The following is a 71,231-nucleotide window of genomic DNA, read 5'->3' as shown; positions in this document are numbered from 1 at the left end:
TATCTTTTTAAAACTCAAATATGAATACCAATAATATAATATCTTACTTATACCTTATTTATTTTTCTTTTCTTCTTTTTTCTCTCTTAAAGTCTAAATTTTGCTACAAGTAACATCATTATAAGTAACATCATTATGAAATTCGGACTAAGGATGAAGAAATGTAAGACAACAACAAACGAGTTCCAACTATCTGGTATGATAGTATCCACGAAATAAGTAGCACCAATTGGAAACAGTGCATATATTGCCATGCCCCTGGCCCTAAAGATAACTATAATGAGAATAGTAGAAATGGGGTTGCTAAAGCAATTCAAAACAATGCATATCTTCTGAGGTTGTTCACCAATAAGATTCATCACATAGGAATTATGTGATATAATAGGACTCTTAAGCATGTTGTTAAGATTTGATTCGTGATTGTGTGAATGAAGAAAACTTTATTGAAAGATAAAATTTATTTCAATAATTTTTATACCTCAAAAATAAACTACTAAAAAAATTGTTTTTTTATGATCCATATCTTAAGACAGTTATACCAAATTGTCTTAAAATATTATGCGGTAACAATTTTATAATTAAAAAAAATGAAAATTATTTTTTATGACGCACATTCTAAGACGGTTATGCAGAATCGTATTAGAATGTCATGCGAAGACAATTTTATAATTAAAAAGAATGAAAATCACGACAATTTTACTTAAAAAGTCATGATTTTTATTCCCTCTAATTACAAAATTGTCACCTTTGAAATCCCTAGCTCATTCCCTCACCTCAAACGTAGTCTCCCTCACTCACTCTCGGTCGTGCCCTCCGTCAACAACTCTATGTTGTCCACTCCTCAGTGATAATAATTAAAAATTAAATTAAATTGTGAGTGTAATTCACAAAAAAATAATCATGTGTGCATATATTGATGTAGAACATGTTTTGCTTTATTGTCATTCTTTGTATAGCCCTTGGCCATCATAAAAAAAGAGTTGATCAGTATAAAACCTTGTTGACTCTAAGAAATTGATTAACAATACAGAAAATCTTATTTTGATTGAGAAAGTGGAGGTGTGTTTTCTTTCGATATACTGAATTTATCTGTAAAAATAACAATATTTTCTTTGACATGTACAATTTTTTTTCATAGATTTACACTAGCATCTAACCTCTGCTAAAAATCAGATGCTTTCTGTAAAATTGAAATGAGTTGTTCTACATCTAGTTTAACAATGCCTACGTTTGGAAGATGAAGACCTAGAGTATATTCCTCTTCAGTAAAGTCCACTTTTTTCAATGTTGTTTTGTAACTCGTAGTAGCTGATATTGGGTGAACTCTCGCAATTGAAACCTGTAAAACGAGAGAATAAGCATAAGGTACAAATATTTTAAAAAACTGATGCATTAATTCATAACAGTGAGAGACAGACATGAAAGTTACTGTTGTAGCTGTTAGAAATGTAATAGAAATCCATTTGTGTCTTCATCAAATAGCTCAAGCTTTTAGGATATGTTATGCTATGAGAGCCTAATATTTGTTAAGATCTCGTATCGGTTAGATATATGCCCAAAATACTCCTTATGTTGACTTTGGAAATCCTTCCGTTTTGAACTAGCTTTGTTATTCAGCACTTGTACCAGTTTAAATTCCAGCAACATGGATGTCTTTGCCATAGAAATCTAAAATACTAATGTTGTAGAACTGTATGATCCATCATTCAGTAGATGCAAAAGGAAAATTTATGCCACAAATTTGTAAGAGAATACCAGATTTTAACTTCATGGATGAAAAAGGAATGACCTGGTTTTGCAGAAAAAAACTTAAAAACAATATGGAATTTCATGTGATTGAAAAAAACTGAAATAACTGACATAAAGGTACCGTAGGGGATTTATACTCGTAATGGTCAAGGTGTAAAGAAGTTGATGAGGAACTTAGTAACCTACACAATGTCTATCCCCAAGTTCGAACAACCAAAATCTCCACTCTGTCATGGTCTTCCCATCCACTTTAGCTGATATATTTGTCCATCTTGTGTGAGAAAATTCCACTTTATTCAGCCCTTCAGTAAGTCCACTCCCTATAGCTTTAACATATGCTTCTTTAAGGCTCCAATACCTGCAAAGTAAATGCAACTTTGACTTTCAGCATGGCCTGTCTTCAGTTCAAAGAACCGTTATACATTGTAAAAATTCTACTTTTTTGACAGATAAAAATACATTATCAGATCTGACACTATCACATATTAATATATAAAAACTTCGTACCCCATCGCCCGGAGGCTCTTCGCTATGCGAAGGTATGGGGGAGGGATGCTGTACGCAGCCTTACCTTTGCATATGCAAAGAGGCTGTTTCCGGATTCGAACCCATGACCAACAAGTCACCAAGGCACAACTTTACCGCTGCACCAGGGCTCGCCCTCATCACATATTAATATATAAATTAAACAATTTCAGAGACCATCTTATGTTCTGCATTATATAGTAATACAATATTCAGGTTCTTTCTTTGCCAAATTTTGTTATATACGGATAATAAAATTGGACAGGAGCATAAAATCATAAGTTAAAATTATTGGGCATTTTCATAACACCTATATGGAATGAAGCTAGGAAGCACAGTAAATACTTTAGCTGATGCCATTTGTTGAGATGCCTTCACTTAAAGAGTGCAGTGATATTCTTAAAAAATGCTAGCAAGCAATTTATTATTCAGATATTGATAATTGGTTGTTGGAGTGTTAAGTGTAAGTGAAAAATCTTACATTGGATAAGAAAAAGCAAGTTGAACAATATATAAATGGCTACTGACAAGGTATACACCTAAAATGCCTTTAGATTTTGGGTTTCTTGCAGTGTCTAGTCTAGTAGTCCACCTGAGTTGTATTGTTTTTTCTTGGCCCATTGATGGAGATTTCCCAATGCTTCAGCTCCCCTCACGTCCCAACATTGGTCTCTTTCCAAACAAATGACAATATTAGGCTTTTTTTTGGGTTTACACAAGCATGTGCTAACTTTCGAGGAAATTGAATTTTAACTCAGTAATTAATTTATTTCTGATAGAAAAAAAGAAGTTTTATTAGAAAGAAAGGAAGGAAGAGATCACTGTAGAGAGGATTAGATTCATTCCATAACAGATAATAAAAAAACAACTCAAAATAAGAAAATTTCAACAATGAAGCATAGCTACCTACTTCTGCATGCTGGAACAGCAGCATCGAGAGGAATTAAATCTATATTACATGAAATATTTTCAATTTAACTATTCCTTGACAACAGGTAAAGTATAAACACATCATACCTGTAAAATTCCGTCAATACATCATTCAAAGTGCCTGAATTGACTATGTTATCCCATTCCAGACTTGAAAAGTATGATGAGAAGAATTGAATGAATTCTGTAGTTGTTTCTCCCTGTGGAACATCATAGGAGACAATGTCTACCCCCACAAGACATACAGGTTCAGATGCTATGGCCACATAGTCACCATGATGAGATACATTGAAATTAAAATTTGGGAATCTAAGATCAAATTTATCATAATAATCCTGAAAGACAATAAGGGATAAACATATAAGTAAGGCTAACCCATGAATAAAAAAATAACATAAATACATGGTTAAGGAAACAAAAATTGAGTTTGTTATTCAACACATTAATATTACATATTTTATTATTTTTATTCTTTTTTTACTGAATATTTGCACTAAAGATATCTCCCAGTTGACAATTGAAAACTAATTCCTTTCGTGGTATAAATTGTATAGATCACTGAAGTGGATTTTACTTCTAACAAAGCCTTTGTTATACACATAAGCAAAGTTTTAAATTATACTATTATAGTCGTCGTTTTGTTACAATCCTTGATATTTGCCAGAAATTGTGCAAAAATAACGTTAATGCAGCAACAATTGTGTTCACAGAGAGCTCCAAAACCTTAATTTACAGCCCCAACTGTGATTGGGGACTGTTTTTTAAAACCTTGTACATGAGCATGCTCTAGGGACCTAAATATCTGTCAGCTACACCAGGCTTAGTTGGTATTATTGCTCATCTATGATGTTACAGGAAATGATCATACCAAATAGGGTTTGCCTTCCAAAGTTCGTTTTATGACAATGTCAGGAAATGGGATTTGCAACACATCATGGACAAGAACATACTGAAGCATGCGGCTAACAAGTGCACGTTTCCTATCTTCCATTTTAACAAACCTACCAATGCACAAGTACATCTATGAGTCAAAGGATCCATCAAAAACCATTTTATAAGTTTATCAACTGAACAAGAAGCTATCTCAAAAGTCAAAACCACATGAGTTTACTTCAAGTGAGTGCCAAAACGTCATCATTGTATGCAGTAAACAGGTGAAAAACAACAATTTTTTTCCTACAAGTTAGGAAACAGACTCTTCTGGGTACATTTGGAAATGAGGTTTAAAGGGAAAAAAGAAAAGAAGGAAAGGCAAAGAAAAATATTTTTAAATTAAGAGAATTACATAATAGAGATTTGCTTAACAAATTATAACTCCAAATTTTCAAAAATTCAATCAATGTATAACTTGCTAATATACTCCTAAAGATGTAAGTTAGCAAATAACGTTGATTTTCTTAAATTACAACATTGTCTAAAATTCGAAACTCTGTTCCCCAAGTTGTGAAGGACTACCCCTCCCGCTAGATCCAATCCTCATTTGTATCTATAAAAAAATAAGTTAACGTATGTTAACATATCCGTATATAATATTTATAAAATTAAACAAAAGACTGCAAAATTAAATTTACATTAATTTATCATTTTATTCTTTTATTTTAAAGTTATCAAATTAAAATCAAAGTTTTATGACTCTCCCCTCCTTCATTTTCACCTCTAAATAAATTTCAATTCCTAAACATAGTCTTTAAAGCGCAAGACTTGACCACTACAATTGATAGAAAAAACATTGCATTAATATAAAAAGTGCTTATGCCTGTATAATCTAACAGAGTGGTACAAAAAAATTATTAGAATGAATTGAATGGGATAGAGAGAACCTGGTGACCGAGGAGTGCTCGTGGGAAGGAAGGAGGGAGAGAGCGAAGGAGAAGTGAGAGGGGTGTGGGTCCCACTTTGATATGTCCACTACCCATCTCCTTACGCCTTCTTCCATTTTGAACGCACACTTTGATATTATCCAATAGAGTGGTGGTTCGTCTGAGTAAGTAATCTTTTTTTTTTTTTTCACGCTACACTTGTGTGTTCCATCGATGGCAGAAGAACAGAACGAGGGGAGAAAACTTCAACGGAACCTCATCTAAAATCTAAATAATAAAATATCCTTTTCATTAAAGAGAATACATAATACCCATAGTCTAAAAAAAGTATATTTTAATTTAATTATGAATGGTCAATTTTATAATCATTATTTTAAAGGACATGTAAAAATAATATGTAAAAAAAATCAATAATCAATCTATTGAATTATTTATGATTTTTTAATATGCATTTAAGATACTTTAACTTTTTTATAATATTATTATTTAATTTATGTTGCTTAATGTTATGAGAGATAATCTCTATCTTACATCTTAAGTCAGTATCATTTGTACTCAAGTAACAATTGTTACGAGGGATAATATTAACTCTACATCTTAAATTAGTATCACTTATATCAAATGACACTGACTTAAGGATAACTGTTATGGGAGATAGTCTTGAGTCTATATCTTAAATCAGCATCACTTGTACCCAAAAGATAGTGACTTAGGGACAATTGTTATGGTATACATCTAGACTATGACAATCCATTACAAGCTACCCCTTGTGTAAGTGTACTATATTACCCCAACTGTATATGATAGAAATATGGTATCTTAAAGGAAAGAATAAGGTATATCTCCTCTCCCTTGAATACAATGCCTAACTTGTAGAACTTCAAGGGTCTGTACCTCACTACCGCCCAACACCCAAAGGCCACAATTCTCTAAAAAATGACAAGATTCTCTCTCTGCACCTCCCCTCTTACTTATAGGCAACATGCCTCAGTTATTTCTTTAACCAACTAACCTAACTAACTAATTAATGGGTATCTAACAATATTTGTTTAGCCAACAAGAAAAATTCTAAAACTGATGCCATTTGATCGTGTGATGAGTAAATTGTTTCTAACCTTGTGCCAATTTCAAATAAAAAACTAAAATAGTATGACTGTTTAGAATAAAGTACTACTGGACCAGGATCCTCTATAGTTACGAAACAACTGCACTTTTTATAGCTCAGCAAATCCCAACCATTCCTACAGGTCAAAATATAGATCCAGTCCTATTCCTCCCCATTATTTAATTAAGATGTAAAGCATAAACACATGTAATCAAGAAAGATACTTAAAGTTAAACATAAATAAAGGAACTATAAGAACTCCAAAAAGTCCAAACAATGATGACTACATTAAATCTTGCATAAGATTTTTAAGAGAACATATAGATATTAGATTACAACACTCAACACATTAGTCTTGATCCACACTCATTCTCCGACATATTTCTCCTTTTCAGTGTTATCAAATAGGGGCCATGGCAGTGCCATGGCGCAATAGCGTGACGGAAATTTGAAAAAACGCCACCGAATAGCGGTGGCATGGCAGGTTGTGTATGGCGGCCGCCATAGCCATGGCGGTCATGGCGGAATAGCGGGTTTTTTTTGCGCGGTAGGTGTTGGGCTGACCTGACCCAACCCTACCCGATATTGTATTGCAAAAGCGCAGCGGGGAAAACGCACAGCACCGAACACAGCAGCAACGACCAAGCACACGATGCACGGACGACGGCGGCGGCAACGACCAAGCACACGATGCACGGACGGCAGCGGCGGCAACGGTGCTACAGTCTGCGATGGACGACAACGTGGTTTTGTTTTTTATTTTTTCTTTTTTTGTTGCTGGTGTTTTTGTTCTGTTTTTTTTCTGTTTGACACCCCTTTTATTTTTGGTTCTGCATTATTATTTTTTTTCTGTTCACCCCTTTTTTTTTTGTTCAGCCCTTTTTTTATGATTTTTTTCTGTTTGACACCCCGTTTTTTGTTTTTTATGCTTGTATCCTTTTGTTATTTTGAACTCTTGAATAAGTTTATTTGGTGTTGGTACTTGGTTATTGTGTGAACTCATGAAACTTTTTTAGTTTATTTGAATGCAATCCATTGTTTTTTTTAATTTTTTATTTATATTTATTTTTTATCTATTGTTTTGTATATATATATATATATATATATATATATATATTTTGTCCGCCATGTCGTCCGTCATTTTCTGTTATGTCATCCGCCATATTTTTATGGCGGATTTTTGCCTTTCCACCATGAACCGCCATCCGCCATTAACAACACTGCTCCTTTTTGAGCCAATTTAAACAACTACACTGATTTATTACTTTACTCTGAATTTACAGCTTGAATGCTTCACACCAGAGAAAAGTAATTATATTTTTATTCCTATTAATTTTCCTAGGTGGTTGTTTTCTTCACCTAGTGCCAGTTATCACACTGTTTGATGATACAAAAATAGTTAAGTCAAGCAACAAGATAGCTTACTGGGAGACTAAATATCTGTATTAATCTAAAATGCAATAAACATGGAGTTTGTGTTCAAGCAATGCTTCTTTTCTTCATTAAAGTCAAAGATAGCAAAACCTTTTGAGTTTTTTTATTGAACTGCATTGGGTTGGGATTGGTTTCTATATATCTATATCCTTTACCAAAGAATACATTAATCCTATGTGTTCCTTGTTTAAGAACATGGAAATTTACTCTGTATGGAACCTAATTACACATACAACGAGTACATATGCATATTAATGCTCAACACTGAAAAGTCACTCTTTTCCGCACATAAGTATATACGGGACATAAAATTGCCTATGTTCAGAATCTTCACTTTTTATGGTTTTGAACAATTCTTGTAAGTGTGACATGACACAATAAGGAGAAAGCAAAGTCTGGATTCAACAACCATATCACTTTAATATGTCATTCATGCATTCCATCGAGCATTTGATAGACCAAATAAAAAAAAAACTTAGGTATTTCGAAACAAATCATGTTCACAGGCTCTACGAATCTGTCCAACGGCAACTAGCAGTGACTCAATAATTCGAACTATAGCTCGAAACAGAAACAGAAACAGCACAATGACAAAATGCAACGAAACAAATAGTGGTAGTAAAAATCCTTACACGAAATTAAGGAGGAAATTTTTGCCACGCGTCACAGAAAAGAGGAAATTCGAGAATGCGGTGAGTTGAAGCAAAAGACGATATGGTTTGAGACCAATTGGTTGTACTCGTCGGAGAAGTTCCAACTCAAGTTCGTTTACGTTTGCGAGCTTAGCCGGCGACGGATGTGTGAAAGTGTTTTTTGCCCTTTTGATGTTGTGGAAGCCCCTCACCCACTATCTCTCGTGCCCTCCCTCACTCAGCTCGTCTACTCACTTGTGGTGGTGGCCTCACTCCATTCCTGACTAATCGGTCGTCGAAAGTATGTCTCTCATACGTCGCGCTATCGTCGTGTGTGGTCATCGTCATACAAGTACTCATATTTGTACCAATTATGAATTTATATTTGTTTGAAGATTTAGAAATATATTTTTTCCATCTCTCATACATTATATTATTTATATTTGTTTTCAAATATTTGTATTCCTTTTTTTTATTCTAATTTTTTTGTTTTGATTAACTAATGAAAATACACTCTATCAATATATTTATATATTTCTTTCTTCCTCTCTGTATATACATGGATAATATATATATATATATATATATATATATTATGAAATATTTTTTTTATTAAACTTATTACATTAGTCCCTCTTTTGTTACTTAGGATATCTTTCCATTTAACATAAAAAATTATTCTCTCGAAATACCAAAATTTACCCGAGGAGTTAACTTTTTTTAACAATTGTTATTTCATATAGACAAGCTTGATATCAAACTCCTTATTATATGCTTCAGGAATATGATTATTATCAGTCATACAATACATATACAAGTAATACATGTAATTATATTTCTTCGTCATGTAACGTGCTTAAATGTAAGACAAAATGGAATAAAAATTGCTAATGATTGAAAAATTCAACTAAAAGTAAAATAAAGGAAACAAAAGTGAGATTACTTAATAAATATTGCCATATTTAATTAAATTTCTTTAAATAAAAAATGAAAGTTCTCTTACCTTTAACACAACATATCAAAGGAAGTTATATAAAATGGCGATACCAATTTGTTGGTAGAACACGCTCATGATAATTGTATCATTATTCTTAAGTTACAAGGGTTATATATTAGTTACATAAGTAGTTTAATGTGATTATCGACATCTTGCTCCAAGACCTAGGATATGTATCATTTAAGTTTTGTTTTTATAATTTATAAATATATTTTGTTAAAATTGAAGTGCCTAAATAAGTTAGAGTCTAAGTATCTATCAACATGATGTTTATTATTGTTTTTGGGTATGATCCATACTCGTATGTATCAACCTCATATTGATCATGATTTTTTGTCCAACTTCGCTAGTATCACACCTTGGTTCCAATGTCAATTTTATATTAAGTGCATAGTCAAATTTTGCCCCCAACACTATAATCTTAAATCAGTACTTAATTACTTCTTTAACACACACATGATTAATTATCATGAGGACGTTTATAACGTTGTGGATATAATTCACACTAGCATGTATCAATCTTATCTTCACCATAGTCTTTTGTCCAACTTTATCACCACTACTTTCGTTCCAATGTCAGAATCTTGTATCGTGTGTATAGTCAAATTTTATTTTAATACTATAATTTTAAACCACTCAAATACCTCTTACTCATGTTCAAATGTTTTTTTTATACAATAAGTGTGTAATTGACATTTAACGTAGTGTCAATTGCTCATTCTTGATATATAACCTCTCTAAAAGCATTGCTAACGTCCAAACATGACACCTCTTGATCTTTTATATGTACATTTTCATCCACTCCTTCCCACATAAAGTATTTTGATACTAACATACCATCATTCTTAACATGTTTAATTGGACGTCATTAATGTAACTTTTCACGTTTAACTAAAAGCAAGTTGTTATAGTTTTCACATTTTGGAACCAAATCAATGCGATTCTTACTTTCTGAGGAGTTTTTCAAACATGCACGCACCTTTAGAGTTTCTTTTGATTTTCAACGTCAAGAATTTTCTACGAATGACCATCACTCTTGCATAAGATTCATAAAACATTTGACAAATACAAAACTAATATAAATTAAAATTTCATCATGAAAAAAAAGAAGGTATAGTAGATTTATCCTCGTAACGGTATAGAAGAAGATAGAGTACAACCGCATGGGGCTTGACGAGGGAGGAGGGTAGAGTAGTCAAATAGTATCGCACACAGCGCCATGGGAGGCGCCACGTGTCAGTGAATAGAATGCATGTGCAGCACCGGAATATCCCTCAAAGAAAAAAAGGAAATTCCCATAATACCCTCTGGGGTTCTTGGTTTGGTTCTTCGTCTCTCTTCCCCTCCCCATTGATTCATTCACCACATGGCACAGAAACAGAAGAAGAGAAGAGAAAAAAAGGTCACTCACTCCGCAGCAGCTCCAACCCAAACCCCTTTCTCTCTGCCCCATTACCCAATAAAACGGACCCAACCACACATTGAACCCTCGACACGACTCCTTTAGAGTCTCTTCTGTTCTGTTTTTCTCTCTGGGTCTTCTCATTTCGTCTCATTCTCACCCTCTCCATTGAACCCACCTGGCCCCACCTCGCAAAATCTCAGCTTTCGTTTCGTCACACAAACAAAAACCTCGTCCCGCTCCCAGTTACACACCACAATGAATGCTTTTTAACGTTTGTGTGTTCTTTTTCTTCCCACTTCCCCGAGCATTGTTTGACTTCACTTCCGCTTCCTCGGACCTCACTCTCTCTCTCTCTCTCTCTCTCTCTTCAATTCACGGTGACGTCTCACTCTCTTTCTCTTAAGAACCTGATCCCCCTTTACTTTGCGCCTTCATTTTTTTTAATTATTATTTATATTTTTTCCAGGTTTTTTTGTTGTAGAATGGTTTGAGTTTGGGGGCAGTGTTGCGTGTTAGGATTTTTCCTAGTCCAATTTGTGTTGGTCTCGGAACGACCCGTCGTAGGTTTGAGAATGTCTGGTGGTGGCGGTGGCGGTGTCTTTGTGACGTGGGAGGAGCAGGTGATATGCCAGGAGCGTGGGAACCGAGTGATTCACTTTTACCTGAAGGATGCTTTGGGAAATTCGGTGCTTGCTGTTGTGGGGACTGAGAGGAGTGTGAGGCACATGATGTATGTTGCCCCTGACCATTTCTTGCAGGCTTATGGATCCACACAACCCATCAATGCTTTCAAATGGAGGGCAAGGAGAGAGGTTGTGGACTGGCTCACTTGTTTGGTTTCACGCAATCAGTCGCACCATGCAGGTAGCTAGGCTTTTCACTCTGATACCTCGTATTTTTGGGTGGTTTTGTTTGGTTTTATGAAGTGTTAGATTGTGGATGCATGTGCTGAATGTTGCTACTGTGTGCATGGTGTTTTGGCTTGTGGAATTTTATCATGAGGGTTGTTTGTTATGCCCAACTAATGTTTTGGAAAAATTATCTGCGACTGATTTCGGCCAGAGCTTTGAGGTTTTTGGTATATCCATAATAGCAATTGGAGCTAGCCCCATTTGTCAACAATTACCACAACATCAATGTGACTGCGATTTCAGAAACCTTGTCCCGGCCTAATGTGATAATGCTTGTTTGTTGTTAGTTGTTGGTCATGAACCGGTGTCTTGTATGCTGACACTGGAAAGCTATAAGGCTTGTTATTATTAATCGTGTAACTGTACTTCCTGTGATGAGTTTGTCTTTTCAAGGAATTTGGTCAAGTCTGTGCTGTGTGAGTTATATAGTTTGTCATTCTTGCCTGCATCTTCACGTTGACTGGCTCATTTGTTTGGTCTCGTCGAATTTTCCACTCCATATGCAGGTAGTTTGGTTTTCAGCGTGCAATTTTGTATATTTCATGTTTTGGGTGATTTGTTTTTTGTGACGTTAATTATGGATGCATGTGCTGAATGTTATCGTGTGCATGGTTTTTGGCTCAATAGGATTTTATCATGATGGTTTTTGTCTGCACCTAATGGAGTAAGGCTTGGTTGTCGTTAATTGTCAGCCCTAAACGGTTGTTTTGTGTTTTATCTTGAATGCTATAAGATTTGTACTGATTAATTGCGTAACTATACTTCCTGTGAGTTTATCTTTTCTAGGAATTTGGTCAAGTCTGTGCAGTGTGAACCATACAGTTTACATCATTCTTGCCTGCATTACCACTTACATGAAAGTTGTATTTACACGCACCTTATTCATGGAATGTTGTCTCTGGACTTTCATATTGAGGATTTACATTGATAGGTGAATTTTTTTTTTGGAAATCAGATTTTTTATGATTTATTGTAATAGAGTAAATTGGTTTATTTTAATTTAGTGTCACTACCGTATCAAATATTTTATTTGTGTTAACTTAAGTGCAATCATATGAAATTTATATGCTATTTTATTTTCTCTCTAATATGTTATTATGGATGATTAATAATCACTATGTTAGTATTTGTCGTTGTTTCCATGGTAAGTCAATAAATGTGAGTAGCTGTGAATGGTTTGTTATTCTGATTTCTGGCCTGTCATTTTGCTAATGTTATATATAAAACTGCACATTACTTTAGCAATCAAATAATCATTCTTTTTCCTTTCTTGGAAACATGAGTTATCAGGTATTTTATTTAATACATTATGATATTACATTATAGTTGCACATGACATGGTCTAGAGACATAATCAGGCCTTATGGCCTGCCACCATTATGAAGCAAAACAGGCGGAAAAAAAGCATGAGCCTTGTGAGTTGTGACAGAATGAGGATGATTGAGGTAATGATAAAATAACTAGGATTCTAGAGTTGAGAAACCACTCATATTTTTATTCTTGGTTTACTTGTATAATACCATAGTAGCCGATCCCAAATAGCAACGCGGAGTGGCCGACCCCAAAAATGCTATAGAGGGATAACGGGACGATCATTATTTTGAACCCTAAACCCTAAGCATAAATTTATACTACTCATGTATATGTTAGGAACCAAGAATTGAAAAGAGAAAGAAAAGAAAGGATTTTATTGACTAGTGAGAAAAGAACAAAAAATAGGAGAGAAAACTCTCCTCCAAGGGTTTCCCCTTCACAAAGGATTTTTCCTTTCACAAAGAGCTAATGCTCGATCTACAAATGATAAGATCTCCCTCTCTCCAATCCTTCTTCCCCTATTTATATCTAATAAACCCCTTTATCTAACTAATTAACCCTTTAACTAACTAATCAATATCCTAACTGTAGTTACTAACTTATTAATGGTCTAAATATGTTAACTAACTTTCCCTTCTCCTTATATCCTAACAATACACCCCTCCTAAAATTCAACCTTGCCCTCAAGGTTGGAATTTGAAAACTGAAATGACACACTTCCTCAAGTTTTCTCCTTTTCATCTGAAATTTCCTTTGCTCTTCAGCCTTTTGTCGGGCTTCCTTAGCCAATTCAACCTGACGAGCAAGTTCTTGTCTCTGTCATACTTGCTGCTCTTCACGCTCAGCTGCTTCAAGATGAACTTTAGCAACCGAAAGTAAGTGGTTGCAGTATCCAACATGAGTGTCAATTTTTTCCCCATCAAACCCATGAATATGTAGGTTGGAAGTAGCAAAAAACTGACTAAATACACGAACAACATTTTGCAGCTCAGCAACAGTTGCTCTCACCTCATCTTCAATCCTCTTTGCCTTTTGTAGTGTTGATGCTGAAAACTTTTGCATTGCAACCTCTGGCATCAAACCTTAAAGTTTAGTTCAAGGGTGCCAAATGCATGGCCCTCACTAGAGTTTTTTTTACAGTCTTGCCATTGCTCAGCCTCATAATGTGTACGAGCTAAATAAAGAAGTATTTGAGAGTCTGCGTCATAATAAAAATTTTGCAAGTAGTTTTGATATAATTTCACCGCCAAAGTAAAATTCCCCTGGGCAAAATAAACATGCACCAGATTTATCCTCACATCAGGCATCTAGACAAAAACACTACCACTGGCAGCTTCTTGAACCTGTGTAAGGATATCCTTTGACACATCAAAATGGTCCTTTTCCACTAAGACTACCTCAGCACCATGGCAGCATATAAATTAGAAGAATGCTGAATCAGAACTCTGGTATAAAGTTCTTTGGCCTTTTCCAAATGAGTAGCTTCTAGCTTTGGATTTTGCTTCTCATCGCAACTGCTGCAAAGTAGTTCCACTTTCCCTTTAGTGACTCTATTGCCCTTAGCATCTTAGACAATGATGTACTAGTTGTTGCAAGTGGTGTGGTGTCTAGCGGTTTGGCTGACGTGCCAAAATTCCTTAGCTTTGTCAACAAAGAAGACCCATCCCTCTTCTTGAGAAGTTGTAGCTCTTCTGATGACAACCCATTAAGGGTCATATGTGAGCTTGCATCTGGCGGGTCTGGTGGTGGTGTAGGCGCAATCAGTCTCCGTTTAATCCCAATTTCCATGGTTGTGGATTTCATAAAGAAACCATTATCACCCTCTACTTCTATGACATTTACTACCTAAGAATGAGGTTCTTTGATGATAATTGAGAAATCCCCTTCTTGTTCTTGCATTTTCTGCTGCAAATTCTCAGTCTCTTCCACCCTGATCTCCTCTACCACCCCGGCATCAATGGTTTTCGAGTCTTTGTCTTTGACACCAAGCTCCGCCCCACAATGGGTGCCAATTCTCTCATTGGCCGAACCCTTAAGGACTTTTACTGAATCACTGTCTTGCCGTGACTTTGTTACTCACGCACTCAACTGCAAAGTCGATACTGTCTGCATGGGTTGTTAGTTCTCTTTTTCAAACTCAAGACTGATGCCCTTTTTCTTGATCAGCAATTGTAGCATCTGTTTGATCTCTTTAATTCCATCAATGGTTTTCTTGATCTTGATTTCAGAGGGCCGCTCCTCCATGCTTGCCTCCCTTTTAACCTCAAGAATGTTTTTTGAACTTTTTAGTCGTTCCATGCTTCAACTCTGAAATGCCAATTTTGCAAGAATGATGGTGCAACCCACAAGAATTGGGTCCCTCTTCCTCATTGTCCTCATTAGACCAGTTATTGTCATTGTTCTCTTCCAGCTTCGTGTCTCTGTTGACTGAGTTTTTCCTACCATCTGAAGGTGTCTTTCCTTTCTTGAATTCAAGAAGTAATTCCTTGATTTGCCTCATGTCCAGCAATCTTTCTTTTATGAGATCCATGTCTGTTTTTAGGTCTATAATCATGCTTGCTGGCCAATTTCTCCAAAGCGCTCACTCTGGTCTCCATTGTGCAACTCGGATTCGGCAGGTCAGACCAATTGTTAGGAACCAAGAATTAAAATGAAAAAGAAAAGAAAGGATTTTATTGGCTAGTAAGAAAAGAACAGAAAATAGGAGAGAAAACTCTGCTCCAAGGGTTTTCCTTTCACAAAGAGCTAATGCTCAATCTACAAATGATAGGATCTCCCTCTTTCCTATCCTTCTTCCCCTATTTATATCTAATAAACCCCTCTATCTAACTATCTAATCAATATCCTAACTGTAGTAACTAACTTATTGATAGTCTAACTATGTTAACTAACTTTCCCTTCTCCTTATATCCTAACAGTATATATGCTGAAAAATAAAGAAAAAAGTACCTAAAATTAAAAAGAAGTCATTGGTGTTTTGCCTTTCTTTTAGAGATTCAAGACAGAATAGAGAAGAAAGAGAGCAGTTGGTTTTATGAAATGTTGATTGTGAATAGGCCACAACAGTGAAGAAATCACCCAGAATTGGTCGGAAAAGGGATGGATATTTGAGAACCAGTGAGAACAGAGTCTGGATGCCGGAAATTGGCCAGAAAAGTGCTGCACGGAAGCATGCAACAATGAGCCATGGTGTAAACTCGCGGGGGAGTGTGGAAAAGAGTTCTACAGAGTCTAGGGCTTACACTTGCAGGGGCACACAAACGAATGTAAGAGAAACCTAAAACAAGTCATCTTCAAATTGTCTGATTTTCCAATTTTACCCACTATAAAAGCTTGAAACAGCATTCAGTTGGTGGCAAAATAGTCTTCGACCCCATATTTGAAATAGTGGCTGCAAAGGTCGCCAACTGCTGCGATTTGCACCGCTACACCTGTGACAGCCAGGCATGACATGACTTGGTTCCAAGGAGTGGAGCCATCCCACAACACGACAATGCTGCTATAGTGCTCTATTAACTACTCTGTATAATACTAGGCTCGGCCCAAAGAATACTAGTCTTGTCTAAAACTTTGACCGATAGCCACTGAAAATCGCGTGCTATTTACGTGACTAAATACAATTGGGGTTCACATTAAAATCACTACAGGAAAAAAAAATAAAGAAGCAATTCTTGCATTACATCACCCGAAATTGCATGTATTAATGGGCTTGTGGCTCAATTTGCCCTAGGCCGAACTTCCCTCCTTACCGACCTGCCCCCCACTCCCACATAAAAAAGGAACTTACAAATGCCACTAAATCATTGGTTTAACAAGTTCTTTTGACCAGATTTTGTTTAGTATTTAATGTTACATGCCTTTGCTTCTTTGATATTTCTGCCACACTAATAGTAAAGAACAGAGATTGCTGAGAGAGAACAGAGATGTTTTTTTGGGCTAGTTTAGTGCTTGAAGAACTGCATACTGTTCAATTTGATTTATTTCCTTTTCCCCTCAGTGCAACACTGATTTTTGTGATCTGTTTGTGTTTTAGATCTATGGATTTGTCCATTTTTATTTTGTTCCTATTTTGTTTTAAGATCAAAGCACTATGCATGGTGTGATCATGTTCTGCGGATTGATTAGCAATCTCCATTGAAACCTATTGATTTTCTTCTTTTCTTATTTTATTTTTGCTCGAGCTGTGATGCATTGGTAGGGTTGCTATCTGGCAACCGTGGGTAATACTATACTATAGTAGTTGTAAAAGCAGCCTCTCCTGTCATTGGGGTAAGGCTGCATACATTTGTCCCTTCCCAAGCCCCATATGGAATATTGATGGGGTCCTCACATAGCCACCCTTGCATTATTTCTCTTTTCATTTGGATGTGTGCCTGTATTAATTTTACATAGCAAGAAAGATTTTTTAAGATGTCCTTTGATCAATTGGTGAGGTTTTTTTTTGTCTCGAGTTATATGTGTCTATGAAGATGAGTAAGGTATTGTGTTGGGTAATTGATGTCAATCTGTTTCCTGAATCAGTTTTAAGAACAACTTTTTCTTGGTAAAAAAAGAATTTTAATTGATGTTAATGAACTTGACACTTCATGCTATTCCATTGCATTTCATATTTGTTTACAAGCCTATTCTGAGGTTCAAAATGCATGAGAACCTTTTATTAGCAATGAAGATTATGGTTTAATCCTTTTCTTCTTGATATGCCCTGCTTATTCACATTGGTTGTTCCTAGAAGGTAAGATGGATGTCTTATACAGTATGAAGTGTATTGTATGTCGGTACAAATACTGAGAAGACCAATAGTTTAAAATTGTTGCCAAGAGGAACCAAAGGTTAACTAACATTACAACTGAATTGCAGTTAGATGCCAACATCTTAATGTGGTTATTTTAGTGATCCTTTAGTCCAAATAAAATGGTTTAGACCTTTTGATGCCAAACTGAATTACTGTTTTTTTTGTGACGAATCCTTTTTTCATCCAGTGTTTATTTTTGTTGTTTGTCTTGTCCTTATTTCGCCAAAACTTGATTGACCGATTCTTTAACAGCTTTTACTGTAGTTATGGAAAGAAAACATTTTGAGCAACCATAATCTTTCTGTGACAGGTGTACAGCTAGAACATTCAGCACAAGCCGATGAATCTCTCAAGACTTTAACGCCTGGGATCAATGTCAATAATAGAATTTTACCTGATAAAATGGTATGAAAATGGCAAGTAATTAAATTCATCTCTGTATAAACCCTTTCTATCTTTATGCGATTTATTCACCATGCCTTTGTTTTTTGTACTGCAGATTTCTAGGAAACTAAAATTCCAAAGTTCAGATATTGAATGGTCAGGCTTTTCTTGGTTTTGTGCTAAACAGCTGAAGCACTACTCAGGGTTTTGCAGGAATGGAACAACCATAAATGTGAGAAAATTATTTCATTTTCCATTATACCAATTTTTTGCCACTTTCTTTGTATCATTTACTTTTTCTGTTTTTGGAGGGGTTTAATTTTTATTATTCTCAAGATATTTCTTCTAAAATTTAGGTTCATTCATTTGTATACATTATGGCTGAAGAAGAAAACCACTATCTTGGTTACTTGGAAGATATGTATGAAGACAAGAAGAGACAAAAGAAAGTGAAGGTACGGTGGTTTCACCGTGGTCAGGAAGTTAAGCATGTGATTGCACAGCTGAAGCTGCAAGAGGGAGAGGTTTTCATCACACCTCATGTGCAGGTGATTAGTGCTGAGTGTGTCAATGGTCCTGCAACAGTTTTGACTCCTAAGCATTATGAGAAATACCTAGCTGCTGTGTCTCATACCTCTTTATCTGAGATCCATATGTGCTTTAGGCAGTTTAAAAACAATAAGCTTAAGCCCTTTGCACTTACAAAGTTGCGTGGATATAGTAACCAATCTGTTGTTTCTAGTTTGAATAGTTCTACTCACTCCAAGAGAAAAGCAAAGTTCGAAAAATCGCACACAGATGATGATGAGAACTTCACTCAAGATGATCCTTTAAGGTCCAGCAATAAGAGGGTTAGAAGTTCTAAGGATCATGTACTTGAAAAGGGTTTTTCTGGTCTGCAAATCTCTCTTCCTACGAAAGAAATGGCAAAATGTGAACCAAAATACCCTAGTTTAAAATTAAAACTATCGAGAAAAACAATGGGTATTAAGGTTATTGGACCAAAGCCTCAACTGTCTTTTCAGGTCGGTGCAAAGATAGAGGTTCTCTGTCAAGATAGTGGCATCAGAGGATGCTGGTTTAGATGTAAAATCTTGAGTATGTCTCCGAGGTTGCTGAAGGTCCAGTATGATGATTTGCTGGAAATAGATGGACCACAGAAACTAGAGGTATGCAATGCCTTAGGTTTATTTTCTCTTTATTCTATCTATCTATTTTTTTCTAACGTTGTAGAAATACTGATTGTGGTTATTTTTGGACTTAGAAGTCCAATCATCTCCTTAATTGTCTATTGAGCCCTTTTGGTGAAGCTAGGGAAGAGTATGGTTCTCAGCCCAGTTGTTCACACTTTGTAGGAATGGGTCCCTGCGTCTAGAGTGGCAGCTCCTGGCAAATTGGGAATGCGATGTTCAGGCCGCTTAACAGTACGACCATGCCCTCCTGAATATAATACAGGTCATACTTTTGAAATTGGAGCACCAGTGGATGCATGGTGGTGTGATGGATGGTGGGAAGGTGTCATAACTGCAGTTAATGTCAGTGGAGATGGAATCCTGCAGGTTTATACCCCTGGTAAGATGTATACATTTTTTTTTTGTGCTATAGTTCACTGGCTCAGTTTGTGAATTGTTGTTTTTTTGGCCCCCCTCGCTCGCACGACAGTTAGATATCTCATAGTTGGTACTATGATTTTCTCTTTAGGCGAAGAGAGGTTCCTAAAGGTCGAGAAGAAGAACATTCGGATTTCACGGGATTGGATCAATAACAGGTGGGTTGATATACAGGGAAAGCCTGACATTTGCAGCTATTTATCTTCAAATGTCAGGTCCAGTATCAGGATGTCAGCTAATTCTGCAGCGGTAGATGCATCTATGTCTGATTGCTCTGCAATATTAGAAAGTAAAGCATCGACAATTGCCAAAGTTGAAGTTGCTAAGAAGGTTGAGCCAGAATTATCTGGTTTGGAAGCACCTGTTGACCTGGAAAATAAGAAGGGAATAACTTTGAGGGAGCCACTCTATGCCATTCATGAAGACAAGGATAACAACTCTGGTGGTATCAGGATGTCAGCTAATTCTGCAGTGGTAGATGCATCTATGTCTGATGGCTCTGCAATATTAAAAAGTAAACCATCAACAATTGCCAAAGTTGAAGTTGCTAAGAAGGTTGAGCCAGAATTATCTGGTTTGGAAGCACCTCTTGACCTGGAAAATAAGAAGGGAATAACCTTGAGGGAGCCACTCTATGTCATTCATGAAGACAAGGATAACAACTCTGGTGGTGGCTGTGATGACGACGAAGCTGACAAGGCTGTGAAGACACTTCTGGCCTTAAATGAACACAAGGATAAGAACTCAGGTGGAGGCAGTGACAGTGACACTGACAATGATGATGTTGACATTGATACTGACAATGATGATGAGGATAGTGGGGAAGATTTTAACTGTTCTGAACCAAAACTCAATGCAGCAGAAGCAATACAAGTTGCATGATGAATATATGATAGAGCTAAATGGGGAATTTTTTGCTCTCCTACTGATTATACCTGAAGGTGGAAATCAACTTGTATATAAAACAAAATGAAGCCCTGAGGTAATTATATATGCAGCATGATAATGATTTTCAAGTTTCTGACTTAAGGATAATAGTAGTGTATAGCATTATAGCTTATGGTTTTTGGGTTCATGAGATCAACTTCTATAGGATGATATTAATATATATAATTTAGGCTCCATGTTAAGTCATGGGTTGGTAAATGCGCAACTGCACATATCAGTTGAAACTGCATATCGTAGAGTTAGCCCATGATTAAAATTTGTAATTTATGATTTTCAGCAGTATGGGCTTTTGACCATGAAACTTACAGGATTACAGAATTACAAAATCTTCCGCCATGTCTAGATTTTTCTATCTCAATTTAAGAGGGGATGAATGTTTTAACCAAATGTGTGTTTGTCGTCCAAGTGGTAAGGCTAAGGCACTTGATTTTCTTAAATAAAGCCTCTTTTTTCTTGTAAATGGGGGGTAATAGGTGTAAGTAGAGCTTTATTTGCTTTGGTGACTTGGTTCAATTTGAACTAGTTAGGATCTAAAGTGACTTTTGAATTGACATGTAGGAATGAAATTGCAAGAAAAAATTATTGAGATTCCATGATTAAGTTGACTTAGTAAAAAATTCAAGTGGTCTTTATGGATGGTTTTCATGAGTTAGTGCATTAAGGGTGTGATAGTATTTTTTATTTTATTTTATTGTCTTGATTAAGATATGTTTTATCTCATTGTTATGAAATTAACCCTTGATGTAGCGTATGACAGGAAAATTTTGGGTAAAATATGATTAGCGTACCTGTCAAAATTGAAAAGTATTAATCTCGTCCTTATAAAAATTTCTGTATTAATTTAGTCATTATACAAATAAAACATTTTTGGTGGTTTTCAATGGTAATTATGTTAGATGTTAATTAGCTTAATTACTTTCTCTCCATCTTTCGAAGCATACTCAGAACACATCAAAACTCATTGTTATTTTATCTTTTTCTTTAATCTAACTAAAAAGTGCAAGAAGATCGTTCAAGAAATGACGAAAAATTGTAACTTTTGGGGGATTTTGGTTGCAAAAAATTGTTTAATTTATTTTTAGGGTTTTAACCACTGTAAATTATTTAATTCATTTGGGGGGTTAGTTTGGCCTAGGGCCAATTGAGCCACAAGCCAATTAATACATGCAATTTCAGATGTAATTTTGAGGGATTTTAGTTGGAAAAATTGTTTAATTCATTTTGAGGGTTTTAACCATTGGAATTTATTTAATTTATTTATAATTAAATTACATGTAAATTTGTTAGTCACATTAGATTATCATCTAATAGAGTTATCAGTTTTATTTTTACTGAAATCAAATTAATATAATTTTTTTATGAGGACGAAATTATTACTTTTCAAAATTTACTGGAATCCCAAATATATTTTACGCAAAAAAAATTCATTGTCAATTAAACTACCTTTTCAAAAATAAGATTCCTGAGTAGTTTTATAAAAAAAATATTTATAGCTAATTACCGTGAACAAGTTTAATAAATTTACAGATAATTATCAAGAGGAACTTTTATTCTCATTACCACTCATTCACAAATTAACCTTTTCAAAAATCTTATCTCCAAAAGATATTTTTATTCTTATGTCACTTTCTTAAGAAAATGAAATCCTTTTTTATACCAAACGCTATCTCAACAAGGAGGCCTTTTGCAACAATCACCTCTTTCAGGGTTTAAAAGTTTATCTTTTCAAAGTGTGCAGCTCACACCTTTGTCATCAACCCTTGTCAATTTCTATAACATTCAATATACAAGGAAAATGCTTTAATGTGATTTGCATGCTGTGAATCCTTTACATTTCTTTTTCTTGTTTTGTTGTTTTTTATTATAGTTTATTTATGCATTATCCAAGTTACTTACTCTAGCATTAATTTAAGCTTGTTTTTTGCTATTCCCTTGTATGCTTTTACCTTTAACCGGATCTTCTCACATGCTAAAAACTAAGGTTCACCATCGGGTCGAGAATAATAATTACGCGAAACCTTTAGAATGATTCGAACTTCAAAGTCCTAATATTACAAAACCACGTTCACTTTTACTGTGACAAGTTACACTATTAAGTGGGTATTCAATCAGATAAATAGAAATATTCGATTAGTATTAACTTTCAGTATTTCAATGCATGGCTCTTCAAATTTTACGTAAAAAAATTTCAAATGTCTTTTCTCCTTTTGAAAAATTTATATATTTTTTTATTTAAAAAAATTACATATGCATCTTTTGAAATTTAAAGAAATTCTATTTTAAAACCTAAACAAATTCCCTAAACATCATATAAGCAGTTGACACTAACAAATAATGTACATTAATAATTTTAATTAAAAAAAGGTTAAAATATATTTTTTCTCTTCATAAATATGAAAATGTTCAAAATCGGTACCTAAACTTTTTTTATCTATTTTACATCATCACAAAATTTAAATGTTACTTTTTGACTTGAAATTAAGTATAAATACATCTGAATCTACATGTATATTGGAAATGTCAAATTTTTACTTTTTTTACATTAATTATATATTCAGAACTAGGTTTACGTACATCCAAATTTATATTTATATTTATGTTATTGTAGAAAGTGTCAAATTTTTTATTTTTTTATATCAAGAAACCAAATTTAAATTTTACAAATACAAAAAATAGATTATTTTTTTCGCAATGATGAATTTCAAACATTTTCATATTTATGAGAACAAAAAATATATTTTAGTCTCTTTTAATCAAAATTGTCAAAATTTATAATTTGTTACCATCAAATGTTTAGACAACAATTAGGAGGTTCCTATAAGTTTTAAAAATAGAAGAAAATCATATGTATTTTTTTAAAATTCAGGAGAAACGTGTAGATTTTAAAATATATATATATATATATATATATATATATATATATATATATATATATATATATATATATATATATATATATATATATATATATTTATAATTTCCTTAAACCATGAGTGTCATGTGTAATTTTTATATGCCACAAACTTTTAACACACGGAACAAAATCTAAACACCTATATAGTATACACTATACACTGTACAAGCAATAAATTAAAGAATGTAGATAAAATTCTCGTGTGGTTTGGAAAGCGGACTTACTCATTTCGACGGTCAGACTTGAACTAGTTGCTTAAAGTACATAAGGTTTAATTTGTCATATAAAAAATTCTGATCAAATTTCGTTATTTTTAAAATTAAGTAAATTTATTTTTTCTGTTAACTTTTTTTTCCAAAATCATTAAAAACTTATTTTTTGCTCGAAATTTACACATTATTGAAATCTTTTTCTACTCAATTCATTAAATTAAAACATCAAATTACACCAAATAAACTAAAAAGAATCTCAAGTTTTTCCTCTTAATGCCCTAATCTCACATTATAAAATACTTTATCAAAGTCAAACTTTGTTTTTTTAAACCTCTAGAATTGTTACATATCTCAGATTTATCATAAACCACCAAGTATTTGGATAAAAAAAATTGAATATCTAGAGAATGGTAAGACCAACTTCATTTAATTTTAAAAATAAAAATTATTTGGCTTAAAAAAAATGAGCTAAAATCAGGCATAAAAACTAAAAAGATTGCAAACACAATTAAACCTACAGTGTAAGATAAAGTAGCCAATAAATGTGCAACTAGCCATCAAGGGTATTATTAGTACCCTAAATATTAGAGTGCTGTAGAAACTCAGGAGAAATACAGAAGTTTGAATAAACAAATTTTGAGTCTACATTTCCAATTTTTGCATCAACACCTTGACCTTGTCTACATAATAATACATAATAAATTAATATTAGCTTCCCATATCTATCCACTCCATACAAATGCAACCACGTTCATGGAGATGGTCAGTTGGGTAGGGAGAGAAGCATAAGAGACGTGAGATTGAATCATGTTTAACTTGTGTGTATAGTCTGTCCTTTATCTAACTCAGCCCATTACTAAAGCTTGATACAGCAATTCAAAATTTATATCAACCTTGTTAAACAAGATTAATTTATTTCGATTATGGGAAGCTAGAAGAGAATATTCTATGAAAAGACACATCAGAAACAAGGGAGGCCTCAGGGGGAACCAATCCCCTTTTTAATGAGCATATCATACACCCTGTCAATTTTCATGGCATCCATCTTGAACAATTGATGAGCATCAGATTTTGCAGCGACAGTGCCGGCAAGTATTTGCAGAGACAGTTGTTCTTGCATCTTTAGATACATGGCTGGAGGCAACCTTAGCTCACAGCATAAACGTTTCTCCTGCCAAGGAAAATATAGATGATTTTAGAAAATCAATGAACTGTATTATATATATATATATATATATTAAAAGGCAAACTTGCCAAAGACAATGTATAATATCCAAAAACAAAAACAAATCAGTACTATATACGCTTAAGTAATTCTTAGAATTTGGGTTTGAACTAACTCAACTAGCCCATGTGATATCTCCACCCCTTACACTAAAGATCTCAAGTGTAAAGTTTATATGATTGAACATCTACAATTAATCCGATAACAGGCGGCTCAATACCACTAGCTCAAAAGAAAGGTGAGGGTCCCCCCCCCCCCCCCTGCACACACTTATATGCACTATTTTAGTCAGATCATTGGTCAATGTAAGATTTTCAGCAGCAATTTCTCATCTCAGCAGAAAAATAGCAGCAGCATTTAACTATCAGAGTCACACCACAGTCACAAGGAATCTAATTTAAGAAGATTTGGAGGGGGAAGGAGGAAGGACTGCATGCTTACCGGTTCAGAAAGTAAATCTGCCCCATAGTATCCCGTCACATCCATTTCATTGACAGAACTAGAAGTAGCAGGCCCTGCAGGTCTTCCACTCAAATCCTTGCCAGCAGAGTCTGGAGACATCAATGCATTAGGAACCCCTTGATTGCTTGGGCCGCCCTGAGCACTTTCTTTTGTCCTACAACCACTTTCTTCAGCTTCCCTTCTTCTCTTTTGCGCCAGATATCTATCAGCTTCAGCTGAATTGCGGCAACCAGCAGCCCGGGCTTCCTGCAAAACCATGTGTTACAAATGTGAGAATTAGTGTTAATTGCTTGATTTGTGCATGCAGTATGCACATCATATAATCTATATCAGCAGTGGTATAAACAAACATCCATTTCCATTCAATATACAAATCTAAGATTTGATATACTAAGGCAAACAATTCTTGCAACTTTGTCTAATACTAGGATAGGTTAATTTGAATGCTTCAACTTTAGATGCTCGTAAGACACCTCAAAAATGGTATAACCAGACTGATTAGTATGAAAATTTTCCTAATCTCCACAAGCAGTAAAATGTCCATCTCTAGCAGTTTCTACCTACATGCAACCACATGAAAAAAATCCAGAAAGGAAATGAAGATAACAAAATGCTCCCCCAAAAAGCTTATATTTTTCCAACATAGAGAATAAAGGTAAATGTCAATAATAATTTAAAGCCATCCATGTCTCAAACCTTAAGCTCTTGAAGTCTTTTACGGGTTCTATGTTCAGAGATAACGGTTCTAAGCAACTCCTCATGCTCCTCCTTAGTATGAAAGCGCATGAATAAGTCATACTTCCGACATATTGTCTTCTCCTCAGGTGTTAAATCCTTCTCAAATGGATTTGGGTATAACAAATTTCTTTCAAGTATGAAATCCTTCCTACGCTTTCTTTCATCAAGCCTGCAACATTTTTCAATTTAAAGATGAGGTGAGCAATGCTAAGCCAATACCCTGATAATGTCATTACTCTTAATGGTAGACTGTAAATGATTCAGAAAGAGAAAAATATAAAAATAAATTGGTTGTTTACCTTTTTGCATAGAAACGCAACACCCGTAGTTTCAGCTCTCGCTCATCATCAGTGTCAGTGTCCTTAAATTCCATTTCAGCGAGTAGTTGTTCAGCGTCATTATCATATTCAGGATCAAATTCCTGCCTTTTGGCGTTATAACCACTCGATTCTACTAAAGAAGGACCTTCATTTCCAGAGGAAGTAGGCTTTTTTCCTCCAAAATCTCTGTCTAGTTGAGAATCTGCCAATGACGGGAATTACAAAGTTTGATACAGAACAGTGTCAGTAATTTCCTCAAAGAATATGCATGGTGGATAGGTTAGCTAATGTCAGTGAGGAAAAGATATAAAAGTGTCAAGAGTTCAAAGCAAGAAGCTGCTCCCCCTTTACCTTACCACAGCCAGCATTCACAAAATCTGTTTTAGTTATACTAGTAACGAGTATAGAAGAATTGCGACATTTCCTCAAATTTAATTTATTGCTAAGGTTGAAAAATCATGCAAAAACACACAAATCCTTCACCTCTTTTTTTATAGGAATAAAAGTATAAGGTATTATTCCAAGAAGTTGGTTTTTTAAATTTTCTATGGAAGTGAAAGTCCAAAGGATAGAATTCAATTGGGGTTCAGGACCAAAAATAAAGATGCACACCTTCCATTTTAATGATTCCAGGACCACCTTTTCCACGGCCCACATTAGATGCCTTTTGGTTTGCAGCATGTGTGTTACCCAAGGGGCCATCGGACTCTGCAATATATAAACAAGTTAGAGATCCAAAGAAGATGAACACAGGTAACTTGATGCAAGAAAGGCTAAAATTAGCTATGAACTTATTTTGCTATACCTGAATTCAAACCGGATGCCAAGCGATTAGAGGAGCCAGCTTTATGCGAATCTTCAACCCTGAATCAACAAATCAACATCAAAGAATGTGGTATAGAGATGACATGGAAGATAGAGGATATAAAAAAAGACAGCTTTACTTGGCTCTAGATGGAGAAAAGGAAGATTCTGCCTTTATACTAAGATCCCCCATGGAAATTCCTGTGCCAATCACAAGTGACCAATGATTATAAAAATGTCACCAAAACAAAAAAAAAAACTGTCAATCATGCAAAATAATCTGAAGCCACATATGATGTAAACTTATTCTCCTTTTTCTAAAATATTTTATGCAAATAACAGCATCATGAGGTACATTCATATTAAAACAATCTGCAGCAGGCATCCAGGTTTATTATTATTTGGACATAAACTTAAGTAAAAGCCAACAAGCTCATGTCATCCAAAAGAAATGGTAAATGAGATATGTCTGCTTATAACAACATACTATGCAAGTGAAATTAAGTTAAAAACTAATGCATGTGATGCTATGGATTGTGACAAACCTTTCTTGTCTTCACCCTGCCCTTTGGCCATGGCAAGAAGTTCTTTTCTGTTTTTCCCAACAACATGAGACATGTCCTAGAAAATAAGACAGGTCAGGATGTAAATACCATAAAATAAATATAATAAAAAGCATTCGTTGCAGCTTCATTTGATGCCCATCATACCGGAACAGGAAAGAACGGGGAGTTCAGGTATACATTCCTATAGTGTTCTATGCATGACTCTTTGTTTTTGGTTCCAACATGCTCAGCAACTTCTGTCCAGTTTCCCAAGCCATACATTTCAATTCCCTAAAACCAAAAAATTATTGCTCAAAAGATCAGATATAAGTAAGAGCTTTCTTCTCGGAACACATGCTTTACAGTTTTGAACCACTAGTCACCATTACTCCTGGGAAATAAATTTGAAGTACCTCTAGAAGCAAGATTTCATCATCTGCATTCCAGTCTGGGCAAATAAGAGGGAAAGACAAATTATCCTGTCAAAATAGAATCACATAAAGCAAACCATCATAAGAACAACACTATTCGCAAAACTAGCAGTAACACAATTTTCTCAACAGCTTGGGACAGATTCACTTAAACATAAATTCTCACAAATATGAATCAGATTTTTCATAAGGTAACAAAACAATTTCAGAACAAATTTCCAATGTAAATTAAGTGATTAATCCTGCAATTGACCAGAGACAGTCAGACTGCTCAATTAGCAGTCTGGCGGGAAAAATAACAAAACTTTCTCTGTAACAAAAGCTTTAAATTAACTAAACATTAAAATGAAAACATTTGAGATTAATGTTTACTGACCATAACCCTGTAAGGGTGGCTGCTTTTATGAGGTGTCACCTCAGCTCCAACAGAAAAGCACTCTATACACAAGTCAAAATCTGGGCACATGGCACACTTAATACGGATTTTTCCTGTTATATCTTTATTACAATAATTGCAGTGGTACAGAGCCTTTTTCCCTTCACCTGCTCCTTGGCCTGGTTCACATGAAAACCAGTAAAATTTTATTTTCAAACATCCATATACATGATCAAGATCAACAAGGAAATTTAAGGTCCAAGTAATGGTTACTTCTATAAATTTTTGTGTGTGAAAAATAATTAGTTGGTTTCTTTAACCTAACAGACATTCCACATGCCTTCCAGCACGACTTCAATAAATCCCAACCTTTCTCCTTGTTTCCTTCATTATAAGTGGAAAAAGAAATTCCGGGCCACACTTACATAATATCTTCAGCAAAAGATTATCCAGTGTGTGCATTGAGAGATGAGTAAAACTTTGTATTTGATGGATGTTGACAAAATAATTTAAAAGTTACATCTATAATACACCATAGTTACAAACTTTTAGTGGTTAAAATAAATACATCATAATATATTCATTGTCAATATGTTGTACATACATGAAGATGGTCGAGATTATCTCATTTTACAGCAACTAAGTGAGATTGGATACATAGATCACACAATGTCACCCAGTTTTGAAGAATTCATAATCAATTATCATTGATAATTGATTATGAATCATAAAACAATTACGTTCATATGTAAAATAGCACTGATAAATGATAATCGATTATGTCCCATTGATAATGATTATCAGTGACCGAAACACAGTTACTGCAATTTCTGCACATATCAGTAAAAAAATAAAAGGTGCGGGTCTCCCCACCTATTTCCACACGATCAAACAACCCCACCTTTTCATTTCTCACCTATTTCTTCTCCCTCTCTCCTACTTCCCCCACCATTTCTCAAATACCAAAAAATCCTATAATTTCGTAGTATATTGTATAGGATCAAAATTGTTCAAAAACTGCAGAGAGATGGAAAACTTACCTGCAGCTCCAGATTCTGAATTCTCTCCACTGGCAGCATTCTTTTTTCTCCTTGACCTACACAACCAAACAAAATTAAACAGAGAAAACACAAGGGGAAACCAAAAGAGATTTAGTTGAGCATCAAAGTGAAAAATAAGCATAGCATTTTAATGCATGTGATCAATTAAACACATTCAGCAAAACAACAAAATTCAACTGCAATTGGCATCCTTTCTCTCACAACGAGACTTGCATTTGGACGAAGGAGTAAAACCATTAAGTGTAATCAGATAAAGATAAAAAGAAAAGGAAGAAAAAAAAAACCTCTGGTTGGGGTCCTCGTCGGCGTGGTGAAAATTCCCACGAGAGCGACCCATTGATTCTCTGCGCGAACTCCTGAATGAATTTGAATTTGTTGAGGCGCAGGATCAGAATGGAAGAAAAGGGTAGCTATACTTTCTACTTTTTACGATAAAAACCCTAGATTTTTTTGAGGTTGCAATTAAGGAATAGTGCAATTGGATCACTCGAATTGATACAAAAACTGAAGCTTTTACGTTGCCGCTGAGGATTTAGGTATTTACGCGCTAAAATGCAGCGAAAAAAAATATGAAAGAGGCAATTGTCGAAAAAACTGCGACAAAAGAGGATTTTTTTAGCGTTGCATAGGGTCAAACCAAGTTGAGTTCGATGCCGTAAGTGGAACTCAGTTACGAGGAATCTGTTTCAAGTGTAACTGATTTTTTTTCTCTAATTTAAAATAAATTGTCTTTTTGAATTTAAATTTGATACATTTTTTTATTAAAAAAATTATTCACACGCTCTTTTACGGTCCATTTCAACTTATCTACCTAACAATGAAAATTGAAAATAATTACATAATTATTTCCAAAAACTTCATGAATTTAAATTACTTTACTCCTACTCTTATACTTATTTTTATATTATAAGTTAGAATGTACAAGTTAATACCTCTCCTTTTTCTTTTATCTCAATTTAGATTATTTATTATAAACTAAAATATATTTTTTTCTATCAAATCAGACAAAAGTATAATTTAGGATAAAATATATTAAGTCCATATGAATTCTATTAAACTTTTTTTTTATTTTTTAATTTTAACTTTATTTATTTGATTCTAAACTTTATTAAAAATAATTGTTTTTGTTTCTCTTATGATGAAAATTAGGCATAACAAGTGTATATGTCTCTTAGGATCAATTTAGATTTGGTTTGATTTTGATAAAAGAGATGGAGAGAATACATATTTTCTTTCTTACTTTCCTTTTTATGTTAGTTTTCTTATTTTCTTTAATAGGTTTTGATAGATATCGGTGATTTTCAAACATTTCCATAACTATAACAAGTTTTTTTTTTTAACAAAAAAAAGTGGTAGTGGGTTTTCACCATTAATTTGTATTATGTTTGGATAGTTTGGAATAAGTCTACTTGGAATCTAATCTGACCCAATTATGTTGGATAGAATTTTTTAAGTGTTTAAGATCTAATGATAAACGGATTGGATAATAAATTATTATTTTAAACTTAATCAAACCCATATCATATAATTAAATTTATTATTATGTATAAATTAATTTTTAAATATAAAACACATTAATTCTTAACTCACATACTCTATTAAATTACCCATAATTTTTTAAAGTGTATGTTTTCATCTCAGCTTTGATTTTATTTATGTTTTCTCAAACTAATACATACTTTATTTCAATAAAAAATAAAATATCATATTGGTATTAATTTTTATTAATCAAATATTATTATAATTTGATCTCTTTTAAGTATATTAAATCATTATATACTTACAAAGTTTTAAAAAAAAAATTATTACTCTAAAAAAAATATTTTTTAAATATTCATACTTGATAATCGTGACTCATTTATGATCCGATTAGTTTTGGTTATGTTTATAAAAAAATTACACAAATCCAATCTAATCGGTATTAGAAAAATCCGACCCAAGAATGCTCCTATACCGTGCTCCTTCTACATAGCCCTTCGCAAAATAATTGGTTGCACCAAGTTGTCCATAATTGCATTGATCCAAGTCCATCCTAAAATCCAATTATGGATCAAATGTTTATCTTGTCTTGTTGTGGGCTTAACATCCAATATCTCATGAGGATTCAATGGGCTTAACACCATGCCCATGGCACTTGTAACGGGTACAATCTCCTAGGCTAGATGTGGCTCTAAGAATTCTTTTAAAAAAATAAAGTTGCACCCTTGCTAGTAATATTTGTAACTTTTTGCCTAGTGGTAACTGCTTGATTCAACAAATGGAATTAGAGCAAGGTCATGAGTTCAAATTCGAGATTGTTGACTTAGCATCCAACATCTCCCCTGGATTTGATGGACCTTGAGAATTCTTTAAGGAAACCAAGTTGTGCCTTTACTAATAGTTATAGATTTCGGTCCAATGGTAAGTTCTTGATTTAACATGTTTGCATCCTAAAAGCTATGAAACATTGACCTACACTGAAAGTGTTTCAAGTTTGGGGTTTGTTCAACTTTAGAATCAAGATACCAGAAGCTAGAAATGATTTTTATGGGAGTAAATACAATACTCGTACTTACCTATCAACTTTGTAAGGATAATCTGGTATTTTTTTTATTAATTATATTAGTTAAAAGATAGGCGGTGCGTGCCTTAATTATTATTATTATTTTCGTTAAATATGATTGTAAATAATTGTTTGAAAAAAGATGATATAGTAACTACTTGTGATTGTGGGAAGCTTTTTAATAGTAGTTGAAAGATAAATTAGAAATAATAAATATGTACATAAAATGAGATAATCGCCTTTATTAATAGTCATAAATAATTTCATTATTTTTATTTTTGTTTTTTTTAAATCAAACAATCTCATATTTTTTTAAAATATATTTTTCATACCTTTAATATATATTTTTTTCAATTTATTATCTATAAAATATTTTATTTTATTATCTGATATTCTTATTTAACAAGAGTATCACATTATTATATAAGGATGATATGATAGATTAGCAAAGTTTCACATAATCATTTAATAGATTTAGACTAACCACATATATTCAAAGTAAAAAATTTGAAAATATCATGTAATAAAATGAAAATTTATTTTTTAGGTAATAACCTAAAAAATGAGTATGTTATAGGTATTGAAAACATTTAATTTTTTTTCTATTCATTTCTCTTAAAGTAACCATATGTTTAATAGAGAACAAATAAAATTTTAAAATTTAAACCGGAGGAAAAGTGGAAAAAAAATAAAAATTTAATTTTTTTTCTTGAGGTAAACTTTTTTTTTTCAACCAAACAAAACAAAGTACGTTGTTACATGTGTTTTCTTTTCTTTGACTTTGAATCCTTCTAAACTCATTGTTTCTACTCTATATTTTTTCAGACATATTTATCTATTTTCACTCCTTTCATCTTTTTAGTTTAAATTAGGTTTTTATAGTTTCGGATTCTTATCAAAATGATTATAACAAAATTCACGCAAGGGGAAACAATTACAGAGCATCTGCATCTGTTGCGCGTGCGGTGAGTACTGAGTAAGTAGGAAAAGAAAACAATTGTTGAATGAACAGAATAGGACAGTACAAGTTGTGCACTCTTGATCCGATCCGCACTGTTTTGGTGTCTTTTTTCTTTTTTTTTTTACAAATGTTTAAAATTGAATCAAATTGTCTATAAATAATTAAATTGATAAAATAAAATTGAAAACATCCTAAATTAAAAATAATAAATTTAAAAAATCACATTTTTTATGATTTGGTTTGATTTTAAATTCCGTATCCAACCAAACGGAATAAACTAAATATTATAATAATATTAATTTTTATTGTGATAATTAATGATAAGTATTAAATAATTTATTATTTTTCATTCTCATTATATATATATATATATATATATATATATATATATATTACTTTAATATGTTAAAAAATGATATATTAATATTATTAAAAAATAAAAATAAAAATAATTACAAAATAATTAATAATAATATTTAAAATAATTAATATTATTATTATATTAAAAAAATAATTAATAATAATATTTTATATTAATACTAAATAGAAATAAAAATAAAATTCATATTTAAAATAATTACTTAGGTTTAATTGATAAATTTAAATTATAATAATAAATTAACAAATAAAAAATCATAAAATTAAACCGAATCAAATTAAAAAAATTTAATTTAATTTGATTTAAATTTAATATTATATTTAAATGAAACCAAATCAAGTTATATTTTTATTTTATATTTAATTTAAATGACTTTTTATCTAAAAATTAAATTAAACCGAATCACATATAACCTATGCAATCAATCAAAACACAAAGCCCGCGCCCAACACGTGAAAATTTGAATTAGTACCAGCGGCAAACGGAACATCCGCAATCATCCGCCACGTGTCCCCGACCAAGACATCCTCTGTTCTTTTCTTTCTGACTAACACAGCTCTCACGCACACTCCTTGTTTCTCGCCTCAAGTTAGTAACCCTTCTTCTCTTCTTCTTCTTATTCTGTTTCAAAAACCATTTTTTATTATTTTCCGGATGGCGTCCGGTACTGTGAAACCTTCTTCTCGGTACCGTTCCTACGATTCACGCTCCTCCACTTCCTCTCATTTCTCCGACCCTTCCTCCTCCCATGAATTCAACAATCTCAAAACCAAAACCTCTTCTTCTTCTTCTCGCGCTCTCGTCAAGGCCAAACCCTCAAACACCGCCAAGCTGGACCCCACCTTCACCACCATGGTCAAGAAGTTCATGGACAGGAAACCCAAATCCTCCTCCTCGGCCGCCGCCACCGCCACCAGGTTGATTATTCCCTCCGATTTTCTCGCGAAGGATTTGAAGAAGGACGCGAAGAAAGTGGCGGGGTTCTCCGCGCTGCAGAAGAAGCTCTTCGGAAAGGGCGCTTCCGAGAAGAAGGAGAAGGTGAAGGCCTTGACCGAGGTGAAGAACAACACCAGGACATTGGCCATGGTGCTCAGGAGCGAGAGGGAGCTTCTCAGCATCAACAAAGAGCAGGAGCAGCAGGTTTCTCAGCTCAAGCAAATGCTTGAGGACAAGAACAAAGAGGTAAAAAAAATCTTGTGTTTTTCTTCGAGATCCCGCTTTGATCAGTGATGCATAAAACAATGTATATTAGTAGGAGCAATTCTCACTTCATAAACTGGCTTTTGGGGTTGAATTATGTTTAAATATGATACTATTAAAGTTTTCCTTAGTGATTATTGTTGGATTATTGGATTTATTGATTCATCTGTTATCGGGCTATTATCAAATCACTTGCAAACTTATGTTGGAGAGTTCAGTGACATGCCTAAAATACCATATATAAGTGGGAGCAATTATAATTACATGAGTTAATTTTTGAGTTGAGTTAAGTTCAAAATTTTAGAGATGTTTTGGATCTGATTCACATTGGGAATGGAAAAGGGCGTGTGTTTCAATAATGGGTGTTTGGATTTTGAATTTGCAGGTGGAGAAGTTGAAGGATTTGTGTTTGAAGCAAAGGGAAGAGATCAAATCGTTGAAGAGTGCGATACTGTTCCCTGATGTTATGAATTCTCAGCTTCAAGAGCTTCTAGAGAAGCAAGGTTCGGAGCTGAAGCAGGCAAAACAGGTTATTCCAGCTCTGCAGCAGCAGGTTTCTTCTCTCACTGGCCAGCTTCAAAGCCTTGCGGAGGACCTTGCTGAGGTATTATACTATATATAACTTGCATCCATGTATGGCAACAATTTATTGTCAAATCGGGGAAATGCTGGTCATTGAAATTGGTTACTGATTGAGATGAACATATTTTAACTACATATGATTATGTCTTTCATTGAAGCTTTCAATAACTGTATCTTCTTTAGGATACGTTTGAGTTCTTTTTCAAAATTTGTTTTCAGTTTTCAAAATGCTACTAAAAAGGTTGTTCAGATGGTGGAGGAAGGCGCAAGACACTCAATGGAGTGTGGAATTGATTAAGTCAAATAAGATGAAATAAGATGAGAAAACATCTTCTAGAATCTAGATGTTTCTATTTTTGGTTGTTGAATAGTGTTGAATTGTTTTAAATACTTTTTTTAAAACAAAATTGAGAAGAGAATCAAACAAGTCGTGATTTTTTTTTGCTTTTTCATTTGCTTGTTAGGTCAAGGCTGATAAGTATTCAGCAAAAGCAGGTCTTCCAGGTTATGGAAGTTCTCCAAGAACACCAACACATGCCCGGGAAGATGCTTCTAACTTTTGGGTAAGCTTGCAATTATAATTCAAAATTATAATTATATATGATGGATTACTGGTTACAGAAATAAAAAAAGTCCTGCTATTAAGCCATAGAAAATGTCCTTAAGAAATTATATTTTTACCTTCTAACCTGATAAGCATAAAAATTCTGCTATTAAGCCATGGAAAATGTCCTTGAGCAATTCTATTATTACCTTCTGACCTGACAAGCAATTTGGTTAATCTGCTCAACAATTTATGCAGGAATTCAGCTCTGATGACCAACCTGACGACCTATTACTGAATGATCTAAATCCATGCTTAACCCCCTGCGCTGTTAAATCAAGATCAAGGGTAACTAAACTTCTCTAGTAAATTTGTTGTGAATTTTCCCTTATGTTTCTGAAATTGGTTTCTTATCAAATGACTCCATTTCCTGCAGGAATTTGAGGGTAGGGGCTCTGGCTCTATGCATGATGAAAGCTTATCTGATGAGGATGATGCTAAAGTCTATCCTGGGATGAAGTTTAGCTCTCATGATCGGAAGTTTTCCAAAAGTTCCGACTGTTGCCATAACTCAAGCAAAATAAGCGTGGCAACCAAAGCAGGTCGAAGATCTGATGAGAGCAAATTGGCCTATGGAGGTAGAATGAACCATAAATTTGCATGAATAAATTTCAATCCCCTTGTTGAGATTTCTTATACCTTTTCCCCGTTACCAACTTTCAGTTTTGTTATTATACCGTCAATATGTCTGTTTCAGAAGTTGGACATTGTCTCTTGAAACATGTAAGATTAAATTACTCCTCGTTGTATATGTTGCACATGAGCATAGAATAAGGCCAAAATCAAGATCCTTCGATATGAACTACAAAGTACAAATCCTTAAACCCTGGATTTTATTTAGTCTTGAAAAAGAACAATCAAGATCAATTTTTACATTTGGACTACCATTAGATCGCCTGCTTTCTATGATACTGTTTTTGCCTGCAAATACAGATCAATTTTAACGAGTCCAGTATCTATGTGCATGTTTGGTTTTTCATCTAACTTACTGTCACATGAATTTCGAGACAAATTCAACAATTGAATGCAAATTTAAGGGTATAGATGCTTTTGCAAATGGCCTCCTAGTCGGCTACCAATGTCTGTTTGAAACGGATACACAAACATGCTCTACATTATCACCTATGGCTTTGTGACTTTGACAATTTGGAATAGAGCACGTTGACTTGAGAGTTGAGCATAGATGATTAGAGAAAAAAAGGAAACACACCTTATAAGAAATGAAATATTCGTTTATTAAGCAAAGTTAAGTTCTCATTTCACTCTTTATCAACACATTGCTGATCTAAAGTGAATTATTATGTTTTCGACATGTCTACTTGATATATATAACATTTCACAAACATTCCTCCTGCCTTAGGCCATCCCACGACTAGTAGCTGTCCTAATAATCTGAAACAGAGCTGTCAACAAAACAACAATGAGTCATACATCTTAACTGAAACAAAGTGGGGGCAAGTCATTAAATTTTAAAACCATAGTCTTATTTTACTAAAAAAAATGAGATATTGCAATAGCATTAATGTAATCAAGTTTTTTTTTTTAAATTTTTTTTGTTTGTTTTGCAAATCATTTAAATTTTAATATGAATAACTCTGGCAAGAAAACAATGCATAAATTTCATTAGAGATTTGGACATTCATGGAACACTTTCATGGGTTGAAGTGTCCAAAACAAAAAAAAAAAGATATATATGTATACAGGAAATGAACATGTTTCGTGCACAGCTTTTCTACTCCTGTAGATGTGGCAACAAATTGTAACGACTCAATTATTTGCAAACAAAGTGTAATGTCGCAGACTGATGTGATATTTTTTGTGTGTGAACATATTGAAATATTGATTAATTTGAAAGTAAAAAATTGAACTAGACTGTTGGTGTGCACAACTGCAAATAAAAATGTTAAGATAACAGAAGAACACACATGATCCAACGACAACAAAGACGAAGAATCCAAGCACGATGGGGCCCACAGGATAGGCATATCCCTTCTTAGAGTTTTCTGAACTTTTCTTGCTAATATTCTTTTCAAACCTTGCAATTTTCCTGTCCGCTAGGCGCTTTGAAGTAGTCTATGAAATCAAACAAGTTAAAGCAAACACAACAAATATCACCAATAATACAAGTGACAAATAACTCAGCTCAGTACTTTAGAAGAGAACGCAGAACCAAGAAGCATGTGACAAATAACTCAACTTAGATGAAACTAGTTCAGAATATACATAAACAAATTACACAACAGAGATTAGTCATAGTTAAACTAGGTAGATACTAGGTATCAATAATATTGTTAAAAAAAAGCTTAGCAAATACAGTACCTCGTTTTAACATGTTATTTTTTTGTAAAATCCACTGGGAAATGTACATTGTTACAAAATAAACAAACAAGTAACAAAGGGGTTTTCTTTTTCGAAGGCTTGGCTAGGTGAGAATTCAAAAAAGATAAAAGAAAAGAGCTCGCTTCTATTTTATTTTTTTCGATACAAAGCTTTCTTCTAATTGATCACTTTCAAACAGCCCCACTTCCTTCATAATCAAAAGACTCAAAAAAGGTGAAATTTACGGAAAACAGCCCTTTCTTCTGACTTCTGAAACTGCAATGTCAAAAGGCAAAAAAGAAAAAAGATAACATTTTGCAGAGTGCAGACATTTTAAAAAGCATACGAAAAATCAGGAATTGAAATACCAAAAAATAATAATAATCAGGAATCGGGAACAGAAGAATGCAGCTTTATCATTCATGTTTTTTGTACAAATTTTATAATTACAACGCCACGTCAATTGCAATTTTTTTTATAAAGCCTCAATTACAATTTAAAACCATGAACTTTGTATGCGAATATCATATCAATACAATTCAAAACAGTTTTTTTATTGGCTATGAATCGAAATAAAAACACAACAATAATATAGTACAGTTTTATGCTTGTAAGCTAAGATTTTTTTTGCTTTTTTCAGAATTACCTTCAGAAAAATCATGAACTAATAGAACCAACAAATCTGATTCTCAAACGACTCTGTAATACACAGTAACTAACACCGCACATACAAACTCCCAAAATCCACTCTTTTTTCTTTTTACCATTATCAAATATACGTATGGTTATTATTTTGTACTAAAAAAAGGTTAAAGAAAACCACAAACAAAAGCAGTAAGACAAGTCAAGGGGATCACAATGACATTCAACCAAATGCAGCACGCAGCATTATCACAAGGCAAAATTGTTCAGAAACAAAAGGAAAATAAAATGGAAAAGCAACCAAAATTACAGAACAAAATGGATGAGGGAGAGGAACTTTACCATAGTGGCGAGCAGATTAGAAACCAAGCCAACAACCCTTTAGGCGCAGTTTTAAGACCAAAAATTATATATTAGTATTATTATTTGGTTGTAAAATAGCTGCAAACTGAATAATGCACCGTTCCACACGTCCACAGTTTGCACTCTAACCTGACCACTGTTTTTTGTGCTTATTAAAAGGAGAGAACAAACATTTGTGTATGTCATACATATGAGTGTGCCACCTCCTTACGCTGACTCGTGGATTCTAAACCTACCCCTCTCTTCCACTTTAGGACGTTTTATTATTGATTTTTTATTTTTGGGGAAAAATATATGAAATTGGTGAGATATCTCTTGCGTTACGCCTCATATTAAATGAGTATGTAATTACGGACGTTACAATGGATAATTGGGGAGTTTGTCTTATCAACGGATACGTTGTGTTCAGGAATTAAATACAACCATAAATCTGGTCAATATATTTAATAAAATTAATTTTGCATTAAATTGAGTTTGACTAAAATTGATTTTAAAATAAAATACTAATTTGATTTTTTTTAAAAGTATACTACTAATAAAATTTAAAATAATTTCTTAATTCAAAAGAAAAAAAAATAAATTAATTTTATTTAAAATTATTTTTTAAATTGGTAATTATTTTTCAATGTAATTTTTTCAGAACATTTTTCAATGTAAATTAAACATGTAAAAATTTTACGTTAACTAGCATTTTAATTTAAGTTATGCAAAATAAATTGATAGGAATGGAACAGATTTTCTTAATTAGGTATTAATTTTTTTCTTGAAGATTTTTAAGTACTATCTTGGATTGTCTTATAAATGGGAAAAAAAGTTGATTGAAAAGTAGTCAATTTGATGTTACCAGCACGTAAATATAAAATATTACTTTTTTTTACACAGCCGTAAATATTATTTATATCATATTAATTATTATAGTATATTCAATATCTTTATCTCTTTTTTAATTTCTATATTTAATAATTTGACTACATAATGTATTCAATAACTATACAAACATTTACTGTTTTTAAATTGTCAATAAATATACTTATAATTTGACTACATATTAATTATGATATTTATTAAATATAATATAATATAAAGAAATAAAATATAGTTGAATACAGATATTAAAGAGTAGCTAATAATTATGCATTTTTTACACTTTCACTTTTTTGTAGTTATCAAAAAAGTTAATAATAATATATATATATATATATATATATATATATATGGATGAATCAAATTATATTGGTATAATTTTAATAATTATTATATTATTTTTATAATTTGATATAGAATGTGATTTTTATTAATTTTTATTTGTGTCAAATTTTATCAAAATTGAATAACAATAAGATGATAATCAAATTATTCATATTTTTAATATATTTTGAAATGTTTATATTGTGTTGATTTTAATATTTATGGTCAAAATAAAAAATAATTTTAGATTAATATGAAATTTTGCATATGTGATATATGTAAAAGGAATTTTCAATCTAAGAATGAATTTTAAGAAAAAATTATTGAGTTAAAATTTATAAAATGATGTAATAATTGTTAAAGTTATATCAATCTAATTTAATGTTTTCTCTTTTTCTATACAATAATTTATCACTGAATAAAAATATAAAATTACATTATCCTGTCAATAATTCTCTATTTTCTCAATATTACATGTATAATTTATTCTAAATTTTTATTTTATATTTTTATTAATTTTTATTCAATGAAAATTAATAAATATATTATATTCAAGGAATATTACATTTGACCATATTTTTTGATTTGACTATATATTATGTCTTATAAATATTGTATTTAATATATTAATATATATTAAAATCAATTCATTTTAAATATTTAATCACATTATTTAGTTTGAATACTTACTTTATATAATAAATATAATATTCAATTTTAGTCAAAAATAAATTTTATTTATTATATTTTCATCATACTATTTATAAAATATATTAATTAATTAATATAAATAATATTATTAATATTATATTTATTAGATGTATTTGTTTAAACATAATATATATAATATATCTTTAGTAAACATGTGACCTTATAATATATATTCACAATTAATTATTACTATGCTAAATATTAATGACATTATTTAGTTTGACTATTTATTATATCTAATAAATATAATGCTCAATATTAGTATAATCATTTTCTTAAAAGAAATATATAATCATTTCAGCTCAACTGAATTTTTTATTATTTTTTTACAGTAATTTTTTTTTTTATTTTGTCACTAAGACAAGTATTATTTTTTTTCCGGGTTATTCTTACCCCTGAACCCTCTAAACCTTAGCTTCTATTCCATCCGAATTAAAACTATTAATGTTTTTTTTCCAAAAACTATTGATGTTTTATAGTTTAACAAATTACAACAACATCTTTTGAAATTTCGTGTAATTATACAAATATATTCAGTTTTTTTTAATCATATTCACTTTTCTTATATGAGGGTCTTAGTGTAATATTTTTTATTCATAATAATAAGTAATTTTCTTATCATTCACAAAGTAAAAGCAAAAACAGAAAAAGAAACTATCTACACACAAGACATTGGTGTTTTATAGTATTTAAGTCTCATTAATTATTTTTCTCCACATAAATTTTCTATTTAAAAATTATGATTTATTTCATAATCACTCTCATCATAAATATTAAATAAATGAAGATATTTTAAACTAAATATATAGTTTGTGAATAATATCAAATATTTTTAAAACTATATACATTAACCTTAAATATTAATAATTTTCATTCAAGAGAGAATACTATTCTTGAAGCCTGTTTTTCAGTGTTTGAAATTTCACTGTTTTTTTTTTCCAAAAAAGAAAATAACCCCCTCCCTCTTTTTTTCTTTGGGGTGCAAGAGAAATTGATGAGATTTCAAGTTTAACCAATTATACTTCACATGCACAAATGTATTTTATACTACATTACTTGAATTGGATATGTCACATCTTAATTTATTTGAGAATTATTTAATTTGAGAAAATATTTTTTTATTTCTTATTTGTATAGAAAACACAAAAAGTAAGTTTTTTATTTAATATATTGAAATTTTTAATTATAATTTCAGAAAAAAAGAATTTTTTTAATAGATTGATCTCTATATATCAGTATAAAAATATTTAAGCACATATAATAAATATAACATTTAAAATAACTATTATACATACAAATTAATAAATTTACCATAATTTCGATTCGGATAAAAATATAAAAAGTAATACATTAACTATTTACTCTTTTATAACATCAAAACGCCCCTTAACTTTTTCAAGCATCGTGAATTGCGCAAGATAAAGAGTTATCCGCATTTCAGCTTTTATTTATTTAATATATCATTTAAAATCAGTGACTGCTTTTATATTTGCATAAGAAAAGGAAAGCAAAAAAGTTGATAAGAGATTCGGGCACGCTACATGAAAATCTGAAACATGCCATTTCTTTTCTCACACTGCCAGAACTTTCCAAACTAAAAATTACCAATGTAAGAAATCTGACTTCCCAGCTTAAGGTTCCGTGGTTATTATGCACGGCAAAATCTAGTACTTGCATATGGTAATATATCATGCCTCTCAATTTGTTATATTCTTTTAGTTCTTTTTAGTCATACAGTACTCCCTTAACAGTTTGACCATTTACCATTAACTGTTAATTCATTTCTTTACAATAGTGCTACAATGCACTTGAATAAAAAATGGAATTTAACAGCTTTTAGTTTTATCAATTGATAATAATTTGGCATGACTCATAAAAATTACGCAAGTTGTTTGTAATTTCAGTATTATTATCACTAACTTCAGAATGTATTGGTTTGTTTTCACGAGTAAACACATTCTATCCGATTAATATTCATAACAATGATATCGAAAATGACTACATAACGTAACCCAATAACTATATACTGAGTTTGTTGATTGATATCACTTTTAATTATTAAGATCAAGATATTATCATATTGTTTGAAGTTCAATCTTACATGTCACCTATTGGCCTTTCGTATAGGTGACAAAATGTCTATTTACTTTAAATAATTTATAATTATAGTTAATGGACATATTATAAAATTCATAAATTTTTGAATGATTCAAGTTTATAAATATTGATGCATAAACCACCAACCCAAGTCGCTTGTCACAACTTTGTTTTGGGCCAATTTTTGTTCCAACATTAGAAATAAAGGCTGTGCAAAGTGCAAAAAATATGAATCGTGTTTATATTATTCGCCGTGTTTGTGTTTGCACTTACAACCATTTAAACGCAAGTAGCTGCTTCTCTGTTTTGGACTTTTAATGTATTAATTGGAACTCGTGCTAACAGATTCACAAACTTAGCCTTAGCCATACGGGATGTAAGGATATGCAAAAGTGGCTAAATTTATCAAAGAACCTAAACTTTATATTACTGCCATCAATTATTAAGTGATCATTGCAATAGATATTACCATAATCATTCACTACTACATATACAAGAAGAACCTTGAACCACTGGTAGTAGTTTCTAACCTACCAATGCACATTTTTGGTTTTGTTACCACCATACAAACGGAAGAGGCTGAAAGCAGAAATACAAGACATGACCACCATGCTAAGGCTAGCCACAAAAGCACTAGCTATCCCTTCTCCCACTTGGTTGCAGAATTTCCCATACATGTTGCATATCTTCATCCATTGCAGTTCTGGCTGGCCAACCCTTGCAATCATACCCGATTGCCCTGCCGCCGCCAATGCCACCACTGTTACATAGGCCATTACCTTCATACATAGAAATTTTATGTCATTAGTGTAATTATTACATTATATAGCACATGTTTAACTAAAATACTAACTTATGCTAGTGCAAAGGTTTCTCACTGTGTGAAAGCACAAGCGAAAATCATTATATGTGGCCGTACATTTGCATATGTAAAAAGCTGTTTTGGAATTCGAATTCATAGCCAAGGTCACCAAAATGCAACTAAAAGAAAAAATGTGTAAATCTAGTACCGAGGTGTTTCAAGATTAGTACTTGTTTAGCTAATCAGCTATAAAAGACAAGGAAAAAATATGTTCTGTAAGATGAGGATCCATTTAACGAAAGTGAATAGAAAATTCTTTCATTCGGTAAAGGTGTATTAAAGTTGTAGGATAAGACCATATCTACCATGCCCATTGTGTTTTAATTGATTTGGTCATTACTCATTCCAACTACCATTATAAATCCCAACAACCAGCACACACTTGGGATACCCCCCCCCCCCCCCCCCCAATCATGGAATTAAGTATGTCTTACGGTGAATAATGCCCAAGTCTTAACATCAATCAGGTACGGTTCCCTAAAAGGGTCCCCCACGGTACCAGTTACCCTTGCTTGACAAGACAAACTTGAGATTCTTATGTTTTGCTGTCTAAATTTGAGCCTTAATCTCAAACCGACCCAAGTTGGGCCTCTGACACATGTAGAGAGCATAAATTCTAGAAAAGAAAATATCAAATGTTCAAACTGCAATTCCAGGAAAAAACATCTCCTTTGATGGTTTAGTCTAACTAGTGATATGTGTTCACAATTCCATTTCATTGATCAATTAGGTAGACTAAAAGGAACTAATTGGATGCAATCAATTAACAATGGTTCATATGAATTTCTTTGAAACTAAGAACAGCCTACCGAGCTAGGCTTCAACTTTAGGCAATTGTCGTAGGGAAAGCTATCAAAATTCAATAAAAAACAGGAAAATCAATATGTAATGAGTATCCAATAAGACAGTGATGCAAGCATTTTGAATGTTGATACTTAAGTTTTGGTCAGTACAAAAGAAAAGCAAATATGCAGTGTTTTTTATGTATATAAAATATACCTGATCACCAGAAAAAATGGCCCAAGCTAGGGGCTTGCTGAAGAGTACTCTTCCCCTGATCATACTAAGGATACAGCGCAACCCTTGGATTAAGGAGTAGCCAGCAGCTAACCCATTTGCAACCACCAGGAACCTGCAAAGTTTTGGCAATAAAAAGCAAGGTTTTAAACTGTGGTTCCTGTTTGAGATTTTGTTGCAATTCTTGGTATTGCGGAAAACTGCAGACAAATGTATCCACAATTGTGATTGTAGATACCCAAAAGTTGTGGCTGAAACCTTGTTATAGACTTTTTTTAAAATCTTGATCAAAAGAGAAGATTGGAGAGCAAAGAGCTTACACCAAAGACTTCATGTCTGTAAATTTAGCTTCCTTCTGAAATGAGAAAAACTCCTTGACTTCGGAATCAGTCCCCACAAGAACAGCTGCAAGAACCCCTAAACCAAGGATCACACACCTCAACACCAATTCTGTTATCTTGATCTTCCTATCTAACACTTTCACATTTGTGCTGTGGTAAACTGGGACATTCCCAGGACTAACACCTACACCCAAATAACTACTCATTTCTCCTCCAAAATCAGCACTCAGAAACAAGAAACACAGTTCAATATAAAAGAGTTCCTCAAATCCACCTAGAGAGAAAACCAGTGAGAACTATGGATGAGAACACCAACCTTAACCCCCTCACTACTTATTATATATAGACACAACACAAGTTGTTATTTCCCCCCCTTATAAGATAGTGATGGTGGTGCTTAATTAGCTGCAATGCTGCACAGCGTGCCAAGTAGTGAAAACTTAAGGTTTCTAGGACAGACTAGAGAAAGTGTATAGGTAGATAAAAAAGGCACTTCCACCTATGCGTACAAGGCCATTAAATGGGTCTGCTCTGACCTCTGGTTCAGCATTTAAGGATTGGTAAATGCAAAGAAGAAAAAAAATGTGGTTTTGAGCGCTCCTTTATTGTGTCTAGGAAGAAGTAACAGTTTTCCCGTCCCTAGAAAGGATCTGATATGATAAAAATGAATTGAGGAGACTACCTTAATTCTGATCATATAAGGACACTGGTTCAATTTATGATGCCCCATTTTTCTTTTTGGCCTAGACCATACCAAACACATGGTGAAGGAAGATATGGTGCCTAGTTTTTACCATTTTTTTTTTCTGGTGTTTAGGGAATGGATGGGGGTGCTAAACAGAACAAAAAAGTGACCTTCCCTGTGGTAGAAAATTTACTTGATAAAGCAGAATAAGAGTTAGCTTGACCTAGTGTAGAAATTTGGTTGTTGAAAAGTTACTCAAAGAGAAAAGCTGGTGGAGGAATCAAGGGTCATCAAGAGTATTGATTATTTGGATCTTTTGATAGGTAATGTGCAGGTAAGAGTATTTGTGATTATGCTCAAAAAATCTGTCATTAGTCTCATTAATAAAGAATTGAGTGTGTTCACACATGACATGAAAGGATAACAAACCATGCCAAGTATAAATGAAGATAATGCCGTCCCACGACTACATATCAACAACTTGGTTCCACTAACACAGTCCATAACGCTTGCATAATTTACCCTTAAGAATTGCAAGATTGTCTTTACATGTAGAAAGAGAGTTTATCTCAATTCTCAAGTCCTTCCAAGGAAAGGCACGTTGTATTATCCTTTGCTTCTTTTATAGATGGAGTTACTATAATATGATTTTGACTATATTTTATTTTTCTAGTACATATCTTGTGACCTGCATTTGCTATTTCCCAATTCCCACCATGCCTGTCCATTTGAAGTAAAATAAAAATAGGAGCTTTTATATCATGGAAAGCTATTACTGACTGACACATACCTTTGCGTATGGTGCAATGCCGTCTGAAGCACTGAGCATATGTTCACGGCCTTGCTCTCTCAATTTTGAGTGTTAATTTTATTTTATCTTTTATGCATAAGTTATCATATTTTAAGCTTGTATTTATATAAAAAAAACATATAATAAAATATGAACGACCTTGTAAACAAACCTATAATTTTAATAGCTATATGGTTGTACATTGACGATTTACTTTTCTCTTTCTCATAATCACCCTCTTGTTAGGCATCTCTTTAGATGTAAAAATATTGATGATTGTTCAAACTTGAGAACCTACTTGATGCAGATGGGAAAGGGAGGGGTTAAGAGTGGAGGGCCTATATCAACACGCGTCTTGGGTTGGAAGAGATATTAAAAAGTGTGACTGATTCATGTTCAAATATGATATGATATTATGAATTGTCTCAATACATGGCTTTTGTGGGATATCCCTCGGAATTCACGGCATCAAATGAGTGATAGCATTAGCAGCTCTCTGTCCCTTCTCATAGGAATAGAATCAATTTGATGATGCTACTCTCCCATGCCCTTAGATCATAACGTGATAGCATTCGATAAGATGAGATTTGCCAGTATAATAAGTGCATGTTTTTAATAATAAATTGATTCTTAAATTTTGTTAATTAATGTCAAATAAATTATTAAAAAATGCAATTTAATGTTAGAATGATTTCATAAAACTTAATATTTAAACATAATTATCATACATTTTATTCATTGAGATATTAAATTAATTTTTTATATATTTAGAGATTAAATTATCATCCATTTAAGGACTAAAATAATCATTTACTCATCTTGAATTTAAAATTAAAAAATATGTTATAAAAGTAAAACTAAAAAAACATTTTATTTGATTTTCAGTTGAGTTTAATTTTAAACTATGTTTTGTTATAATTTTATCTTGAAATTCAATTTGAAAGTTAAGTTGTTTTTATAAACTCAATTGTAAATTTCATCCAAACTTAAATTTACAAAATTTAATGTAGACATACTCTAAGTATGCGTTTGATTTTCCATTCACAAACACTCTAAGTACATGTTTGTATTTGCGTTGAAACAAACACAGCACCAATGCTTCGTGCCCCTAGCGTTTGCATTTTTTTAAGAACGCGTGAAATGTCAGTTGAACGTGATCCAAACAGAGCCTAAAAAGACCCTTTTCCACGTGTAAATTGTTAGACACGACAAACCCCTCCGGGCCAGTCCGAAAGGAAAAAAGAGCTCAAATTGTAGTAGTGGAAACCCGAATCTCCCACGGACGTCACATTCTTCAACCAAACATCACTTTCTAACATTAACTATTGACATGACTTAGACTTGGAGCGGTGTACTTCAGCCTCACGCCACAGTATTCAGTAAAGTCTAGGCGAATAAGACATTCATGCAGTTTTTTTTTTAATAGATATTAATCGTTAATTTATTAATTTTTTAGTCAGCAGAATCGATCGAATTTATAATTTTTTTATTTTTTATTTTTTAGTTATCCAATCAATTTTATATCTCTCTTTCTATATATCTATATATATGAATTAAGTTACCTCTACATGGATGTTAGTTTTGATTATGATTCTGTACAGATAAGTAATAACACCAATGTAATATTGACTCTTCCACCCACTAATGAAATGATGATCAAAATAATAACCCTGCATTTTCAAAGGCTATAAAAAGTACAAACTGCTCTATGTAAAGTTGTAAACAGCTTAACCATAAAAATGGAATATAATTCAATTGGGATGAACTTAATAATCCACCGACAGGAAAAGAAATAAAGAGGTAAAACAGATTAATTTTTTCTTCTATTAAAAATCAAATTGTATATCTAAATTTCTGTAGAAGATGAATGAGATTATTTTTAAAGAAATTAAAGTATATGGATTGATTTTAATTTAAAACAAATTTATTTTATTTTATCTTTTTTTTCCTTATAAATACTTGTTGAAAAATTATTCAAATATTACCTAATTCAGTCATTTTCCATGTTGCAAAAAGAGGTAAAACAAAACAGGAGGTCAACTTCTCCGTGAGGACCGTGACACTTCTTATGTGGAACATTGTTAAGAATTTAAGAGACACATATGGTTCTCACTACCTTTTTACTTTAAAAAAAATGGCATTTAAGGCAGAAACACTCATGGGAGTCACCACCTGTCATTGAACAGAAGAGATATTATTTACAGTGACATTCTATAAATTTAAATAAAATTGAATAAAATCATAGATAATGTGATTTTTCGTTTTATTATTTACTCAATATAGTGCTACTAATACAAGTGTTGTAGTGAAAGAACTCAACTATTCACAATTGCACAAATGGCTAAGAAAAACTATTAGATGGGACTACCCGAATTCACATAAAGGAACCAGCTTTATTCCAGAACATGCAAACAAATAAGAAATAGCTTTACTCTACTAGCTATTAGTGTTAGTGCATAGAAAAAAACATAAAACTTTGAAGATTTTTTATATTAATTAATCTATGATTAAGCTAAGGTTGAGTATCAACAAGTAAGTAGTTGGTTTAAGGAACCTTGGTCTCCTTCAATAAAATTCTGATTATGAGTATTGGGAATGAAAAATAATAGTTAGAAGGAAAAATTTCATTAAAGATAGTCAATTAGATTTTTTAGTTAAAATTAATCATTAGTAAAATTAATAAATACTGCTCAATAATATTATGATGACACGAGAGTTACTGGTAATTTTGTAGAGATGTCAATGTCAATGGAGGTTGCAGCTGCATTGAAATAGCAAGAGTATCCTTTATGCTAAACTGATAATTGTGGAAGGCACAATAGGATGGTCCCTTGCATTTGTTAGGTAAAAGGGCTGGTTCATAGTTCACTTTTAATCTTGCTCCAATTATTCCTCCCACAGCCCAACACATGGCCCACTTAAATTCGTCACATGGGCCCTGCTCTTTTAGCTATTCGACACTTTAAACATGTCCCAAAATTACCCAATAGATAAGATGAATTGTTTAGGGGGAATTCTATTTGCATTTTCCGTTTTTTCTTTTCTACATTTCGAAATTAGTTTCTGGAATTTAAAAATACATTTCAAAACTTAAATTTTTGGAAGATAAAAAAAGCCAAATGTAAGAAGAGAAAAAAGTGAATACGAATAAAATGGGCCAATTGCTTTTGTCCTCAAAACTCAGTGGCTCTGGTCCTGGTCCAGGTCCAGGTCCTACCGACAGGTAAAAACAAACTGCATCCTACGGCCACCACCGATATGAATTAATCTCCGGCTCAGCTAAGTTAATTTTTATTTAAAAATAATTAGTTTAGTATAGAGCAGTAATATATCAATCCATCACTCCAAACTTCTCATTAATACTTATCATAATCTCTTTAAACTCTCTTTCTTTTCAACACTCCCACAAATAAAATTACACACTCATAAATGATTATGAGAACACATACAAAGATTATACCGTAGAAAAATAATAACAAACACAATAATTTAATGTGACATCCATGAAATCATCTAAAAAAAAGTACATTATTATTACAAAAATGATTACAAGATTATAATTCACCCTAAATAGTATATCACTTTACAAATCCGAGCACCTCCCTCAATGATTACAAGAAATAACAATATTCTCACATAAAAACACTTTTCTCTCAACAAAGTGACCTTGTTTCACAATCTCTCTTCTCACACTCTTTCTTCATGTGTTGTTTCTCCACTAAATTTCTTCTCTTCTCTATTTATAGTGAAGATTGTCACTAATTATAATAAATAAGTTCTATGTGAAATTGAAATAAAAACAACTTCCAATGCATCCATTCAACTAAGGTTTATATAGTAAAATGTAATTTTTCACTTTACATTTAAGTCACCTAAACCTTAGTGATAAAAATCCAATTTTCAATATACATGCATCTTACATTTTGACGTGAAACTCTATTCTTTCTAACACATTTTATATTATTACTTATGCTACTTATATATTGTCTATCAAAAGTAGGATGAGTTCCATCTTAATAACTAGCAACTGAATCAATCTTTATTGTTGGCTTATCACATCTTATTTCTATTTGCCCCCAGGAAATATAGTGCTGCATCTTGGGATTGATTGGGTTAATTAGAGGGTTAATAAAAGCTTAAACAAAGATTCTTAAGTTTTTCCTATTGATAGCACAAATAATATTGTACTAACCTAAACTTTGAAAAGCCTACCTCAGTCAAGCTTTGTATGGTTTCAAAGAAAGTGTTTCCTCATGTACAACCTACTCTCCACTACGTTTTGTTAAAGAATATTGTGATGAGATCCTCATGCTTTTTACCCTGCAGGTGCAAACACCCTCATCCCTTCCACCATGTCTTCTTATTTATTCACACAACGTCCCTACCTTCATCCATGCATCCAAAACCCTCTTCTTCTCTTCTCTTTTCTCTCAAAGGCCCTACTACGACGATGTTTGTTTCTCAGTCTTTTCCTACTTGGATTTGCAGAATCACAGTCACAGCCTTTCAACCACGCTTTTAACCACACTGACTTACAAGCAGCAATAGGTGACATGAGAGCAAAATCTTACTACGGATTCGTGATGCTTTTGCAGATGCTGAATGGAACATCACAGCCTAATAGAGACTTAACTTTCTTGATGCCAGATGATAAAGAACTATCTGCTTCATCCATTTCTACTGATGAAGTGGAAGAGTTCTTTCTAAAACATGCCCTTCCAATGCCTCTATACTTTAATGATTTATCTCATTTTCCAACTGGGACCCACCCAACTGATTAGGATCCATAACCGTGGCAGGGGCGATTTCTTTGTTAATAATGCTCAAATTGTTTCTGTTAATGTTTGCTTGAGCTCTATGATCAAATGCCATGGAGTTGATGCAATAATTGAATATAATCGTAATGGAAAATACATCACAATTCACATAATACATAAGTCACGTATTAGCCTCCTTCAGGTGCAAGCAACCCTGAACATCAGAAAGGATTTCATTTGTCCCGGTACATGTTCCAAACTCTATCCGACAGAAATAAAACCATTGCTACGTTTCACGTTGTTTGTTTTCACTTGTTTAGACATTTTCTCTGTTTGCACTTTTAATTATAAAAACTGCCACTTTATTCTTAATTTGTTTTCTTTTATATCAAATATTCAAATAGGAAACAGTGAAAATAGTTTTTTTAATCTGTTCTTTACTGTACAAATCTTGAAAATAGGAAACGTTAAAAACAACTTAACAATTTTGTAATTAAAAGTGAAAATAGGAAGATATTTTCTGAGAGTAAAATAGTCACTCATATGCAAAGTTTTGACTTGATGGTATATTTTGATGGTTGATGTGATGAAGGAACAAGCAGCCTAATTTACATTGGCGATAATTTAAGATGTTTAACTCTTGTACTCTTCGTTAGTGATAAACACATTTGATCATAGAGCAAATTTTTTTTTTTATCTTAAAAGTAAAATTCGACTAAAAGATAAATAAAACCTAATCAAAAATTATTTTTGCCTTAGACTCGAATGATATCTAAATCATCTAATTTTAACTTTTAACACGTTAATTCGTGATCAAGAGCAAATTGTTTTCAAAGTAAAATGGTATTAAAAATATTGCGTGCACCTCATTTTGGAGCAGTAAAAAAGGATCCATGTTTTTTTTTGCAGTAAAAGCCCCGGCATAAAGCCCCACTAGTGTGCATTGAATCGATGCACTTCATCCTATATATATATATATATATATATATATACACGATTACTTAAGTAGTATTAAAATGGTAATATATTACCAAGTGAGGTGCATGGACTTTGGGAGGTTATCTCATATCCAAACATACAGAAAAAAACAATTTGGATTCATTGAACTTTGAAGTCATCTTCATGGTTGTATTTTTTGTAAATCTTGTTTGCATGAAAACCGTTTACTTGTTCAGAGGGATTTGTTTCCTCATTTTTTATTACTTTATTTTATACAGTTGCTTAACCATAGTACTACCTTCTCCTTCCCTCATTGTTTTCTGAGACATCTCATTACCTTAAAATTTTCTTATATGGGCCATGTCAAAATCGCAGTACGGCGCATTACCGTTATATTATTAACACAGTTACACACCCTATTGCATGTTCCTTTTTGAAGGAAAAAATAAAGTTTATTAATTACTAAGCAGATTTGTGACAATCTTAAAAGATTGATGCTAACTAAAAATACACTATAACTAGATTATAGACCAAAACCAGAAATTAAAGGCAGAAACCTAAAACCTTAACCAATTAAGAAAACCAAACAGATCATCATGGTTCGTTGATATTCTGTGACTCACTAAAATACCCAAAAAGCCCTCATGCATGTTCATGCTATTTCAAGCCTTACCATTGAATCTTTTCTTTGTACTACTAGCTAGTAATAAAGAGGTAGTGATATCAAATATCTAAGCTGACTTGACGATAATACACTCGTGCCAATTAAGCCACCATAGAGATTAGAGAGGCCATTGTGTCACATCACAATCACTACTAGGTTTTACATGATCCATCTGAAGCAACACCATTAGACAAATTAACACATATTCTCTCACAGGTGAAGAGAAGTGTCAACACCCGAATCGGCGCCAGAGTCACAATCATAGATGTTCTTCCATGAAACCTGCATGGACTGTGAATGTGCATAGTTCATTGAAACCGGGGTTTGAGCACTTCTATAGTCCTCTTGCTTGCCCTGAGATGTTGGCCAGAGAGAGAGAGAAACATGGGGTGGTGACCTTGATGGCATAATCAATTCAGGGTGAGAGAGGATAGAATTGTTGGAATTGTGATAAGTACGACTCATAGAGGTGGTGGTGTTGGAACTGAATTGTTTAGGTTCATTGAGCATCTTCTGAAGCTCCCTCTCCTCCCTCATTTCTTTTACTCTCTGAAGCTGTCTAAACCTCTCTTGTAGAAGGGCAATGGAAGAGTGAAAGGAAGTGGGGTCATGGCTATCCCTACCCATTATGGTAAGCGAGTGATTGATACGCGGCAGCAGCAACAGCAGTAGCAGCAACAACAACAGTAGTAGTATGATATGTTGTAGCTATAGCTATAGGAATGAATAAGAGAGGTCTAAGGAAGCACGAATTGATCTACGTGTGTTTATATAGTGTGATGGCAGCATGGTTAAGAAATTCTACTTGATATTAAAATATGATTTTTTTTTTTTACTTTACTTTTAGTCTAACGATAAAATTCTAAATGATTAAAAAAAGGGGGAATGAGAATCGGCAGATAGGCTGCAAAGTCCAAAAAGAAGATGTTGATTGGGCAATCTAACCGAGTTTTTAGCCTGTGTATGTGGGGGAAGGAGGCACAAGCATATCTTTCCTTTTTTTGGGTACGAAGAGGCAAAAGCATTGCTAAAGCAGAAAAGGACAATGACAAAAAACCAAGGGGAATGTCGGAAGTAGCACATGGAAGGGTGTGTTTGGAGGAATAATAAGTCTTGGTGATGCTCTGCCAACATGTCCCAAAAGGCCTCTTCAACTTTGGGGATGGTGGAGTCTTTTTTGGTAGGCTTTGTTTGGATATCACATTATTAAATTTAATTTTAGATTATTTACTTACTCCTTTGTTGCTCTCTATCTCTAATGCGCTCCCTAACTTTTATCCCTTTGTTGGGAGAAGGGGGAAGTTGAGGAATTGGGGGCAGTGTAATTAGTAATAGCAAGAAGACAAGGCTTAGAAGGAGGAATAATCTTGGGAGGTCATCATGATTTGATTGAACAATTATGTATGACAAGGACAAACATACCAACATTCTTCTCTCTCTCTTCATCTCTATGCAACTTGTTTGTCCCCAAGTGTTTGGATGTGAATGGCATGCAGAAATGAAAGCTGCAGATGCCACTAATGGTTTAGACTGGATGCTTCTTTTATGCGGCAGAAGCGCCCCCCTCCCTCCATTATTTTCTTTTGATCTTTGGAGTTTGGAAAAACATACTAGTTTTTTTCCGATCATGGTATTTGCATAAAGTTGTCAATGCAAAAAATAGTCACTAATCTTTGTTGGGAATTGTGAGTGTACTTAAAGTGAGTATTTTTTTTACAACACAATTTATTTTATATATCCAAAGATCAATTAAGATTTAAATCTTGAATCATTTAATTAAAGAACATAAATTACTATCACTTATATCAATCGTTGTTGGAAAAAATAAAAGAGTGTTTTTTACATTAAATTACACTCAACACATACATAGTTATGGACATTAGACAAGGCGTGCATTATAAATCCTATTATATTAAATTTCCATTTGGCCATCTAGTTAAAGTATAATTAGCACATGTTGCTGGAAGGATGTGAGGAAATTAGCAACATACAAGCATAAGAAGTTGATGAGGCTATACAGGTTAAGGGACTACACTTCACAGATCCATTTATCTGAAACAGTGGCGCTGAGTGAGTACTGCTATAACTTGTGCCTCGCTATATATGTCCAATAAAGAAAAAGAAAAAGGCATTTGGAGCTGAGTGTGAATGGACGTACCATACCAGCTGCCTCATATAAAAAAAAGAGGTTAGATGACTTCAAACAAAATAGAAAAGTAATATCTCAAATCAACAAAATGCCTAATGACCACATTTGACCCCATTATTGAGGATGCCTACGATATGGTGGGAATCTATCCATTAAGACCCTGATTATACATATCAGGACTGATATATATGTCTCAACTTCCGAAAGTGCTAACCACACTGCTCATTCTGAAACCTGAGATCTAAAACTACTATCAAATCAGGTTTTTAGAAACCATCAAATTTAATTTTGCTTTGAATTTGGTGGTTTTTAAGAGTTACTTAATTAGGAAACAGTGACACTAAATAGAAACTATGGTGTACTAATAGAAACATTCTGCTACATAAGTGGAATCTCGAGACCATCAATGACACAGTTTGATTGAATCTTACTCTTTCCATTTCAAATATTTGTTACTTTAGGATTTTTTTTCCCTTCAGAATATTTATTACTTTAAAATATCAATAAAGTAATTTTTTTAATCATAAAAGAATCTCTTATTTATTGGTGTTTCGGTTAAATACTTAATTAATTCAAAACTACTTAAACTCTTAATAAGGACATTTCACAAAAGCAAAGACTATTATCATAGTATACAACTAAACATTTCTTATGAGGTATGCATTATTGAAAGGAATAGTTTTCTTTAAGCTTGATTGAATACTTTATGTATTTGATTATTACCTTGAGTGTGACCGAAGTTTCATGTCTAAGTCACTACTGATCCACAAGTTAGACAGAGAGAGCGGGGATAAATATTTAAGCCGAATGGGTATATATTGACTTTTTTTTTATTAGATAAGTAATTATGTGGAGTAACCATAGCCCATAGGAATAGAGAGAAAGACATATTTAAGCTAAATGAATAAACATTGATCAAAACAATCACAAAAACTAATGTTTTAGAACTATAATTTGAATTATATTTCAGAATTGTAATTTGAATTATTATTTTATCAGAAATAGTTTTTTTTTCAAACTCAATTTATATTTTGAGTTATGTAAAAAGTTATAGCATAGAATTATAATTTTAAGTTGAATTTTAATTTCATTTTGACAACTTTAATTACACTTGGTTACGCGAGATTACTTTGGGTTTGAATAAACGAAATCAATCCACCTGTGATGATGGCAACAATAAAGGAAAAACTTAAATATAATTTTGATACTTTTATTTTTAAATATATGTAATTTTGTCTTTTTATTTTAAAATGGAACATTTTAGTTTTTTATTTTTTAAATTTCATAATTTTAGTTCTTTTATTTTAAAATAAAGACATTTAGTCCTTTAGCTTTGTAAAATTCACAATTATGATTCTTTCATCAAATTTAAAAAACATTGATGGTAAGAAATTAATTTGATGTGGTCCAAATTTAGTGACAAAAGATAATTTGTTTAATTTATGTCATATTCATTATTAATTTCTTAACATCATTGCTTTAAGTTTGAGAGAATGACCAAAATTATAGATTTTAAAAGCAAGAGACTAAATGTCTACATTTTAAAATAGGGGATTAAAATTATGGATTTTAAGAAATATGGGGACTAAATGTCTTTATTTTAAAATAAGAGATCAAAATTACAAATTTTTTTTTAAAAAAAATCAAAATTACATTTAAGCTTGAAGAAAATAGAGAGGTGATGACAATGATTGGTATAAGTGGTAGAGGCAGGGCTAACAAGTGTGGTGGTAGAGGTGAGGACTTGTGAAAATGATAGTTAAGAGTGATTATGATAATAGTGATAAATAATAATAACAATGATGATCCGAGGATATAGTGTAATAATAATGGTGACAATGATTGACATTGATGATGATGATTGTGGTATTAATTCATATCAATATGATGAAGGAGAATTTCTCAAATCCTAAAAACGTAAAAAATAAAAAATTATATAAGTTAAGTTATATAACTTGAGTTGGTTCGATTATAAAAAAAAAAATATGAAGTCAAGAATGAAACAATAATAATCACATTTCATTAGTTTGATTTGAATTTGACTCAATTATATATAAAAAAAAAAAATCAATGATTCAATTTGTTTATGGAATCCAATACTTTCTAATTTTAATTTTTTTTAAGTTTTTTTTTCCTGAGTCAAAGAACTTGGTGTTCTCTTACTAGAGCAAAATCAACCCCAATTACAATGTGTGACTACCAATGACACAGAAATTTGATACCTAGAGAAAATCAAACATGAATTCTTCCATGTGGACACAATGAAATCTTTTATATCACTACACCAACTCTATGAGTTGAATTATATAAATATAAGAAAAAATATTATAATAATAATTAAATAAATATTTGTATTTTATTGACTAAAACTAAATGTTAAAAAATTAATGTTGGATATCCTTAGAGTATCTTAAATGGGTGTAATTTAAACAATTCATTTTAAATTCCTTACCTTATGTTAATTGGTCCCGTTCCTATAATAGAAAAATATTTTATTTCAATGATATAGTTTAAGTAACTCTTAAATGATCTTTTTAAATAATAGAAAAATATTTTTTACTCATAAGTAACCATTATTTATATAAGTAATTAGAGCTTAATTAAACAATTAATATGACACGTAAATTACTTCCAATAATTAAAAAAAAAAAAACTCATTTTGAGTTCCTTACCTTATGTTAGTTGGTCCCTTTAATATCACATTATAATTAAATAATTCATATATTTTGTTTCAATAATATTGTTTTAAATAATTCCTAAATTATCTCTTTAAATGATAAAAATTCATAAATAATCGTTACTTATATAAATAATTAAAACTTAATTAAATAACCAATATGAAACACAGATCATCCTCAATAATAAAAAAATTAAATAACAATATTAAAAATAAACAACGCTGTTGGAGATGTTATTGTAATAATCTTTTTCATGATTATATTATAATCGTACATTGTCTCTATCTATGTGTACACATGATTAGTGATTTGATAGTCTAATACACCTGTTGAGATGGATGCAAAATGTGATTACATCGAGGATGCAGCACGAATTTAGTCCATTACTCCTTTTGGATAACATTAAGAACCACCGGACTCGCGGTTTCCTATCATACTCCTAGTGTATTAAAATTGGAAAATTTAAGCTTCAGTTTGCGTTAGTTTCTAGGTTTGGTAATCTTTTAATTGATTGATGGAATAATGATCTCTCGACACCCTTATACTAATAGATGATACTTGATGGAGGTAATCTTTTAATTGATGGACTAATAAGAAGAGAGATAGCGAGAAAAAAAAGTTATAAAATATAGTATTTTTTCATCTTAAAATAAATATTATATATAAAAAAATTGTCTCAAAATTAATATCGTATTTAATTTTTTAATGATATTTAAAATTTTAAATTTAATATCAATATTATTCTCTTTCATTTATTTAATATGATTGTAAAATAATTTATACTTATTTTAGGATGGAAGAAATATGTATTTACAATCTTTTAATATTTTTTTTATAATATATATGAGTATTTTTGTATCATTATTCTAATTGATGTCACTATTTTAATTATTCTTAAATTACATAAAAAATCTTTATAAAATTATACATAATTATAAAGAAATTAAATATTTCTTTTTATCACCATAACATTAATCTAAGATATTCGATGACTAATATTTGTCAAGAAATCTGACTGAACATTTTTAATAAAATGTTTTCTTTTAGTTATATTTTTTTAATCCACAAAATTTAAATACAAGATCTTACTTATGAGTTACGATATCAAATCTAAAATTATTCAAACCAATGACTTGTTGCTATTAAAAAATTATTTGAAAGTTAACTACACTATTTAATTTTAATTTGCACGATGAATTTGATTTAATAATTTCACCATCTTTTATTCGATTTAATATTTTATTTTTCTCATGAGAAGTTGTCAAGACATGTGTGCAAAGTGCCGTACGTTAAAATAAAAAAGAAAATTGGGAAGTGTTCTACAGGATGCCCGAGAAAAGAAAGCCTGATTTATGGGAATATACTATTCATGGGCTATTATTCGAGTGGTGGTGTTAAGGCGGCTCACAAAGCGTTTCAGATTACCAATGAACCAAGACAGCAATCTAATGGGGCATCGAGGCTGTTTCATGATATGCAACTAGCTCATGTTGCAGTGTCTGACAAGATCACTCATAGCATGTTTGGTTGGATCTTTTAATGTGATTTTGCATTTTAATTTGATGTGATATTCAAAATAGTTACGTGTATATATTTGGATAAATGTCAACAAAATTTTGAAAATAATTTTAAATTAATGTAATTTATATTTGAATGTTTTTATTATAAAAATAAATTAAAAGAAAATCATAATATAAATTTTTTTATTCAACATAAAAGATAATAAATTTATTTTAACTTAGATCCACAATTATAAATCAACCCAAATTTAGTTGTGGATTATTGTCCAACATGAAACATGAAAATTAATGAAAAATTAATTTTGGACTCAAAATTCAACGTAAAAGCAAACATGCACGGTAATTTTAACATCTCAAATATGATTCTTCTGTTCTCAACAGGTTTCAAAACATGTTATAGTTAAATAGTATACTTATCTGTGTTTGAGTTTAGGCAAGATGATTCCTAGATGGGTCTTGCAAATCAAGGATTTCGGTGAGCTTACTCTGGGATGATAACTGAAGTAATTAAACCAAATGATGTTGCCTTTACATGTGTATTAAGTGCGTACGGTGCAGCCATATTTGATTGAGGACCAGTGTACGTACTTCAAAACATTGAATAGTTTTCATGCACAAGAGTTGTGAACCAAAGGACAATGATGAATAAAATGTTCAAAATTTAAATATTCACAAGCTGCTTGGAAAGTAGCTGTATTGACGTTGATAATGCAGTTCACGGCTTGTTCTCATGGATATGCGAAATGTTGGATGAAATACTTGAGATTACAGTATATATTGTAGCCATACTAGGCTTTGATGAACAAGAGAAACATAATATATATATATATAGGTGAGATTTGGCTTAATTTAGGAATATAATTAAAATAGTATATATAAGTTTGAGATAACTCTTACTTAATAAGCTAATAAGGTTGAATTTTATTGAGTTAAATCTAAACACAAATTGTTAGAATACATTTGCAAGAAGTAAGGAATAGCTTTTGGACTTCTCATCACCACAGGTCCCGGACCTCAATTGAGAGTTATTGAGGATTCCAATTTGGTCATTGAATTGATTTGCAATCTTTGCGAAGGGACAGAACAGAAATGATTGCAATTTGAGTCTGCGACTCACCACGTTAACTGGCAATGGGGAACGTGGCTTTTGGTCCAGCCTCTTTTTGCTGAGCCACGAGAAGATTTGAAGAAATTGCAGAGGATGGACCACACTAGACAGTTCAGTTTTGCACTCACAAACACAACTGATGTTTTATCCGACATGTGGTTGGAACTTTATGGTGCAACGGCAAAAAACACCCAAAGAACTAAACAAATGTCACCACACTAGGTGAGTAATTGGTTTGATGTTGTTGAATTGATTTTAATTTTAGAATTGATTTTAAATGTATTTTTACATGTTTCACTTTATGTTGAGAAAAATATATAACTTTTACGTTAGATTTAAAATTTTATAATAAATTTTATTTTTAATTCAATTTTATAATAAAACATAATCATATAATTTCAAAATCAATTTTATAAAATTAATTATATTCAAAACTAATTTTCTCAAAGTGAATTCAAACATATGATTCACTAACCTAGCTATTTGGCTCATCACACCACTGAAACAAAACATCGCTCGATGCCACTAGCTAGCTTCTTGTGGTGAAAGAATCTCGGTTAACCATGCATGAAATCACCATAAAATACTATATTATTTATTAGAAAGAGAGGAACTAAAAAGGACAGAAAAAGTGAGTGCGAGCCTGAAAGTGAAAGGTATGTAACGATGCATTGCAGATTTCTCTTTCCGAAAGAGACAAAAACCTCTAATAAAAAACATGCAGTTAGGAAAAAGGGTGACTTTTCACATTATTGGAATACAAAATTAAAAAATAATCTACCAAAGTTATTTTGGATGAAAGTAATAGAATCAAGGCCCTAGAATCAAGTAAAACTGTAAGAGAAATGTGATAACTTGCTAGTAAGAAATCTAAAATCTGGATTCAAAACCCCATGATATCCTTAACTCTTCTTAGAAAGCAGGAAACAAAAAACCATTTGCTCTCTTTGAACTTCTTGTTCCAACTCTAGGTTAATCAAATTATGTCATGTGAATTATCTAATTGAAGAGAAGATGGTCATTTTACTAAATAGAATAAGATAAATTCCTTTTAGCCACTTGAATAGATGTAGCAAAAATAAAATACAACCTCAATATTTTCACACGTTGCACTACAAATACAATATTTGACATTAAGTTTATGAGTTTTATTTTCACTTATATGGAGTTCAACCTTTCTATTTTTATTCGATGTGAAACTTCACCTCACACTTGTAGTCCAACAATCTTTTCCTCAAGTGTGAGTCTCTTTCATATGATAGTCTCTTCCTCAAACGAAAATCATTTTCAGTCTACAAGTATCCAATGATGATCCTTAGAACTTAATTGTAACTATCCTGACTTGCTTAGCCATTACTGCCAACATGCTCTAGTACTTTGCATCACCGCAACACTTGTGAGACCCGCTACCTGATTTCCTTACATGGACTCACCTATCAGGAAGACTTTTGATATAAGGGATTCATATGTCCATGGATTCATTGTCGATATTTACTCATTTGAGCTAGTCTCCATGTGGAATCATTGAATTTGATACCAATTGTTGTGAAACAAGGGGGTTAAAGCACTGAGAAGATTTACAACAATGAGTTATAAGCAACCATATAAGTAAACTTGACTTCACACTTTAACTCAAAACCTTAAGATTCAAGTTTATAAGTTTTATCCTCATTTATATGGTGTTCAACCTTTACATTCCTACCTAATATGAAATTTCACCTCACACTTGTAGTCTAACAATCTCCCCTCATGTGTGAGTCTCTTCCACATGGTAGTCTTCCCCTTGAGTAGAAACTTTTTTCAATTCATGAGTATCTAATTGTGAATGTATGTATACATGATTTTGATGATGTCAAAGAAGAATCTAACAAGGCTGCTTCAAATGATAAGCATTTGCTTCAAGAATAATTCAAGATTGCTTCAACAAACAAAGCCTTGTTTCAAGATTCACTAAAGACCAAGCCTTGCCTTAAAACAATGTGCTTTCAAGACATGCAAGGCTCTGGTAATCGATTACCAGGAAGTGTAATCGATTACCAGAAGACAGGGTTGAGAAATAGCTGTTGAAAAAGGTTTTGAATTTGAATTTTCAACATGTAATCGATTACCATATGTCTGTAATCGATTACCAGCAACGAAACTTTGGAAATTCAAATTCAAAAGTCATAACCCTTCAAATTATAACTGTGTAATCGATTACACAAACATTGTAATCGATTACCAGTGGAAAGTTTTCAGAAAATCTGCCAACAGTCACATCTTTTCATTAGATTTGTGAATGGTCATCAAAGGCCTATAAATAGGTGACTTGGGCACGAATTTTAGACAGAGAGTATTTTTGGTCCAAAATGTCTTATCCTCTCAAAAGACAATGAGAGAGATTCCAAAAGAACTTCATTGTCAAATGCTCTCTCAAAAGAAATCCTTGACCAAACACTTGCAAAATCTATAAGGATTCTTACATGATCTTCATTGTAATATTCTTCTCTTGAAGAGAGAATTCTTCTTCTATTCTTCTTATTCAATGAGATTGGTTAAGAGACTGTGAGTCTCTTGTTGTAAAGCATCTGAACACAAGGGATGGGTTGTCCCTGTGTGGTTCAGACTTTGTAAAGGATTTTACAAAGATAGTGGAAATCTCAAGTGGGTTGCTTGAGTACTGGACGTAGGCACGGGTTGTGGCCGAACCAGTATAAAACTGTGTTTGCATTCTCTCTTCCCTTATCTTATTTATTTTGTTGCAATCAATTGTGTCTTGCATGTTTAAAGAACATTGTTAAATTGATTGTTGTTGCTTCTTCTATATTCTAAGTCTATCCCTCTTAAGATTATTGAGGCCACAAGGTCCAACACTAATGGTAGTCCTTAAAGCTTAGTCGTGATTTCCTTGACCCTTCTAAGCATTGCCATTAACATGCTATAGTACTTTGCACTATCGCAACACCTGCGGGACCCGATGCCTGGTTTCCATGCATCGACTTATCCATTAGGAAGATTTTTGATTTAAGGGATCCTTATGTCCATGGATCCACTATCGTCATTTTACTTGTCTGAGATGTGCTCACTATGTCAAACTATATGCTCTAATTTTAATTGTTATGCATACATACAAGGGGGTTAAATACTAAGGAGATCTATCATTTTCACTAAAGAGGCATAGTAACCACATAAATGAAGTTTGATATCGCACCTTAATCCAAAACCTTAAAACTCGAAATTATGGGGCTTATTCTCACTTACATGAAGCCGTTCCAATTCCTACCCCATATGGACTTCAATTCATTCTTGTAGTCCAACACGGTATAACTAACAAATAACAATGATAATTCACCCTATGTAGATGCACAATCAAATTGAATATAATGGTTAAAATGCCATGCAAAGAAGTAAGATCTACACAGCTCAGAAGTCAGGATAATAATGACTTGAAAAATTACAATCCTAGTAAGATAAGATAAGACTTTTTTGTTGTTGTATGAGTGTGAGCAATCCTAGTGATTCCTTACAAGTTAATAAATAAATAATATAAATATAATAAGTTAGTTTCTCAACTATGATATGATTCCTAGCAAGAATAGATATTTCTCAAAATACACATAGTTGTCATGCACGTTTCATGATAGGTTTGAGATTCTCTCCCCTCCAATCACCAGCCTCACAATCTACATCATCGGCAAGCAGAGCCAATAATTGTCATCGCAACATTGTTCACCAACATGGCTTACGAGAGTCTACCCTTAGAAGAAGATGAACAACAACAACATTTATTTTGTTGAAACACCCAATAATGCACAATGTGGGTCAAATGAAAAATAAATGTTTTCTAAAATCACCCAATCATGCACGATGTGGGTCAAATGATAAATAATCATTTTGTAAAATCACGCTATCATGTACAATGTAAGTAATATCGTAAATAAATATTTTTTGTTAAATAAACTAGTTTTTTTTCAAAAAAATAAACTAATTGTTAAATACTAACATTTTAATTTAGACTAAAATACATTTTTGGTCCCTCGATCTATTTTTAAATCAAGATATTTACTGTTTCAATTCTTAAAAATTAGAGTCTTATTAGACTTAAACTCATAAATTTTTTGATGACAACAAAGGAATATGCCATTTACTTTCTTGGTTGATATTATAAATAATATTTCTTCTGGATCATCACATCACGGGTTATTAAGTTTTTTTTTATCTAACTCTAAAAGTTTATAAATTTAAAAAAAAATTGATGAGTAATTTAAAAAATAAATTACGTTAATTTATACATAAATTATTTTATGTAATTTACACAAATTGCATAAATTTAGATTAGCATGTAAATCATCTAAAAAAATTAAATATTAAAATTTTATTAATTTAAATAATTAGAATAAAATAATTTAAATATTAATTTTTTATGTAATTTGCGTAAATTACTTAAAATATTTTATATAAATAATTTACATATTAAATAAACTTTTATAGTTAAAATAAAAATATTATTATGTAATTTATATAAATAATAAAAAATTAAAATTTTATGAATTTGTATAATTAGAATGAAAATAATTTACATATTAAAATAAATAAGTACATAAAATTATTTATATAAATGATTCGCATGTTAACTCATGTAATTATATTCATTTATATAATTAGAATAAATATAGTTTATATATTGAATAAATTTACATAATTTATATAAATCAGATAAAATAATTTACATATTGATTTATGAAATTCAATTAATATATATAACTAGGATAAAATAAGAACAATGCTTTCATATTAAAAATTTATAAATTTATATTAAAATAAATTTGTATTAATAAGATAAAAAATGTAAATTATTCAAAATTAAAATATGTAAAATGGCATAAAATAAACATATTTATATATTCCATAAATTTTTTAATTTATAAATTTTTATAATTATAAAAAAGTTAATAATTCATGATCTCATGATACATAAGAAATATTGTTTACAACATCATCCAAGAAAGTAAATGATATAATGGTTGGTTTCTTCATTGTTTTCTAAAAAGTTGAGTTCAAGTTCCACTAAGATGCTTTTTATTAATATGTACAATCACACTGGTGATCTTCCTAGCAAAAATTTTCAAGGAAATGCAGCAGAGGTATGTTTTCTTCTTTAGTATTCATCGATCAACTGGAAATTCAATACGATCTCTTTTCACTTTGTCCATAAATTAATATATGCTTTGACATAGTGTTTTTCCTCAAGTTATCGTCTTGATAAGCGATTGCTTCACAATTCACTAATCAGGCTTCCTTACTATTTCCATTTTGTCTTGTAGCATCAGAACTCCATTTCCACTTTTTCCCTCCTCACGCCACTCCAATTATTCACAATCTGTTGTAGCTCTTCGAATCAAACCTGTTCCCACTGGAAATTTTTTTGCCAGCAGAAAGAGCATAGAATGAGCCAGAGTTCAAAGGTCTGAAGTTTTGTTGGTCCCTCTGAAATATTTCATTAAAGTAAAAAGGAAAAGAAAATTTATCTTTTGATTAAATCTTCTTGTATTTATGCAAAATAAATGAAGATAAACATAAATATATTACAAGATGTAGCCCCATTTATACATCTACTGTTTCACCTCGCAGAAGCCAGGGATATTATTTTGATGTACTAAACTTACAAAAATGAGAAAACTGCATTTTATCAATGCGTTTAGGTATTTTATATATTTATTGACAGTGTGCAGGTAATTGAATAATGTTTATAAGCTTGTTTCCATCATGTAATAGTTTTTTCTTAACATTAAAAGTTACCCATTATTTGAAAACTCAAATTTTATAGACTTCAACATGGGCAGTTGGCATTCTTCAAGAGGTTACAGGTATAAAATGAATAGTCTATATAGTCACTGGCAGTATGACATTACATCTGTCGCTTGTCAGCATATTGACTATGAATACCTCTAATTACCTAGTTGCATGCTTTTGCATTTTAAACCTGTAGGGTGAAATCTTTCTGAAGCCGCTATGCATTTTAAACCAAAACTTCTGCAGCTTCCTTTTCTACTGAAAACTTCACCAATTTTCTTGTATAGTGCTATAAATACATTGGTCAGCATCAAGAAAAAAAAAAGTTGCTGCTTCACTGTACTGCCTTTAAAATGAAGCTAGAAGAAAAATAGAATATCTTCTGTGGAAACCCAGATTATGCCATGGCATCATCTCCTGTTTTCTGGTTAACCGTGCATACAAACCATCTTTTAAGAGAAGTTCTCGATCCCTATGACTTCCCATCTGCATGGACAGAAGTTAATGAAAATTATGTTTCTGATTAGGGCAAACAAAGGATATGAAAATATAATAAGCATAGCTTTTCATTCAAACACATAAAATCCAAACAGTTTCAATAATGCTTGGGATGTTAAAGAAGCCTTATTCTACCCGTAAGTTCAGTGAGGGCAACTTGATGCGAGTTTTATCTACACATTATCGAACAAACAGATAAAATCCAAACAGTTTCAATAATGCTTGGGATGTTAAAGAAGCCTTATTCTACCCGTAAGTTCAGTGAGGGCAACTTGATGCGAGTTTTATCTACACATTATCGAACAAACAGATAAAAATAAAAGGATGATTCAATGCACGAGGTTCCCACCAAGTGGGTCTAGGAAGGGTAGTCTTATCCCTGTAAGAAGAAAGGTTGATTCCAGGATTTGAATCAGTGACCTCTAGGTCACAAGACTACAACCTTACCAATGCACCAAGGCTTAGCCTAAACCAAATGAAAATATGGCAACTATTACTGTCTTCATAGTCCTATCCTATGCTATTTCCGTCATGATCCAACAGAAGAGTTTGAGGAGTCAAATTCATTAACACAAAACATGTATAACCTTCAAAAACCAACTTTTCATGTGAGTTTTACACTGTTAAAAAAAGGCTGATGAAAATATTAAGGATAAGTTTCAAAAGGGAATATTGATGATATGAATATTTTAGGGCATTCAAAATGAATCAACAGTTTACCAACTTCAACAATTTGCCCACCATCCATCACCGCAATCCTGTCAGCTGCTTGTATGGTAGAAAGCCTGTAAGAGGTCATACACTTCAAAACTAATAGTTGGAATACCACTTAATTCAGTTAATTGATACTGAAAAGCAAAATTATCACCTGTGTGCAATGACGATGACACTTCTGGTTGCAGAATCACTTCTAACAGATCGAAGAACACCCTACATATTATGAAAACAGAAGCATCAATATCATTGCAATCTCTTTCACACTTTAATACTTAGCGTGTTTAATTGCCATCTGGCTTCTATTAGTTTCAGAGGCACCCCTTGACATTATGCTCACTTTCAGTATCTAGTGCACTAGTGGCTTCATCAAGGATCAATATTTTTGGGTCCCTAAGAAGGCCCTAGCAATAGCAATCTCTGCTTTTGTCCTTCACTTAACAGATCATCATCAACAAGTGTTTCATAACCATTGGGAAGTGCTGAGATAAAATTGTGGGGATTGGGTTGCTTTGCAGCCAATTCAATATCCTCCTTGCTTTACATCTTGCGTACATCCATATCTGATGTTTGAACTAATATCCATCCCGAAGAGTTTGGGTTCCTGTACAAACAAAAATTTGGTTAGAAAAGAGCTATATATATTTATTTAGTTTTGTCTATGTTGATGACTTAAGAACCTGGCCCACAAATCCAATTCACCGAATTGAATTCTGGAATAGGAATAAGTAATCTAAAAATCTATTTCTGAATACCTATTTCAAGATATGAAAACCGTATTCCAAAATATGTGTTCTGAAATAGAAATAGAGGGTAATATGAGAATTTTAAAACATTTGGGGTGCATGAAACAATTGGCTAGTTTATGTACCACTCATGCACTCTCACTATTGCATCTTGCTTCTCCAATTGTATTCCCAAAAGTTCATTTTGAAATGAAAATTGAAGGTGCACAATGCAATAGTCCCCCAAACGATGATATTGAATTATGAAGCCCAATAAGGTAGAGTGCAAAATTCATTGGGCTATTGCTTCCTAAACTCTTGTTGTTGTTTTCTGCACTTTTAATTGCATTCGAAAATGAGTTTTTTTATAATGCAATAGGAATAGGAAGTGTAGGAAGCAATAATGAAAGTGCAAGAAGTTTTACCCAATTCTACGAAAGTGGGCCTGGCTGGGAAAACTGGACAAGAAAGGCCCATTAGAGCCCACAAATGATCTAACGTAAGAACTAAGAACTAAGCAAGCAGCAGCAAGTGTTGTTGTTGAGGTTGTAGTAGAGAAATCCAGTGCGTGTGTGTTGTAGCAGCGAGAGAGAAGGAAGGAGGAAAGATGAACACAGACATCACTGCATCGACGAAGCCAGAGTACCCTGTCATTGATCGTAACCCTCCCTTCACCAAAGTCGTCGGCAACTTCAACACCCTCGACTATCTCCGATTCGTCACCATCACCGGCGTTTCTGTCACCGTCGGCTATCTCTCCGGTCAGTACCCTCACCTCTTTTCTTTCCACGTGTCATTCTAAATCTAATCGAATTGAATTGGGAAATTGAAATTGAAAATTGAATTTGTGTTTGTTAGGGATTAAGCCTGGAATTAGGGGTCCTTCGATGGTTACAGGGGGCTTGATCGGAGTGATGGGTGGGTTCATGTATGCTTACCAGAACTCCGCTGGTAGACTCATGGGTTTCTTCCCCAACGATGATGAGGTAGCTCGCTACAACAAAAAATAATCCTTTTTTTTCGTCTCTCGTTTCAAAAAAAAAAAGAAGAAGAAGAAGAAAAACCCACTTTTGTAGCATTTTTTGAACTTCAATAATCACATTTCGCCTCTGCTATTTGTTAAGCTTTTATTTGTAACGACTTTACTTCATTCGCCTTATAGAGGAATGTTAAACCTTGCTTGTTTGGGATTCTACAATTTCTCTTATGTGGAGGCAAGACCAATGTAATGTCATATTTGAGACTCTGTGGGTCAATTTGGTATGGAAGTTTGTGGATTCCGGTGTAGGGCTACAATGTAGTTGTTGATTGAATTTTTCATTCTCTTTGAATGTAAGTGTCTAGGAATAAATTTTTTGTGCCTTTTATCAGCAATGGAATAAGAATTTTATTAGAATGCACTGGAAGTGTAAAATCTAGAATGGTTTCTGGTAAAATTGTTAACTTTTCTAATAATCACTTTAAAAGTAATATCTAGAATGATTTCTAATTGGTTGACAATATAAAAATTCATTACCAAGCCTCACAATGTTAAAGTCGTGGAATTAGTTTCTTGCTTGATCATATTTCGACTTTTTTGAATGTAGGTTACCAAGCCTCACAATCAGGTTTGATGACTGAAATGCAATTTTACTGAAAAATGTGTTTTTGTGATGCTCATTAAATGTGATTTTGATCCTAAAAGCAGCACATAAGACTAGAAGTGAAAAAAGGTAGCTTTTTGCATTGAGTTTAAAATTCATTATTAAGTTTTAGGCTTAATTGTGTTTTTGATCCATGTATTATGACACAGGTATTTTGGTCCTTCTAGTTTAAATTGCTTAAACCAGCTTCCCATGCTTTTAAATTAATGAAATTCAGTCCAAGTATTAATACTTTGTCCAATTATTAACATTTGAGCTCATGTGGATATATTTTGTGATGCGACAACAGACTCAAATGACATGGCATGCCACAAAATGGAATGTTGTTACGGCAACAAATGCTATTCACATCAGCTTACTATGTTAATAAATAGACAAAATATTAACAGTTAGACTGAACTTATGCTTTAATGGACCACCATGTCATTAGATGTTGTTGACTCATCACCAAATGCCATTAACACCATCTTAGAATTAGATGTTGAAAAACGGACAAAACATTGACAATATGACCAAATTTCATTGATCTGAAAAGTATGGAGACCTGATTTAGGCAATTGGAACTTTAGGGACCAAAATCACTCATTTGTTATTGTAGGACCAAAAGTACAATTAAGCCTAAGTTTATTGCAGACTTACTCTTAAGACTAAAGTTTTCAAATAAAAATCACTTCATTTCATTTATTTTTAATCAAAACCAGGATCATCTGAAATCAAGTTTGTAAATACTCACCCAAACAAACACTTAAGGATATACCTACCAGTAGTTATGAATTTGTCACCACAATAAAAATGAACTTTAACCTTGTTGTCTATAATCATGAACATGACATATTTCTTTAATTATTCTATTTAAAAAAATAATGTGTACATATCAAAAGTTTCTTTTTAGAGAAGGTAAGGGTATAGATTCTCCTATGTTGAGGATGATTTACAGATGAAAGAGTGTTCCACAGTGTCTATTCTGCTATTTGCATTCTGTTTCTCCATGTCTACAATTCTATATCGTGTGGCCTATATGATTAATAAATATATTATGTGCTCTACATATCAAAAATTGAGTGCCTTTCTAAGGACTTGTGTTAGAAAGTTAATGAATTTTGATCTTAAAAGCACTTTGTTTCTTGCACTGTTCTA

The 71,231-nt window shown here is 32.3% G+C and overlaps 7 protein-coding genes across 11 annotated transcripts; 3 read left to right on the top strand and 4 right to left on the bottom strand.

Annotated features, from left to right (window-relative positions):
• Positions 1 to 1,064: 1,064 nt before the first annotated feature.
• On the bottom strand, positions 1,065 to 8,549 carry LOC100775352 (L-aminoadipate-semialdehyde dehydrogenase-phosphopantetheinyl transferase). 5 transcript variants are annotated; one of them, XR_001385259.2, is made up of 7 exons: positions 8,196 to 8,549; positions 5,025 to 5,291; positions 4,073 to 4,205; positions 3,292 to 3,539; positions 1,887 to 2,107; positions 1,419 to 1,789; positions 1,201 to 1,339 (listed from the first exon to the last, which is right to left on the bottom strand). XR_001385259.2 is itself a non-coding variant. In XM_006597544.4 (6 exons), the coding sequence occupies exons 2-6, from the start codon at positions 5,138 to 5,140 to the stop codon at positions 1,163 to 1,165; spliced, it is 846 nt and encodes a 281-aa protein (XP_006597607.1). In that variant the 5' UTR covers positions 5,141 to 5,291; positions 8,196 to 8,548; the 3' UTR covers positions 1,065 to 1,162. The 5 variants fall into 5 exon arrangements, 3 of the variants coding, with proteins under 3 accessions (XP_006597607.1, XP_006597608.1, XP_006597609.1); XM_006597544.4 differs by lacking the exon at positions 1,419 to 1,789 and having other exon boundaries at positions 1,065 to 1,339; positions 1,936 to 2,107; positions 8,196 to 8,548; XR_418331.3 differs by lacking the exon at positions 1,419 to 1,789 and having other exon boundaries at positions 1,213 to 1,339; positions 1,871 to 2,107.
• Positions 8,550 to 10,527: 1,978 nt separating this feature from the next.
• LOC100812434 (uncharacterized) lies at positions 10,528 to 20,877 on the top strand. Its single transcript, XM_006597543.4, has 7 exons — positions 10,528 to 10,974; positions 11,064 to 11,461; positions 17,925 to 18,019; positions 18,114 to 18,230; positions 18,355 to 19,167; positions 19,354 to 19,570; positions 19,700 to 20,877. Exons 2-7 carry the CDS (start codon positions 11,170 to 11,172, stop codon positions 20,488 to 20,490), a joined length of 2,325 nt encoding a protein of 774 aa, XP_006597606.1. The 5' UTR covers positions 10,528 to 10,974; positions 11,064 to 11,169; the 3' UTR covers positions 20,491 to 20,877.
• A 3,407-nt stretch (positions 20,878 to 24,284) lies between these two features.
• LOC100811887 (transcriptional adapter ADA2b) lies at positions 24,285 to 30,336 on the bottom strand. Its single transcript, XM_003547237.5, has 13 exons — positions 29,929 to 30,336; positions 29,624 to 29,679; positions 28,584 to 28,762; positions 28,190 to 28,255; positions 27,942 to 28,067; positions 27,777 to 27,852; positions 27,372 to 27,432; positions 27,233 to 27,291; positions 27,040 to 27,135; positions 26,407 to 26,629; positions 26,066 to 26,276; positions 25,349 to 25,615; positions 24,285 to 24,853 (listed from the first exon to the last, which is right to left on the bottom strand). Exons 1-13 carry the CDS (start codon positions 29,979 to 29,981, stop codon positions 24,662 to 24,664), a joined length of 1,665 nt encoding a protein of 554 aa, XP_003547285.1. The 5' UTR covers positions 29,982 to 30,336; the 3' UTR covers positions 24,285 to 24,661.
• A 3,744-nt stretch (positions 30,337 to 34,080) lies between these two features.
• LOC100811357 (mediator of RNA polymerase II transcription subunit 2) lies at positions 34,081 to 36,821 on the top strand. Its single transcript, XM_003547236.5, has 5 exons — positions 34,081 to 34,708; positions 35,112 to 35,330; positions 35,773 to 35,871; positions 36,111 to 36,200; positions 36,289 to 36,821. The coding sequence occupies exons 1-5, from the start codon at positions 34,181 to 34,183 to the stop codon at positions 36,514 to 36,516; spliced, it is 1,164 nt and encodes a 387-aa protein (XP_003547284.1). The 5' UTR covers positions 34,081 to 34,180; the 3' UTR covers positions 36,517 to 36,821.
• Positions 36,822 to 37,126: 305 nt separating this feature from the next.
• Positions 37,127 to 39,450, bottom strand: LOC100820262 (probable stress-associated endoplasmic reticulum protein). Its single transcript, XM_003546146.5, has 3 exons — positions 39,216 to 39,450; positions 37,838 to 37,985; positions 37,127 to 37,315 (listed from the first exon to the last, which is right to left on the bottom strand). The coding sequence occupies exons 1-3, from the start codon at positions 39,216 to 39,218 to the stop codon at positions 37,269 to 37,271; spliced, it is 198 nt and encodes a 65-aa protein (XP_003546194.1). The 5' UTR covers positions 39,219 to 39,450; the 3' UTR covers positions 37,127 to 37,268.
• Positions 39,451 to 43,674: 4,224 nt separating this feature from the next.
• Positions 43,675 to 46,720, bottom strand: LOC100810813 (CASP-like protein 2B1). The gene is made up of 3 exons (XM_003547235.5): positions 45,432 to 46,720; positions 45,094 to 45,226; positions 43,675 to 44,011 (listed from the first exon to the last, which is right to left on the bottom strand). Exons 1-3 carry the CDS (start codon positions 45,656 to 45,658, stop codon positions 43,763 to 43,765), a joined length of 609 nt encoding a protein of 202 aa, XP_003547283.1. The 5' UTR covers positions 45,659 to 46,720; the 3' UTR covers positions 43,675 to 43,762.
• Positions 46,721 to 68,844: 22,124 nt separating this feature from the next.
• LOC100819728 (NADH-ubiquinone oxidoreductase 20.9 kDa subunit) lies at positions 68,845 to 69,747 on the top strand. The gene is made up of 2 exons (XM_003546145.5): positions 68,845 to 69,212; positions 69,310 to 69,747. The coding sequence occupies exons 1-2, from the start codon at positions 69,059 to 69,061 to the stop codon at positions 69,459 to 69,461; spliced, it is 306 nt and encodes a 101-aa protein (XP_003546193.1). The 5' UTR covers positions 68,845 to 69,058; the 3' UTR covers positions 69,462 to 69,747.
• Positions 69,748 to 71,231: the final 1,484 nt, after the last annotated feature.

Source organism: Glycine max, chromosome 15 (assembly GCF_000004515.6).
Source record: "Glycine max cultivar Williams 82 chromosome 15, Glycine_max_v4.0, whole genome shotgun sequence".
Lineage (NCBI taxonomy): Eukaryota > Viridiplantae > Streptophyta > Magnoliopsida > Fabales > Fabaceae > Glycine > Glycine max.
This window is presented reverse-complemented; position numbering and strand designations above follow the sequence as displayed.

Excerpts from the sequence above, each read along its gene's own strand:
- LOC100820262 (XM_003546146.5), bottom strand. Across the intron at positions 37,316-37,837 it reads CTTTGTTGTCGTTGGATCAT|CTCTGTTTCAGATTATTAGG; the intron begins GTGTGTTCTTCT and ends TTTTGTTGACAG.
- LOC100775352 (XM_006597544.4), bottom strand. The coding sequence starts at position 5,140 with ATGGAAGAAGGCGTAAGGAGATGGGTAGTGGACATATCAAAGTGGGAC. Across the intron at positions 4,206-5,024 it reads GAGCACTCCTCGGTCACCAG|GTTTGTTAAAATGGAAGATA; the intron begins GTTCTCTCTATC and ends GTGCATTGGTAG. Across the intron at positions 1,340-1,935 it reads AACTTGGGGATAGACATTGT|GTTTCAATTGCGAGAGTTCA; the intron begins GTAGGTTACTAA and ends CTCGTTTTACAG.
- LOC100811357 (XM_003547236.5), top strand. The coding sequence starts at position 34,181 with ATGGCGTCCGGTACTGTGAAACCTTCTTCTCGGTACCGTTCCTACGAT. Across the intron at positions 34,709-35,111 it reads TTGAGGACAAGAACAAAGAG|GTGGAGAAGTTGAAGGATTT; the intron begins GTAAAAAAAATC and ends TTGAATTTGCAG. Across the intron at positions 35,331-35,772 it reads TTGCGGAGGACCTTGCTGAG|GTCAAGGCTGATAAGTATTC; the intron begins GTATTATACTAT and ends TTTGCTTGTTAG.
- LOC100812434 (XM_006597543.4), top strand. The coding sequence starts at position 11,170 with ATGTCTGGTGGTGGCGGTGGCGGTGTCTTTGTGACGTGGGAGGAGCAG. Across the intron at positions 18,231-18,354 it reads GGAATGGAACAACCATAAAT|GTTCATTCATTTGTATACAT; the intron begins GTGAGAAAATTA and ends TCTAAAATTTAG. Across the intron at positions 19,168-19,353 it reads ATGGACCACAGAAACTAGAG|GAATGGGTCCCTGCGTCTAG; the intron begins GTATGCAATGCC and ends CACACTTTGTAG.
- LOC100811887 (XM_003547237.5), bottom strand. The coding sequence starts at position 29,981 with ATGGGTCGCTCTCGTGGGAATTTTCACCACGCCGACGAGGACCCCAAC. Across the intron at positions 28,068-28,189 it reads ATGAAATCTTGCTTCTAGAG|GGAATTGAAATGTATGGCTT; the intron begins GTACTTCAAATT and ends TTTTGGTTTTAG. Across the intron at positions 26,277-26,406 it reads TTGCGTTTCTATGCAAAAAG|GCTTGATGAAAGAAAGCGTA; the intron begins GTAAACAACCAA and ends AAAATGTTGCAG.
- LOC100810813 (XM_003547235.5), bottom strand. The coding sequence starts at position 45,658 with ATGAGTAGTTATTTGGGTGTAGGTGTTAGTCCTGGGAATGTCCCAGTT. Across the intron at positions 45,227-45,431 it reads ACAGACATGAAGTCTTTGGT|GTTCCTGGTGGTTGCAAATG; the intron begins GTAAGCTCTTTG and ends AAAACTTTGCAG. Across the intron at positions 44,012-45,093 it reads CCATTTTTTCTGGTGATCAG|GTAATGGCCTATGTAACAGT; the intron begins GTATATTTTATA and ends CTATGTATGAAG.
- LOC100819728 (XM_003546145.5), top strand. The coding sequence starts at position 69,059 with ATGAACACAGACATCACTGCATCGACGAAGCCAGAGTACCCTGTCATT. Across the intron at positions 69,213-69,309 it reads CACCGTCGGCTATCTCTCCG|GGATTAAGCCTGGAATTAGG; the intron begins GTCAGTACCCTC and ends TGTGTTTGTTAG.